This window comes from Benincasa hispida, chromosome 5 (genome assembly GCF_009727055.1).
Source record: "Benincasa hispida cultivar B227 chromosome 5, ASM972705v1, whole genome shotgun sequence".
Lineage (NCBI taxonomy): Eukaryota > Viridiplantae > Streptophyta > Magnoliopsida > Cucurbitales > Cucurbitaceae > Benincasa > Benincasa hispida.
Window position 1 is genome coordinate 17,926,627 of NC_052353.1, and position 72,089 is coordinate 17,998,715.

Sequence of the window (72,089 nt, forward strand, 5' to 3'; positions counted from 1 at the left end):
CCTAGTTTATTGTATATTGTACATGTTTTATATTGTATTGTACATTAGTCTCCCGAGTCATTAGGACAAGTGAGAGATTGTTGGGATTGGTATTTTAATTCTCCCAGAGTCTCGTTGTTTTGTAAAGATACACATAGTTTGATGAATAAAATAATTGTTATTTAATTCTGGCATTTACTCATATCCAATAAACAAAGCTTCTTGGTTATCTTATGTGAACTTAATAATGTATATGTGATATACAAGTGGATCATGTCTTAAGTGATAACCTCAATAGGTCTGTAGTATAAGGATTAAGGTGGGATACCTAATCCTGGTGACATTACGAATACGGTCTGCTTTGTAGAGGTTTGCAAGTGTTGTAAACTACTACAGATGGTAGATCCTGACCATTCATGTGGAGATGTGCGAGCGAGTGTGTCCTATACAAAGAGTTTGCATAAGACCTGGACCACGAGATGACTAGACTATGTATATATCATCGTTGATACTAGAGACTTATATTTCACCTAAACGACCATAAGTGACACGACCTCAATCCTGAGTGTTTTGGGAACTCCTGCCTTTGAGGGCGGTCCTTTGATTAGTATGGGTGAAAGTGGCCAGATTGCCAACTCAACATGCCTACCTTTTTAGGGACTTGTTTGATCTGGGAGCTGGGAACTTAATCCACATGATGGAATTCATACCTTTCCCGAAGCAGGGATAAGTAGAGAGATTGCTCCCTTAAGGGCTGATTCTGGGGCTTAAACATAGTGGCTACAGCTTCTCTTTGGAAGAAACGACTCAGACATAGTAGAACTATGACTTATGTTCATTAGAGGGATAAGTGGTACTTAAGGAGTTCGATGTAACTACAGGGGCATAACGATTATTGGCCCAGCTATACTTATGAGTGATCTGTGAAGGCTTGTCGCACTAATGATTGGTTAAGATGGACACATAATATATCTGTGGTAAGGAGAGTTCAACTGTCGGTCTATAGTGAAGTGTCTGGTAGTTACGGATGGTGGATTCTGTGACTAAAGAGTTTAGTCAATTATTCACATACCATTGGAGCTTCGAGCTACAGGTTCATAAGGTCCCCTTCGTAGCTCAATGGATTCAGTTGAGGATCAGTTCTTGGTGTTGATTTGAAATGTTCAAATTGACAAGAGGTATTTTGATTATATATGATATAACCGGTATGATGTATGAGATACATCTAGTGAAAGATTAATGTAAATGAGATTTACATTAAGTACCATGGAATAGAAAAAGAACTATGGTTTATATGTTTCATGAGATGAAATATTAAAACTATAGGTTATAAATATAGTATGAAAGCTGGTTATCAATTATATTTATAATAATATTAATTATTGGATAATTAAATCTTTTTCTCTAATAACCAATTGAGTGGGAGGTTATTAGTGGTTCATGGTAACCGTGAGATAACAGGAAAAAAAATTTCCTAATTTTAGTAAGTTTTTGAAAAGTTTTGCAAAAGTATTTTTGAGATTTTCTCTCGGAAAAACATCTCATGGAAGCTTGTCAAGTAAATACCGATTTACTAAGTGATAGCTTGTTTTAGTAAATGATCGTGTAGTGTTCGTAGGTGACAGACACGGTATTAGGCGATGAGCTAAACGATCGCTTAACTTTTGCTAGACGATCACTTAGCTTTTTGCTAAACGATTAGCTTTTGCTAAACGATTGGGCATCGACCTATACGATAGGTCTTTGTCTTCTCCCACTTGCCCAATCGTGTACAAGATTGTTCATTCCTCCTTCGTCTGCCTCATACCAATACCAAACAGAGCCCACCCTCTGGATTCTCACCCCAAGGATACCAAGGTAGCCTTTTTGGTGGTGTCATACTCAACTTGACATTGTCGAGGTTCTGTGGAGGTCGTTCGTGTTGCTGAGGAGTTTGTGACCGAGGCGATCGTTGAGGACGAGCACAAAGTGTTCGTGCAGTGTTGTGGTCGTGTTGTTGGAGCGATCGAGGTTGCTATGTTCAAGCGTTCCTGAGCAATGAGCGTGGAGACGAGTCGACAAACATTCGTAGCATTCTCCTTGTTTATTTCATTGTTCATGTTGTAATTTCTGTATTGATTGCATACTAAATAGATTGAGCAATGGAAGTTTAACTATGAGAATTGGTAAAGATATAACAACTGTTAATGCATAATAATGTTCATTATGTTAGGTTGCTTCAGTAATCCCAGCTCGCTATGCTAACGCATCGCACACCTCTCGGTGGCCGGCTGCATGCCTATATCTCTATAGTGCATGGTTGCATCGAGCATAAGATCGTGCCTCTCTCTAGAAACAAAGCTTACTTTGCTTTAGTGTGTTCCACTACTTACCCTCTTCAGCAGTTAGTTGTGGCTAATCAGCTCATAAACAAGCATTGTGAAAACCTCACACCAAGCGAAGAGGATTAACTTACTATATTCCCACAATGCATACCTCTCGGTGGGTTGCTACATGTGTCCTATCTTTAGCCAACATGACTGAGTATGCGACTATCTTTGATACTTAACTAAATAATGAATGTAGATGATGATAAAGATGGTGTTGAAGGAACTAAGGTATGCATTGATTACAAACTGTATTAATGTCTTAAGCCAAAATGTAATACAAGACAGAGATAAGAGGAGATGTGGAAGGCTAGATGAAAATAATCTCTTGATTTTCATTCGAAATGCGTCAAAACTGCTGGTGGCACCATGGATGGATGGTGGAGAAGTCTCTCTCGAGCTCTATCTCCAGCGAAACTCTGGTCATGACTCGGAAGGGGCTGTGGAGGTGAAGAATCCTCAAAGAGTGTCTTGCTCATGCTCTCATTTATGATCACAAGGATCTACCTTAGGGTAGAAGCTTGAATGATTTGAAGTGAAGATCCAAGGCACTATTTATAGAGCTCAAACGCCGACAGTATTGATGATTCATTCTAACTCGCTGCTGCCTTTGTCGCGGTATGGGAAATGTCAACTCACCTTATCCTGTTGATACTCCCAAGGTATGCATTCATGCTCGTTTCTCCCGAAGTATCAACGCATTTCACTTACCTAGCGATCAACCTTCTATCACAGTTATTACTTTGTAGCTGTAACATCCATGCGATGAACTTGTCTTCTTGAAGATTAACACATGCGATCAACTTTGCGATGGTCTAGGATCAATGCATGCAATCGATTCCTACAATTGCTACAAAAATAGACAGTTTGACACAGTATAACGCATGATATAGGGTTAGCAAGGATTTTTAGTGCTAGTCGACGCAAGCTAACTTTTTCACATGAATTCTTCGTATTATTGACGCATATTATTCTTATTAGTCCTCATAATTCTAAGTAAAAGGCTACAATAGCTTGTATTTCTACAAGCTATCATCAGTAGATATCAGTCTAATCTATAACAGAGTTACTGGACCGTCGTTAAGAACATCCTCAAATATCTTCAGAGAACGAAGTACTACATGCGTGTATAGATCTAAGGATTTATTCTTTACTGGATACATGGACTCTGGCTTTCAGACTGATAAGGATTCTTGGAAATCCACTTTAGGCTCAGCACTAAGCAGGGTGCATCGTCGACTCCACGATGAAGGTCGAGTATATAGCGGCTTGTGAAGCTGCTAAGGAGGTCGTTTGGCTCAGGAAGTTCCTGACTGATCTGGAATTTGTTCCGACATGTCTAGACCCATCACCCTCTATTGTGATAATAGTGGTGCTGTGGCGAACTCCAGGGAGCCCAAGAGTCACAAACGTGACAAATATATAGAGCAGAAGCATCAACTCATTTGTGAGATAGTGCATCGAGGGGACATGATAGTCACAAAGATCGCTTCGGAGCACCACGTTGCTGACCCATTTACGAAGGATCTCATGGCTATAGTTTTTTAGGGTCACCTTCAGAGCATGGGTCTATAGGACCGCCCATGGCTGGAATAGGGCAACTGGGAGATTTTTGTACTGGGCCTTAGTGCCCTAGTTTATTGTTTTGTACTTGTTGTTATGTACACCCCACTTGCTTTAAGACAAGCGAGAGATTATTGGGGTTGATGCCCTAAACTCTCGTTGGGTCCTGTAGTTTGTAAACACCTATATTGAACAAACGCTTGTGATGTAATAAGATGAGATATTTTCTTCACTATTGTCTATGAAACATGAAATGTTTTATTTTCATTTACCACAAACCAATGAACTAAGATCCCTGGTTGTCGTTGTCACTTAAGCATGTATGTGGAGACATACAAGTGGATCATGCCTAAAGTGATAATCAAAATGGTCTGTAATATATGAATATAAGAGGGAAACTTATCCTGGTGACACTACGGATGCGGCCCGCTTTGTAGATAGTTACAAGTGTTGTGACGTGCTACAGATGGTCTGATTCTGATCATTCATGTGGAGACATGTGAGTGGAGGTGTCCTATACAAAAAGTTTGTATAAGACCGGACCATGAAGTGTTTAGTCTCGTTATATAACGTCGTTCATGATAGAGACTTCACTTCACTAGGATGACCATAGGTAGCATGACCTAAATCTTGAGTGAGTTAGAAACTCCTGCCTTTTAGGGTGGTCCTTTGATTTGCATGGGTGTGAGTGGCCAGATTGCCGACTCAAACCTACCACTTTGGAGATTCGTCTGATTGGGGAGCTAGGAACTCAGCTACACAAGATGGAATTCACTCCTTCCCCGAAGCACGAGTAAGTAGATAAATTGCTCCCTTAAGGGCTAATTCTGAGGCTTGAACGATGTGGTACCACACACCTTCTCATGGACCTAGAGGTGTCCACTCATAGTAGAACTATGATGTATTGTTCATTAGAGGGATCAGTGGTACTTAAGAAGTTAGATGTAATTATAGAGGCAAAATGATAAATTGGCCCAACTGTACTTACGAGCATCTGTGAAGAGTTATCGTACTGTTGACTGGTTATATCCGATGGACACAGAAATATATATATGTGGTTAAAAGAGTGCAGTTGTCAGTCTTTAGTGGAGTGCCTGGCAGTTAACAGATGGTGGATCTCGTGGCTAAAGAGTTTAGTTAGCTATTCACGTACCGTTGGAGTTTCAAGCTACAGGTCCATAAAATCCCTTTGGTAGCTCAATGAATTCAAGTTGAGAATAAGTTTTTGGGTCAGTTTGAAGTGTTCAAATTGAAAAGTGGTAATTTGATTGTATATGATATGATTAAGCTGGTTCAATTATATAGAATATAGTTGACATGATGTATGAGATACATTAATTGGAGGAAAATGATATAAATATGATTTATATCAAGTAAAGGAGAAAAGAACTACGGTTTAAATGTTGCATATGATGTGATATTAAAACTAGTTATAAATATAATATGATAAGCTAATTATTATATTTATTTATAATTAAAACAATTGTGAGATAATTATTGATGGTTTCTCCATAACTGTGCGTGAAAGTGGGAGGTTGTATTCAGTTTTCATAACTGAAGGATAAAAATGAAAAATGTTTTCATTTTGTAAGAATCACTTAATAAGTAATCTATTTGATCCTTTACTCACATGAGTCTATGCGATAGCCCTCACGAGAGACTAAACGATAGTGAATGATATACTAACCGATCGTGTATAGCGAGATTTGCTAAACAACCGTGTATAGCGAGAGACTGAACGATGGCGAGATATTTACTAAACGATCATTTAAAGCGTGATTTACTAAATGATCGTGTAAACGATCTAAGTGAGAGACTAAGCGATCGTGTAAACGATTCTCACGAGAGCGAGATTTACAAACGATCAAGTATCTTCTGCGTTTATGTGATAGAACTTCTCCCACTTACTTAATCATTTAGTTTGGTTGTTATCTTCCTCCATCCCTTTACCAAATCCAGCAGAGCCCACGCCTCCTGGATTCTCACTCTGAGAATACCAAGGTCACTGAGTGGTGGTGCCGAAAGGTTGCCTGTTTGTGGAGAAGGTTGTACATGATTGATCAGACAATCCACTAGACGATTGGGTTGGTGTTCTAAGCGACAGCGAGAGGTGCTGGTCCCGACTCCACGAGAGCAAGAGAAAGTCAGAAGAAAATTTCTTTGAAGGTAAGTCTTTCATTCATTTTTGTATTTAATTTCTAAAGCATGTCGTAATTTTGTTAAAGATGCGTAACTAGTTTGTATGTTTGTGAATGCTCGTAATTCTGTCACAATGAATTTGGAACGATCGTGCTTCCGCTCATAAGTTCTCTTTGATAAAAGTTCCTTCAATCATAAGATGTGTGTAGTAGGGGCTCACATCCTCTCTCAACTAAATCAGAAGATTGAGTGACTAAGTCTCCCAAACTCTGAAGATCAGTTCCAACCTCAGCCTGAAGACTAAAGCTCTCCTGGAGGTCGTGGATCTCCTGCTCAAAAACAATATTATTAATAGTAATTTGTCTAATCATATCTTCTAATGACATACCTGAGTCGTCAGTATGAGCATGCATCATCATGTTGGATGTGACAGGGGGTGAATTATAGTGGAACTGGTCCAATCCTAGGTTTCCATAGCCATAGGACTCCTCCCATCTAGGCCGATGAAAATTGTCATCCATATAACCAGGATATCCTTCCATGGAGTAATCTCGTGGCATAGGGCTCCACTGTAGACTTGGGAATGCTTGCTCAAGGTGATCAATCCTACATGTTTGTATTTGTTGCGGGTTACCTGCAACCAATTGACTAACCAAAGAAGTTAACTCAGTAAGTTAACCTCAAAGGTCACGAAGCTCGTCACTAAGCCGAGATACTCCACTCGATTCTCCCCATCCTTGTTGATGATATCTATCCATGCTTAAAATACTGACACAAAAAGGAAAACAAATTAAAAGCAAAAGAATACTTTAACTAGAAATTTAACTAATGAAACGTCAATGGCTTCCCCAGCAACAGTGCCATTTTGTTTGGATCAGGGATCGATGTCATTAATTCGACTCCAAACCAAAACAAAAGAAAATTTAATACCGAACTACTCCTATTACTATTAAAACATAGTAATAGTGGTAAGTCCGAGTCGATCCGTAGAGAAGCATGATTGGTTTCGTTAAGTTAATTTCCTAACTAGAGCGATAAATGGGGGGTTTTTATGTGGAAGAGAAAACATGCATGAAATTAAAATAAATGCAATGGATATCTGAAACGATAATAGATTCATTTAGTTCTCGGATCAAATGGCCATTCAATGTAAATTAAATCATCATTTTTAGCCAACGTATCATATATTGAAATTATGCATGCGTAGCTACCCAACCGATGCGAATCAACTAATCTCTATAAGCCCCAAAATCAATTAATCTAAATCGATCGAGCATCCTAATTCGTAATTAAGGTTGGAAAGTCATACCCTAATTAACCTACATGTTCCTAGATGCTATTAGGTCCTCAACGGCCATAAAGAACTAGAAACATATGCATTAAGATTCAGGATTCAACTACATTGATTAAGTGTCAGCAAAGTCGTGGTCAAGTAATCAATTTATTCTTTAAATCTAGATTAAACGTGTGATCTCAAGATTCATGGACAGCCTAAAAACCTAAGCATGCTAATCTAATCTATGCTACAAGGGTAAATTCAAAGTATGGACGATTAAAAGGATGCACGCGAGCTTGAATTTAACTAGCTAAGACATACGTTCATGATAGGTGTCAATCCAACATATAAAAGCAAGTCCAAATTAAACAAGATTCTAAAAAAACATAATTTTGAATTACAGTATAGAGATTAAACAGAAAACTCATCAAAATACAAGGAACGTTCGATCCAAGAACTAAACAAAAGATTACCTCATCCATTCATACACGACGGGATACATTCCAATACAAATTCATAATCTGAAAATAAAATTAAAACTAACCTAAGGATACTAAAAATTGAAGGGAATAGAAAAAGAAGGAAGTCTGACTTCACCCTCCATGCATTCAACTCCAAATTTCAACATATAACCCCAAAATTTAGCATAACTCGACCTAAGGCTAAGAAGAGGGATTTATAGGATTCATCGCAGCATTGCAACGCTGATGTGACAAGATGGAAGCATCAGACAAGAAGTCCAATGCTTAACTGTACATGCGCTCAGCTCCATGTCCGTCAATGATCACATTGCAATGCTCTAAGGAAACGTTGCAACACTGATGCTTCTGCCTTCAAGCGTTGGAATGAAGCATCAGGATGCGTTGGGACATTAGCATTGATTCAACTTCAAAGCGTTGCAATGCTTGAAGTAGCGTTACAATGTTGTGTCCACTGTCAGATACTCGCTACTCGATGCTCAACGACTCGATACTCGATCCTCTTCGATCACTCGATAGCATTTTCTTGATTACTCGACAGCCTTTTGCTCGATGATGCTTGATGGCTACCTCAAACTCAGTGGAGCTCGATGGCATTTTGATCTTTTCAACTCCTTTGAAGCCCGAATGTTCAAATCATCTCCAAATTGCTTCAAATTAACCTCGTTCTTCACCAAATGAGTAATTCTACCTCTTGATCGCTTGGTACCTACAAAATAGGGAAATAAACACATAAAATTCACTAACGGGTCCGAATTTAAGCTAGGAATAATAGCTCTTTTTTAGAGCTGACACAGGTCATGTTACCTATGGTCATTTTGGTGAAATGTAAGTCTCTATTATGAACAACGTTATATAATGAGACTAAACATTTCGTGGTTCGTCTTATACAAACTCCTTTATATAGAATATCCCCACTCACATGTCTATACATGAATGATCATGATCAGATCATTTGTAGCACTTTACAACAATTGTAACACCTACAAAGCGGGTCATACTCATAGTGTCACCAGGATAAGGTACCCAACCTTATCCATCTACAACAGACCATTTAGGTTATCACTTAAACATGATCCACCCGTATGTCTCCACATACATGTTTAAATTAGAAGATAACCTTGGATATTAGTTTATTGGTTTGTGGTTAATGCAACTAAAAAATGGAATAAAATATCATATATTTCATTAAATAAACAATAAGTTTATTCAAAAACATTTACAAACTATAGAACCCTACTAGATTTAAGGCATCAACCCTAACATTTACTTCTACAATCCTAAAGATAATAAAGTGTTTGTGTCGACAAACGCTACCTTTTTAGAAGAGAACTACATAAGGGAGTATAAGCCCCGTAGTAAGATAGTGTTGAATGAATTTTCCAGTGAAACTACTGAACCTTCAACAAGAGTTGTTGAGGAATCCAATGTCTCAACAAGGTTTGTTGAAGTTGGTTCATCTAGTAGGTCACATCTACCTCAAATGAGTGAGAGGGTTGCGAACCCGCATGTTCGTTATATGGGTTTAACGGAAATCCTAGCTATCGTAGCTGACGGAGATGTTGAGGATCCACTGTCTTACAAGAAAGGAAATGGAGGATGTTGACAAAGATGAATGGATCAAAGCTATAGATCTCGAAATAGAGTCTATGTACTTCAATTCAGTTTGAGATCTTGTAGATCAACCTAATGAGGTTAAACCTATAGGTTGAAAATGGATCTACAAGAGAAAACAGGGTGCTGATAGGAAGGTGAAAACCTTCAAGGTTAGACTTGTGGCAAAGGATTATACCCAAGTTGAGCGAGTCGACTATGAGGAAACTTTCTCAGTTGTTGCCATGTTGAAGTCCATCTGGATACTCCTGGCCATTGCCTCATATTATTACTATGGGATTTGGAAAATGGATGTCAAGACTATTTTTCTGAATTGCAATCTTGAGGATATCATTTATATGGAGCAACCTGAGGAATTCATAACCTAAGGTCAAGAGAAAAAGATTTGCAGGCTTAACGGTCCATTTATGGATTGAAACAAGTTTCTCAATCTTGGAATATAAGATTTGATACTGCGATCAAATCTTATGGCTTTGATCATAATGTTGATAAACCTTGTGTTTACAAGAGAATCATTAATAGTTCAGTAGCTTTTCTTGTGTTGTATATAGACAATATCCTACTCATTGGGAATAATGTAGGTCTACTGACTGAAATTAAAAATTGGCTAGCGACCCAATTCCAAATGAAAGATTTAGGAGAGTCGCAGTTTGTTCTGGACTTCAGATTTTTAGAGATCGAAAGAACAAAATGCTGGCCCTATCTCAAGCATCGTACATCGACAAGATGCTTTTCAAGTTTTTTATGCAGAACTCCAAAAGAGGTTTGATCCCTTTGAGGCATGGAGTTATTTTGTCTAAGGAACAGTATCCTAAAATACCTTAAGAAGTTGAGAAAATGAGACGAATCTTCTATACATCGGTTATTGATAGCCTGATGTATGCAATGTTATGTACTAGACCTAATATCTGCTATACAATGGGGATAATTAGTAGATATCAGTGTAATCCAAGATTTGATCACTAGACCGCAGTTAAGAATATCCTCAAGTATCTTTGGAGGACGAGGGACTACATGCTCATGTATGGTTCTAAGGATTTGATCCTTACAAGATACACAAACTCTTATTTCCAAACTAATAAAGATACTCAGAAATCCACATCATGATCAGTGTTCACTCTTAACAAAGGGGCAGTAGTTTGGAGGAGCACCAAGCAAGGGTGCATTGTTGACTCCACTATGAAGGTTGAGTATGTAGCAGCTTGTGAAGCTGCTAAGGAAGTTGTGTGGCTCAGGAAGTTCCTGACTGATCTAGAAATGGTTTCAGATATGTCAAAGCCCATCACCTTTTATTGTGATAATAGTGGTGCTATGGCTAATTCCCAAGAGCGTAGGAGTCACAAACGCGGAAAGTACATAGAGCGGAAGTATCATCTCATTCGAGAGATTGTGCATCGAGAGGATGTGATCGTCACATAGATAGCTTCAACGCACAAAGTTCCTGGTCTATTTACAACCCTCACGACTGAGGTGTTTGAGAGTCACCTACAAAGTATGGGTCTATGGGACATGCCACATCTATCTAGGGCAAGTGGAAGATTTTGTATTGGGCGTGTTTTATGTCCTAGTTTCTTGTTTTGTGTACATTTGTATGAGTATGACTTTTATAATGTACACCCCACTAGCTTTAGGACAAGTAGGAGATTTTTGGGGTTGATGACCTAAATCTCGTGGTTCCTGTAGTTTGTAATTGTAAAGTACAAACAATTTATTTATTTAATAAAATCTTAGGTATTTTGTGAAGGAACTTCTTATACAGAGAACCTTTGAGCGGAAGCAGGTCGTCCAAATTCTATTGTGAATGAATGCATACGTTTACAGTCATAAAGAACAGATTATGCATCAATCTTAAATTACAACATGCTTTGAAATAAAAACAAAAGAACCAAGAGACTATACCTTTGAAGAATCATTCTTCAAGTAATCCCTTGATCCAACTTGTTCACGAACGCTTCGAACAAGTCACGAACACTTTTCTTGAACAAGCAGCAACTCGATCCTTGAACCAACCAGACACTACCACTTAGTGACCTTGTTATTCTCAGTGTAAGAATCCAAGAGTGGTGGGCTCTAGCTAATTTTGGTTAGATGGGAGTTTAGAGTTTGAGGAGGAAGACGATTGAGTAGACGAACAACACTATCGTGTAAACGAATAAGTCTATCGCATAGACAAGTCACTCGATCGTGTAGATAAAAAGAGTATCGTATAGTCTATCAAAGTGATCATGTAGTCACTCAATTGTTTACTCAATTGTAAAATGATGTCTCTCGGAATAAAAATTTTCTTTGGAATAATTAAAACAATTTTATTTATCCCAATTTGCCATAAAACCAAATAACTACCCACCAAGGGTGGTTATGGAGAAAAAGAAGTTAATTATCAAATAATTAATAAATATAAATAAATATGATAACTAACTTATCAAATTATATTTATAACCTATAATTTTAATATTGCATCATATACAATATATAAATCATAGTTCTTTTTCTCTATTTTATATATTAAATTTAATAACTATGAATCTCATTCATAGAAAATATATTCGAATCATATTCAAATATTAGTTCCTCCAAATAAACAATAATATATCAAATACATTATATCAATTATGTCATATATAATTGATTAATTTAATTATATCATATATAATTAAATTCTCTCTTATTAATTTGAACATTTCAAATGAACTCAAAAACTGATTCTCAACTTAAATCCATTGAGCTACCAAGGGGACCTTATAGACCTTTACCTTGAAGCTCCAATGGTACGTGAATAACTGACTAAACTCTTTAATCACATTATCCACCATCCATTAACTGTCGGGCATTCTACTAAAGATCGACAATTGCACTCTCACATTACAAATATATTTCTGTGTCCATTGGATATAACCAATCAATAGTACGATGACCCTTCAAAAATCGCTCGTAAGTACAGGTTGGCCAAATTACCGTTTTGCCCCTGTAATTACTTCTAACTCCTTAAGTACCATCGATCCCTCTAATGAACAATAGATCATAGTCCCACTATGACTAAACCCCTCTCGGGCCAAGAGAGGGTGTGGTGCTACATTGTTCAAGACCCGAAATCAGCCCTTAAGGGAGCAATTTATTTACTTACCCCTACTTCGAGGAAGGAGTTTATTCTCATTCTTGGTGCGTGAGTTCCAGCTCCATTCAAAGTCAGACGCATATCCTCCAATGGTGTCTGGCTTGTTGAGTTCGGTTGTATCTGGCCACTCTCACCCATGCAAAGTTAGTTTCCAGCTCCCCAATCAGACAATCCCCAAAATGGTAGGCTTGTTGAGTCGGTGATCTGGCCACTCTCACCCATGTAAATCAAAGGACCGCCCTTATAAGCAGGAGTTCACAACACACTCATGATTAAGATCATGTTATCTATGGTCATCCTAGTGAAATGAAAGTCTCAATTATGAACGGCGTTATATAACAAGACTAAACATTTCATGGTCTGGTCTTATACAAACTCATTTTTATAGAATATCCTCGCCCGCATGTCTAATACACGAATGATCAGGATCAGATCATTTATAGTACTTTACAACATTTGTAACACCTACAAAGTGAGGCCATACTAGTAGTGTCACTAGGATAAGGTACCCAACCTTATCCATATACTACAGATCATTTAGGTTATCACTTAAACATGATCCACTTGTATGTCTCCACATATATGTTTAAGTTACAACAATAATCATGGATCTTAGTTTATTAATTTGTGGTTAATGCAACTAAAATATCATATATTTAATAGATAATGTGAATAAAATATCATATATTATAAATCATTGAATGTTTGTTCATACAAGTATTTACAAACTACAGGACCCTATGATATTTAAGGCATCAACTCCAACATTTTGTTCGACATTTAGTAGCATTAACCCACAAAACTAATAAACTAACATCCAAGATTATCTTATGTAGCTTAAACATATATGTAGAGACATATAGGTGACTCATGTTTAAGTGATAACCTAAATAGTCTGTAGTAGATAGAAAAGGTTGGATACCCTATCCCGATGACACTATGAATGTGACTCACTTTATAGATGTTACAATTGTAGTAAAGTTCTACAAATGATCTGATCCTGATTATTCATGTGGAGACATGTGAGCGGGGGTGTTCTATACAAAAGAGTTTGTATAAAAACAAACCATGAAATGAATAGTCTCATTATATAACGTCATTAATAGTAGATATTTATATTTCATCAAGATGACCATAGGTGACATTACATGAATCTTGAGTGAGTTGCGAACTTTTTCCTATGAATGCGATCCTTTGGTTTGCATGGGTGACAGTGGCCAGATCACCAACTCAATATGCCTATCGTTTTGGGATTTGTCTAATTGAGGAGCTGGGAACACAACTACACAAGAAAAAATTCACTCCTTCCCTAATGTCTGGGTAAGTAGATAAATTACTCCCTTAAAGGTTGAGTCTAGGGCTTGAACTGTAACGACGCTACCCCCTAGGACTTAAGTAAGGCCGTTACTAAAATACATGCATGCATGGCACTTAAAACGACACTTTTTTATGTTGAAATAAATGTTAAATAGACAAGAGAAGTTCAAAAGTCATTTATTAAATGCAATTATTAAAACAATAATAGGGTACCCATGATTCGTAAAGACTATTAAAAGTATATAAAAAAAAATCCTTCATAATAAGTTTCAAACAGTAAAACTAAACATTAAGGAAAAAATAAGGACTCTAAATTTCATGATGCGGAAGCGTAAAAACTAGTCCTAGTGGCACGATCACGAATTCCACTGCGCCATCGCCGGTGCATCTCTACCCTTACCTGAAAATCAACATAAGAAAGAATGAGCATGAAATACTCAGTAAGTAACCCCACTACTGGGGTCAGGCTAGGCATCTATGTCCTCTAGATACCCACCTATGGCACATATACATACATGAAATAGGTAAGAGACTGAGTCCTATCCTACTGTAGTTAAGTATGCCCACTACCTCTGGTGAATCCCATAGGAAACAAAAACTGGTGAATCCCGAAGGAGACACAAACTGGTGAATCCCGAAGGAAACACAAAACTGGTGAATCCCGAAGGAAACACAAAACTGGTGAATCCCAAAGGAAACACAAACTGTGTGAACCGAAGGAAACACAAACTGTGTTGAGTATCTAACTAATCAGTGAGGACATTCACACAGTCTCAACATTCAAAAATCAACATCGTACGAATCTATGACATACATGTAATCCTCGATACCATGCTCTACCACATACACATAATCCTCAACAACATATTCTACAACATTTCATGTATACTTAATATCATAGTTCCACACATACAAGTATGCCTCAACATCACAGATCAGATACCAACATATGGAAACATACCACCTCATACTAACAATCAAGTGCCTAGGTGTATATGTAAACAAATCAGAACTCGTGCCAGAACATACTTTGATTCAGGTCATACTATCAATCAACATGCTAACATTTACCATAACATACACTCATCATGCTAGCATACAACTAAAGCCTGGCCCGTGGGCAGTTCCAGTGGTAAGATTACTCACCTCAGAATTAAATCCAAATAAACCCAAGAAAGTTTATCTTCTTCTTTCCAAGCAAGACCTTGAAGTAACACCGTAATTGTGGCTTGGTCCAAAATAAATTTTAAAAACCCAATTCTGTTGGCTAACCAACTGCAACAAAATCAATCCTTTGTAATGTCAGACAACACTCTTTGACCTTAAAATTCCTCCAAAGCTCGAATTTATGGTCCAAACATAATGGGTAAGTATTAAACGAAACCAACAATTTGATTAGCATTCAAATGAAAACCCACACACTTATAAAATCTTATCGAAATCGACAGCGATGACACTGAACTGACGACAACGGCGTGCAGGATCGAGTGGACAAATGACTCTCGACGGAACAGGGCGGAGGATCGACTCACGAAGGGAGTTTCAACGGCTGGGTTGGGTCGTTCGACTTTAGACCTTGGCAGACAGTACGGCGCGGACGTGAATCTGACCGGCTGAGCGAGATCGACATGCGAAGAGGTGCGCAACGGAGGAGATCTGGACGATCGCTGCTTGCTGACGAGGTCGAGCTGACCTGTGCGAACGACGACCCACGAACGAACAATCGACGAACTGGTGGCAGCTCGATCGGACACATGGTGCCGAATGGAGAGGAGATGGTCGGCAGCTGCTAGGGCACACAGAGAATGTCTTCACGTTGGGGGGGGGGGAGAGAAGAAAAAGAAGAAGGGAGAGAAAATAGTTTTTTTTTAAAAAAAAAAAATCTTTTTAAAGGAAAAAGGTTATTTTAATAAAAAAAAATATAATATAATAAAATTTTCTTTTCTTTTATTCCATTATATTTTATTTCACTTTTATTTTAACCTTTCGCTCATTACATAAATATATCTAAATATATATATATATATTCTTAAAACTCTTCCCCTTTTCTTTTCAAATTCCAAAATCAAAATCAAATTAATTTTTCCAATATAAATTTAAATTCTCGACATTAACTTAAAATTAAATTAATGTGACATAAATCAAAATCTCCCCTTCAAATAAAACTGAACTTCGAAATTAATAAAATTGTCCTCGAATTTTACGAAAATACAGAATTTGAATAATGAAAAACTCGGGATGTTACATGAACAATGCGGCACCACACTTTCTTTTGGCCCGAGAAGGATTTGGTCATAGTTGGACTATGACTTATTGTTCATTAGAAGAATCAGTGGTACTTAAGGAGTTAGATGTAACTATAGGGGCAAAACGATAATTTTGGCCCAGTTGTACTTACTTGCAATTTGTGAAGAATCATCGCACTGTTGATTGGTTATATCCAATGGACACAAAAATATATATGTAGCGCGAAGAATACAGTTGTTGATCTTTAGTGGAGTGACCGGCAGTTAATGGATGTTGAGTAATTTAATTAAAGAAGTTAATTAATTATTCAAGTACCATTGGAGCTTCAATCTACAAGTATAAGGTCTCTTTGTAGCTCAACTGGGATAGTTGAGAATTAATTTTGGATTAATTTGAATTTTTCAAATTAATTGAGGGAATTAATTATATATGATATAATTAATGTCATGTATTTGATACATTATAATATAAAGTTTATTTTCAGAGGAATTAAATATTTGAATATGATTCAAATATTAATTGTATGGATTAGACTCATATAATTAAATTTAGTGTAAATGTGATTTATATTAAATATTATAGATGATTGAAAGAATTCAAACTATAGGTTATATTGTATTTGATACAATATAAAAACTATAGGTTATATGTTATGTTTGATATAACATATAGTTTAATATATACTATATGATAAGGTGGTTACATATATATATAATATATATATATATATATATATATATATATATATATATATATATATATATATATATATATATATTATAATTTTATTAAATAATTTGTTAAATTATTTTGAATTTTATTAGAGAGGAGTTATAACTCCCCCTATTTTCTCTCATCATAATTAATCGTGCAAAGAGAGTTTTACGAATGCTTCATTATCTTCTTCACAGAGGTGAACAGAAGTGAATGTGTGAGGTTTTTATTTTTTTTTTCAAAATGCAATCTCTCCCAAAATTTTCCTCTCAGAAAATTTTTTCTCTTCCTCTTCCAAAATCATCAAAGCCCACAAATCCTGTAATTCTCAACTCCTAAGGAGAATACAAAAGGCTCACTTATGGTGGTGTGTAAATTGGTTTGGTTTTGCTGTGATTTTTAGTTTTGTTTGAGATTCCAAGACGAGGGTACATGACCAGATCAAAGAGGATTATCGTGAAGGTTTGGTTCTTCAAAAGTTAGTAAAATTCTAACCCTAATCTTCATTCTCAATTCAAAAGAATGCTATAAAATTCTCTATAATTTACATAATTTGAGGTCTCTGTATTTTTAATTATATGAGATTTGAGAATTAGAACTGATCCCCGCTTTCGCTATGGACCTCACAGTCCTTCAGAACTACAGGGAAACATGGAGATTAGTTCTCAAAGTTCATTTTCAGTTAAAGCAGTAAATAGGAAGGGGGGAGGGGTTGGTGTAGATTGATATTTGAACATGCAAAAAAGTAAAAGATAGAAATGCAATCAATAAAGATGATCTAGTTTAGGGGGATCAGAATGACCCAATATAACTTTGATCATCAATTATCCTAACATAATTCTAGTTTCTTGTCTATGCTTAACTCAATTCATTGGAAATCCAACCAATGGTTCTAATTACCTAGTTTGCTAAACATGCATAGATGAATCCATACTAAGCATATTTAACAAACCATATTACAATATAGGGATTATACTAGGATGAACATTTAATTTACAACCACCTAATTAAATATTGAATATAGTTTCCCCTAGGTCAATAGGTCAACACTCTTCATTATAGACAACCATTTACAAGTCTATCTAACCTTTTGTTTCTTGAAAATTAACCTTTAATTTCATCTCATATATTACAAGTTAATCTCAAGCAATCAATTGTAAATTCCCAATAGTAGTTTGTCGGACAGTCAAGAAAAAATACAATCACAAAGCAAATTTAAAACAGAAAGAAACTCATAGCCAAGATATAGAAAGTACATTATGAAAATTCTCCCAAAATTACGTAGAGTTCATCCCAAAATCCTCAAAATTAGAAGCCCATAAACTTTACCTTCCCATTGAGACGGAGAAGACAAGATCCGACTGGAGGCCGAATGGATTGATAAAATCCTCTAAACTAGAAGCCCATAAACCTTACCTCCCAAAATTGCATGAGGGAAAAGGAAGAAGAATACAAGTGGAAGAGAGAAAAGGGGAAGAAATTCGGTTGGAGACCGAAAGGATTGATAAAAACTACCCTAAAATGAAACAAACCTTATATACTATTGCGGTGCTAGGCCTTCTTATCGAAATGAGGACATAACAATATTTTACCTTGTGCATGCATCTTGATGTTCCGGAGCATAGTGACACTGCACCAAAATGGTGCCTTCTGAATTTGCACTGCAGTGCTGTTGCATTGGCCTTATAGGGGCATTTTCGTAATTTTGACTCCCATGAAGCCCGATTGCTCTTTTTAGCTCCTAATGCTCCAAATTAATCCCAAACGACCCGTAAACTCTCTCAAATGCATGAATTACTTGAGATCCTGCAAAGATAATCATATAAGCAAATTAAACTTCATAGACAAGCTAGATTAGAGGTACTAAGATAACACATTTTGGGTGTTAACACTTATACACCTGGAGTATCATGCTTATAAAATGAATCGTACATACTTTATTAAAAAATAAATTATTAATTGAATGTTGATTGTTGTTAGATATATTGCGCATACACTTAGAATGTTGATGGATGTTAGATATACTACTAATCCATGTCCTACTTCAAGTTTTTCTTAATTGGTCAAATAAACGCATGTCATATATTTGATATACTGCTAATACACTTGCAATATATCATGTTAATAAAATGAAACACACATACTTTTTTTTTTTATCTCTTTTAGGTTTATTAATTATGTGATTCCAAAAGTTTGTACACGGGCATTGACTTGGCAGTTATGCAAAGTGTGTAGTGGAAAGTTGTGTCGATAGCTGGAGGACTTCCAGGTGAGCCAAGTAGATGAAAGTCGCACAATAAATATTAGCAAGGTTTATTGGCATGTGACAAAAAAAGGAAAATCTTGGGAGGTAGTATTCCAAATGATCTACTTTTTATGGTGAAGTAGGTTATAATTCTATAAGATGAGAATTATGATTGTTGGTGAAGACAATGGATGTTGCGAAAGCTTTTGATTCTTTAAATATCTTGTTAAGGTAGAATTTGTTGGATTTTTTGGTAAAATATTAGAAATGCAGTTGTTCCAGATAAAAAAGATTTAGGAACGCCACCTGCTTGGCCTACATTGAAAAGGTTTAAGAAAGTCATGGGCTTTGTCCTACATTGAAAATGTTTAAGAAAATCATGGCCTCTAAGCACTATAAAAGGAGCCTATGCCTTTGATTTTCAATTGTTCCAGTTAGAAACACTTTAAGCTTGGGTGTGCTAACTCTAGTTAAATTCTCTTTATGTATTCTCTAGTTTGAGAGTGGGAAGAGGGTGCGAGTAGTATAAAAGCTTTGAGGGAGTGCTCTTGTAATTGAGATCGGAAAAGAGAATTGTTCCGCGTGATTGTAACAATTTTTCACACAGTGGATTTCTTTCTGGTGGGTCGTGGTTTTTCTCCGAGTTGGGAGTTCTCCACGTAAATTCTTGTGTTTCTAGTTTTTTTTTTAATTAATTTCTTTTAATTTATCAGTTATTTTTTGCTTATTCCTATGGTAGAAGTGGGGGGTTTTTCCCAACAAAACAATCTATGGCTTACTTTCATGGAGGAATTCAACATTCTCTTTGAAATCTAATTAAACTGGTAGTTTTTGATTTCAATAACAATGAGAATTTGGATGGCTTGTGCTCTTTTTATTGGGAGAGTTGTTTATTGAAGGCCTTGGATGGATTCTAGTCTTTTGTCTTTGGAATATCTTGACTTGTGTAGTGTAAGAGTAGTTCAAAGTAATTTGGATATAGGTTTGATACAACTGTTGAATACTCTTCCTTCTTTATTGTTAATAAAGTTGAGTTTTTGTTGGCATCAAAACATCCATCATATTTATGCTCCATTAAATTCATCGTCTCTCTCAAGACTTCGACTTCTATATTATCTGATTTAGTGGATTCACCCCTGGTTACCTGACTTTACTATCGATCTAGTTGTTCTAGGTTGCTAGAGCCTAAGAATCCTTACGCTATTTTAGGTTGCTATTGCCTAAGAGTCCTTACGTCCTAGACATCCTGTGGTGCTTTGGGCCAATCTCGTTTGGTTTAAAGGTAATATTCCTAGACATTATTTCATTTTATGGCTTATTTTTTTGAAATTGGGTACATACACTAGATCATACGTGTTTTGATAATCTATGTTACTTGTGTTCTATGCACTGGTGGAGTTGAATCGAGGGATTATTTTTTTAGTGTCCTTTTAATAAGTCATTTGGGTGGACATGCTTTTGTGAGGAATGTGTTTCTATAGAATCTCGTATTGAGATGCGGAGTTTAGTTGGATTTATTACTTTAGCATAGGTAATTAATTAAGACGTAAGGCCTAGAGAATTTGGTGTGTTGTTATTTATCATATTTGGTGTGAGCATAATATACGTGTCTTTAATGATACTTTGGGTCATCCCATGTGAATAGTTTGGATGTTCGGTTTGAAGTGTTTACTTATTATTCTAAGTGATTTGAGGCTTCTCTTATGGGACTCAAACAACCTCTTATCCTTAAGATCTTTTCTTTTGAGTTGTGTATATTTTATTTTATTGTTTGGTTGATTTTTGTCTTTGTTTCCTTTTTCTTATTTTTGTTTTGGGTGTTTTGACCTCGGGCTTTGAGATCCCTTCTTCTTCTAACAATTTAATATCTTTGGGAAAAAAAAGGAAAAACTTCTATGAAAAGATTATATCTTTTAAATTTATGATGCACAAAGTAATAAATTAGGTTTTAAAAAGTGGAACAAATATCATCGTGACTCCAATTTTGAGTCATCTCTCATCTCTACCATTTTTCCAATAAATCTTGATGAATAAAAACACGTGGCACGTTGTCAGAATTTGGGAACGATGATCAAGGTTTTCAACACAGAGAAATGCAATTTCTTTGTTCGTTCTTGTGGTCCGACTCCCACTTAGCTCTCTCGAAGTCGCAATCGTATGCATTCTCGTTGCCTTGATCGAGTAGTTTTTTCCACTGTACAAACATCGACGGTGCTGTCATGTGGGCGGAGATTCTCTGCGGTTTCTTAGCATTTAGAGTGCTCAGGCGATTCTTTTTTCCAAGGGATGAAATGGAGATCGAGACCATTGATTCTAATGCTCTATTCGCCGTTGCTTCTAGGTAATTTCATTCCAGCGTCGTCCCATCAAAGCATTTCGATTATGGGAAGGAACAATGTTTGTAATCTAATGCTAAATTTTGTGTTCTTTCTTGTTTTGATAGACTAGAGAAGCTTTATGGTGGAAAGATTTTTGTCGGACTTCGAATTCCAGATGCTGACACTGGTTTGCGACAGAGTATTGATATGGTGCTTGTAACCAAAGGGTAAATTTCCTACATTTCGAATTTTGATTTGTTCTCTTTTAATTATCAAGTCTACGAGTGAAAGTAGGAAGGGAATGGACTTAATCGAGAATTTTGGAATTTGACAACTGCTTAGTATTAGCCTCGTAACGTACAGAGAGTGAGAGTTCATATCTCTATGCACTACAATGCTATTTCAACTAAAAGAAAAATGCATGTTGAAAGAATGTTTAACAGACCATGCTTGTGATCGGTTATGATTGACCAATCATTGCAGTGGAGCCTTTTGGAATAACGTCACTACTGAGGTGTAAAGTAACTAACCGAAATATCAACAAGAAGCTATGAGTTTCATTAACTTCTCCCCTCAAACAAGTGGGTAGGGAGACTAGACCAAGTTTGATTTGCAAGTAAGAAAACCTTGTAAGAGATAAATACTTGGTGAGAGTGAGATAGTTAGCAAGTTGATTAGAAAAGGGTTCATGTGAGACAGTTAGCAAGTTGATTAGAAAAGGGCTTATTATGAATATCTAACAAATCAACTCCAAATGGATTTGTTTAGCTGTCTACTCATCCTATTGATCAGGACAATACTTTATTGAAGAACCAAGCAATATAAAGGGCCGATCAAGATGTATGTGTGAGATGGGAAGGTCTGTTTAGATAGGAAAGTTTTTCTGGTTGCCAAGGCAGGGAATGGGAGGAAGATTTGCATAGATGAAAGGCATGGCAAGAAATCAGGTAAGTTGGACTTGGAGATGGGCACTTCGGCATGGGTGAGGGATTGTTTATTGGCTGTGGCGGAGCTGAGTTCGCCTTTGGGATTCTGGCTAAGAAGAAGGCTTGAGAATGCAATCATCATCTTCCAGGTACTCAAAAACTCAAGGGGGAGATTTGCTTTATTATCCTTGGATTCCTTTAAGGGGAGGTGAACGAGTTTTTTCATTCCCGAAGGCAAAAGAAGAAGGGGGCGGAGATTATTGGCGGGGGAGGTCTCTGGGCCTCTTCCTTCTACAACTTTCGGTATTCAACAAGTAAAGGCATCAGAAGGCGTAGGTAGTAAGGCATCGCACCTAGTAGCTAAGGTAAGTCTGGAAGGGAAAGTGTTGGCTGGAAAGGATAAAGACCTTGTGGTCAAGGTTGTTGTGGAAAAAGATGTTGAGGAACGTCTGAGGGAGTTTGATTTTGCGTTTGATTGTGATTCGACAGTGAGCATTAAGAAAAGTAATGCGGCAGTTGATTGGAAGATTATTGAGAGGGTCTTTGATCGACTCTCGTTTCTTAACTCTGGTCTTAGAATTTTCTATGCAAATTTAGTAGTGGGGATTTGTGGTTCAAAAGAAGAGGTAGAGGCCCTTATCCGTTCAGGTTCGTCTCTTAGCTCTCATGACTTTATCTTCCAAGCTTGGGATTTTCGAACGGTAGAGGAAGAGAGGAAACAGGAATTCAAAGGTGGTTGGGTTACGGTGTTAGACGTTCCCCCTTTCCTTAAAACAAGAGAGTTTATTGCTTCTATGACTGAGTGATGTGGAGGGCTTATTGAGGAAGAGAGTTCTTACAGTGGTGTGAGTTGGTTGAAAGAAGTGGTCTTCAAGGCAAAAGCAAACGAGGACGGCTTTATTCTGGTGGGTTGTAATGTTAACCACCTATATTTTGCTTTTTTGGTGAGATTTTGCGTCGATCGTCTTGGGGAACGTGATGTTTAGACTCGACCAAAAGGGTCTTCGATTAAAGCTGACATGGTCAGTCTGTCGTTAGGGTGGGGGGGAAAGTCAATAAGAAATCACGTAACTTAGGGAAGAAGAAGAGTGTTAGGGTTGTTGAGGATGTTGGGCCGGATAGTAAAAGCCTTCAGAGCTCCATTTCGGCTGTTAATTCGGTTGGAGGTGTTGTTAGACCGAGTAGTGTGTTGGGGTAGATAGCAGGAAAGGAGAACTGTGCTTCAATTGGGCTTCAATTTCTAAGGTTTTTTGTAATTACCCTATGAACATGATTTTGTATAGTTGGAGTCCTTTCTTGTAGCCAGATTCCCTTTTTTTGTGGGCTGGTTTTTGTATGCCCGTGTATTCTTTCATTTTTTCTCAATGAAAGTAGTTGTTCTTATTAAAAAAAAATCAATATCTAACAAATCATTGAGACTTGATCATGAGCATAGTGCATCAATTTCAATATGCTTTGTTTTTAACCTTCTAATTGTTTGGTGTATTAAAACAAGAATTTCCACATGCTTCACCTAGTCGAGAAAGGCTTCTAAATTGATCTTTGAATTAAAAGAGGCCAAGTCCATCTTCATTTGAAATTCTGTAGATATATTCTCATGTTCTTGGTATGGTTTTCTCTTTCCCATCTCAGTTCGTCTAGGTATCTGTGAGTTACATCCCTCTTATCTCTTGAAACATCATAATCTTGCTTGTTTCACATTATTTACTCCAATTTCCTTTATTATTTGTAATTTCCCAAACAAAAGTTATCATAGAATCTAGGCCTCTTCTTCGCCAAAAGCCGTAAGGATTACCTAGACTCTTTGCTGAAATTATGACTATTCTTCTAGCATTCCTACTCTTTAAGAATGAAAAAGCCTTCCTTATTTGCCAAGTGGTTGTGGCGCTTCTATCCTGAGCAACTGCTTTTGGCGTAAGATTATTGTTAGCATATACGGTCCCCATACTTTTGAGTGGGTGGCAAAGGGGATTAAAGGCACCCACCGGCATTTGTGGAAGGACATTTCGAAAGAGCTCGTCTTTTGTTGATTTAGTTCATCGTGTGGTGGGGGAGGGGAGAGATGTTTACTTTTGGGAGGATCATTGAGTGGGTGATCATCCTCTTTGTGCTCTATATTCTGGACTTTTTCATCTGTTGTCTTTTAAAAATCATTTTGTTGCTGATTTTCTTGTGTGGTTGGGGAGCTCTCTTTCCTTTTCGTTCGGGTTTCGTTGCCCCTCACCAATAGGGAGGCAACTGATGTGGCTTCTCTTCTTGATTTGTTTGAGGGTCACTCTTTTAGGTGAGGGAGAAAGGATGTGAGGGTTTGGAGCCCCAATCTTTTGGAGGGGTTCTCATGTAAGTCCTTTCTGCATAGTCTTGTGGATCCCTCTCCCATCAGGTGAGTAGGTTTTTTTGATCCTTTGGAGGATTAAGGTTCCTTGAAAAGTGAGATCTTTTACCTGGCAAGTTCTTCGTGGCCGTGCGAATACAATGGATCGTCTTTCTAGGAACTCCCCTCGCTTGTTGGGCCATTCTGATCTAGATCATATTCTCTGGCGATGCGAGTTTACTAGTTCTGTTTGGGAGCGTTTTGTCCCGACATTTGGCCTATCTTTTGTTCGTCAAAGGGATGCTAGTGATATGATTGAGGAGTTCCTCCTCAATCCGCCTCGTGGAGAGAAGGGGCGCTTTTTATGGTTAGCTAGGTTGTATGCGATCTTGTGGGTTTTGTGGGGTAGCGGAATGATAGGATTTTTAGAGGGATGGATAAGGACCCTAGTGAAGTTTGGTCCCTTGTTCACTTTCACGTTGCTTTGTGGGTTTCAATTTCAAAGACCTTTTGTAATTATTCTATAAGTAGTATTTTGCATAGTTGGAACCTCTTTCTATAAGGGTGGTGTTTTTTTGGGCTGGAGTTTTTTGTATGCCCATGTACTCTTTCATTTTTTCTCAATGAAAGCTGTTACTTTATTAAAAAAAAAAAAAAAAAAATGATAAGGCCTTCCTATCCACGCAAACCTTCCCCATACTTAGCTTACATCGTAGAGAGAGGGTGAGAGAAAAAAGCTAAAAGGAGAAGCTTACATATAATCTTTTGTAACTTGCTAATGGAGCAAAAGCCGTTGGCCCCTCGATGAGCAATGATGTTCGGTAGAAGGTGCCAATCTTGTTCATGTTGATAGCCTCCCCCCACCCCCACAAAAGAACTGTGATTGCTACCATTGCAGTTGTCACATTTGGTATTCTTCTTTGCATCCGGTCATTTCTCTGAAAAAACTGAGAATTATATATGAAATGTCAAGTCTCACTGAAACATGTGATGTTTATTAATTCTGGTATTTTCTTTTTTCCATTGTTTCTTATGCTTTCAATTATTTAAATCCTTACAGGGAAGCAGTGGTGATATGTGTCAAAAATCTTTCAGGTTTTGTTTCCATGAGTGCTGATGGAAGCTGGATCTGTGAAGGTGATGGTAGACAAAAGTCAGCGATTCTGCCTGATCCAGTAAGTTGCTTTCATTTACCAAATTGTTACGAGCTTTCTGTAATATGATGCACATAATCAGAAGTATTCTAAAGCTAATTTACTTCAATGATCTATTACTAACTTGTGATACTATTTCCTTTTTGACTTGCTTCCATATGGAGCTCTTGATTTTAACTTTAACTGGAACATTTTGATTAGTCAGTTAGACTTGGGTTATTCGCTTGCAGGTTGCTTGGTGTTATCAATTGAGTTAGTTTCTTATTAAAAAATTTTTCTTTCCTTTGCTTTATGCTCATCTTTCTGGTGATTGTTCTGTAGAGCTCATTCGTATTAGATCCTGTTTGCATGTCTATTTTGTTGCATTTTCAATTCAACTTTAAACCATCGAGTTAATTACCATTATCTCTACTGTAAAAGATGAACTTTATGGCAGAGAATTTGCAAACTTTCACGAAGCATGTCAGTGGTGATTGGACAAAATGGTATTGAACAATAAGACTTACTCTGTGTACTGAAAATATTTCTCAAAATATTATTGAATTATTTCTCACTTTCTTAATATTACAAGGGCACAAAGCCCTAATTTAAATAGAATAATATTTACATATAAGGGAAGAGTTCTACAGAATAATTAAGTAAATAAAACCAAATAAAATCAAATATTGTGGCATAAATCAACACTCCCCCTCAAGCTGGTTTAAAGACATATTCTATTGCTAGCTTGTTAATCAATTTGTCGAATTATAATTTTGAATTTCCCTTTGTCAGTACATCAGAAATTTGCTCTGTTGTAGGAAGATAGGTAGTGCATATCACTCCCGTATCAATTTCTTCTTTAGAAAGTGTTTATCAACCTTTATATGGTTTGTCTTATCATGTAGAACTGGGTTGTGTACTATGGAGATGGTGGCCTTATTGTCACAGTAAACCCGTATAGGCATTATCTAAATAAATTTCATTCTTCCAATAATCTTTTTATCCATATACCCTCACAAATGCCATGTGCTAAAGCCCTGAATTCTGTTTCAGCACTACTCCTGACTACCACACTGTGTTTTTTGGTTTGCCATGTAACTAGATTGCCTCCAATAAAGGAACAATAGCCAGAAGTTGTTCTCCTATCTGTGATACTACTTGCCTAATCAGCATCAATGTAAATTTCCACATGTAAATGACCATTCTTCTTAAATAGTATCCATTTTCCTGGAGTCCCTTTCAAATATCTTAGAATTTTGTAGAGAGCTTCAAAGTGGGTTGGCCCTGGGGCATGCATGAACTGGCTTACCATACTGATAGCAAAAGCAATATTTGGACGAGTACGAGATAGATAAATAAGTCTTCCCACGAGTCTCTGGTATTTCTCCTTGTCTTTTATCTTTGTATCCTTTGCAGCTTGCAATTTTAAGTTTGACTCAATAGGAGTTTCTGCTGTACGACAACCAAGTAAGCCCGTCTCTTCAAGTAAATCAACGATATATTTTCTTGATTAACAAGGATGCCTTGTTTCGACCTAACAAATTCCATCCATTGGAAATATTTCAAGGTTCCCAGGTCTTTAATTTGGAATACATTAGCTAGGTTGTTGTTCAAGTTGTTCATCTCAGCTTCATCATTACCTATGAGAATGATATCATTAACATGCACTATTAAAACAACCATCTTATCATGACTAACCTATGAGAATGATATCATTAACATGCACTATTAAAACAACCATCTTATCATGACTAATATGTCTGTAGAAAATGGTATGTATTTGCTGGACTCTGGCAGAACCCATAAGTCATAACCTGTCACTACTTTTCCAAAACATTCAAACCGCGCTCTTGGAGTTTGCTCAAGGCCATAGAAGGATTTCTTTAACTTGCACACTTTGTTGGTTCCAAGGTTGACTTCAAAATATGGTGGTAAATTTATAAATATCTCCTCTTCAAGCTCACCATTAAGGAAGACATTTTCTACATCAAGCTAATAAAGAGGCCAATCAAAATTAACAGCAATAGATAACAACTCTAATGGAATTGACTTTTGCAACATGGACAAATGTTTCTTGATAATCAATTCCATAGGTTTGTGTGAAGCCTCTAACAACCAACCTCGCTTTGTATCTTTCAACGATCCCATCAACTTTTCACTTTATAGTGAAGACCCATTTACATATCACTGTTTTCTTATCTTTTGGAAGCTCAATGAATTCCCACGTGCCATTTTCTTTTAGAGCATTCATCTCTTCCATAACTGAAAAGTTTCAATTCGGATCATTTAAGGCTTCCTGTATATTCCTTGACACAAATAGATTTGTTCTCCTAGAGGTGAAAGCTCTATAATCATCAGACAATCTATGGTAAGAGAGGTAGTTTGCAAGAGTATTTAATACACCGACATTGCCTTTCCTATGGGCTATCAGAATGTCAAGATCAAACAAGGGATTTTGAGACGATGAGGAAATGTGAATAGAAGGAGGATTACCTGAATTTTTAGCATCATTTGTCAAGGCATCTCATTGGGTTCGTGGCACGTCACCTCTCTGATCTTGATTATTTTGGTTGAATACCCTTCTAGTATAAACTTGAAGTTCAGGATGTCCAGTGAGATCTCTTCGAAGTGTTTCTCCCTTTGAAACTGAATTTCCCATGTTTGGCGTTACGAGACTACTACTTCGGAATAGATGATAGAAGGAAGAGGAGATTTATCCCAAAAAATTATCTTCTAAGTTAGATATCTCCCCCTGAAGAAATTTTTTTGTCAAAAAATGATTTGTTTTCCAAAAACACCACATCCATGCTTTCAATGTATTTTCTAGTGAGGGGGTCAAAACACCCATATCCCTTTTTATCAAAGGCATGCATATATGAGGAAAATACATTTAAGAGCCCTAGGATCAAGTTTAGACTGCAAAAACTGGAGATATGAACATAAGCAGGACACCCAAATACTTTAAGCGGTAAACTAGACCACAAACAAATAGTAGGAAAAAAAATCCTTAAATTGACTTAAAGGTGTTTTAAAATCCAAGATTTTAGAAGGCATTCAATTTATAAGGTAGGTAGTCGTGAGAACTGCATCACCCCACAAAAACTGAGGAACATGCACATAAAACATAATAGCACGAGCAACATCAAGTAAATGCCTATTTTTTCGTTAAGCAATGTCATTTTGTTGAAGAGTATCATGACAGGTGGACTGATGTGAAATGTCCTTTTCCTTAAAGAAATCAACAAAAAATTCATTGAAGTATTCAGTCCTATTATCAGAGTGTAGAACGCTTAGTTTAGTTTGAAATTGATTTTTTTTTTTTTTTTTTTTATAAAAGCAAACAAAGATATCTTTGAGGTCAGATTTTTTTGTAAACAAATAAACCCACGTTAATCAAGTGTGATCATCAATAAATGTAACAAACCAACATTTTCCACTATGTGTCAAAACTTTTGACAGACCCCAAACATAACTATGGATTAAGTACAATGGTTTGGAGGTCTTGTAAGGTTTTGGTAAATATGTGGCCTGATGATTCTTAGCAAAGGTGCAACTTTCACGTTGAAAAATTGAACAATCAATTCCTTTAAATATGTTTGGGAACAAAAACTTCAAATAGAAAAAAAGTGGGCCTAAAATGCCATAACATAATTGATTCTTGAACAGAGGGAGAACTAACACAACTTAAGGCCTGAATTTTTTTTATCACTAGTCAGAGAGTCCTCAAAGTAGTAAAGACCGTCAAGTAGACTAGCACGTCCAATCATCTCCCCCGAGTTTTGATCCTGAAACGAACAGTGAGTTGTAAAGAAAATGATACGACAATTAGTGTCTTTAGAAAGTTTACTCACAGATAATAAATTACAGGCTAATTTAGGGACATGGAGCACAGAGTGTAATGTAATTTTTTCTGTTGGACGAATAGTTCTTTCCTTACAATAGAATTGAAACTACCTTCTGCAAGTCAAATTTTCTCAGTGCCATACAGAGGGAATATGAGTAAAAAAAGTGAGATGTATTAGTCATATGGTCTAAAGCTCCGGAATCTATAATCTAGGGAGATGAATTAAGACAAGAAAAAGCTCGAGGACAGTTACCTATTTGTGCTAAGGAAGTACTGGGATTATCCGATGGCAAATTGATCTTTAACAACTTTAAGAGTTAATCAACTTACTCTTTACTAAATGGATTGGAGTTAGCGCTATTAGCAATGGGAGGTACAAACTGAATGTACCTTTGTCACCTGGTTTGTTGTTCTTCCAGTTTGCAGGCTTCCCATGGATTTTCCAACAGCTCTCACGAGTATGGCGGGGTTTGTTACAATAATCACACCATACTCGGGGTTTGTTTGGTGGTAAGGAAACCTTATTGGCAGTGGCTTCAATCATCATAGCAGATGTCATGACGGAGTCTGTGCTTTTCTTGCCCAACATAACACTTCGACAACTTTTCTCCTTGCGAACCTCAGAAAAAGCTTCATTGCTGGAGGGGAGAGTTTTTCTACTGATAAGTCTACTTCTAACCTCATTAAATTCATCATTGAGGCCAGTGAGAAATTTGTAAACATGGCCGTCCTCTACCACCTTGTAGTGTGCTTGATCCTTAGTCGATTTCCATTCATAGCTTTCAAAAAATTCAAAGTCTGCCAAATTCTTGTCAGCTTGTGAAAATACTGTATAACTATATCTCCTCCTTATCATATATCACCTAGCTTGAGATTCAACTCCAATACTCGTGATTGATTGTCTAGGTCTGTATACATTTGGTTGACATTGTCCCATAAGTCCTTTGCTGTAGAATAACACATGTAGTTGGAACATATTTCCTCAGTCATGGAATTGACCAACCACATCATGGCCATGGAATTTTCAATATCCCAAGTAGCAAACAGGATTCGTCTTGGCAGGTGCCTTTTTGTCAATGGTAAGATACCCAATCTTCCCTTGTCCACGAATATACATCCGAACGCTTTGGGACCAATGAAGGAAGTCGACCCCATTAAGTTGGATTGTGGTGATTTGGACATTTGGAAGCTGATGGTTGTCTGAAATTTCAGCCATCATGACTTTTCGTTGGGCATGTTGTGTGCTACTGGATCTTAACAACACCATTAACCAAAGAGTCAAAAAAAATACCTCATAAAGACAGGAGCCTCACAGGAAAAGATGACTCAATCGACAACCTCTAAAAGAAACACCCAGGGATGCTCGTGAACGGGAAGACCAAATTTGAGAGGATGTGGCCAAAAAACCCATTGATGATGGTAGAAGAGATAGGGCAGTCGATTGGCGGCGTCCGAGCAAATCTAAGATGAAATCGCGAGAAAATGCCTCCACTTGTGATAGATCCGAGGTTGCAGTCGAAATCGCTGGATTCTGAGTGAGGAAACCGGCGTTCACAGGTCGGCGATAGCGGAAACGAGCGGATACGATGACAACGACAGTTGAAGTTGGGTAATGACGGCGACGGTGACAATAAAATTAGGGTTAGGGTTTTTTTTGTTTGATGCTCTGATATCATGAAAATATTTCTCAAAATATTATTGATTTATTTTTCACCTTCTTAATATTACAAGGATACAAAGTCCTAATTTACATAGAATACAGACTTAATGAAATAAGGAAAATATTGACATAGAAGGGAAAAATCCTGCATAATAATTACAGCAAATAAAACCAAATAAAACCAAATATTGTGGCATAAATCAACATTTATTGAAGTCCTATAATACCCCTAATTGGTATGAAATGGATATTTCAAGTGGCTTTCTCAATATCGATTGTATAGTCTGAAGATTCACTACAGAAAATCAGCCTTGTGACCATAGGTATTTGTTGGTAGGGTGTAGTTTGCTGATAGAAGATCCTTATTGGTGTATACCAAAATGAGAGTTTTATTCAAATGATCGAAATCTTATGAATACAAGAGAAGGGTTCTCTATTTATAGAGAATTAAGTGTGAGATAGGGCAACTAATTCTAAATTTACTAAATTACCCCAGATCCCATTACATCAAGATGGCAGAGTCAATAATGTCCTTTGAAGTCTTCGTTTTTTCTTGGAAGATTCTTGCATTTCTTTCCTCCAAAGCTTCCACAAAATCGCAGATATAATGCAAATCCATAAACGTTCTTTAGTGGCTTTAAAAGGTAACTTGCAAAGGATAGTGATCCAGAGGATTTTGAACCTCTTTTAACTTTAGTAGGGAATTCAAGGATAAGTGATGTAATAGGATTTGGTGTAATTTAGTAATTTTGGAATTAGGTACCCTATCCCACACTTAATTCTCTATAAATAGAGAACCCCTTTCTTATATTCTAAGATTTTGATCATTTGACTAAAACTCTCATTTCGGTATACACCAACTGGTATCAAAGGTCCAAGAAACTTGGACCTGATGGCAGGGAGAAGGCCTACTGGTAGTGATCCCGTGGCAACCCTCAAAGAGGCGAAGCAAACCACGATCTTATCACCAAAGACTTTAACCCGACGCTCGCGGTCAGTCGAAAGCTCTATCAATGGCATCCATCACTTACTTGAGCGCATGACATTGACACGTGATCAAATAGAAAGTTGATTTACCGCTGCCATGAAATGAAGAAAATCAACCATGAATCATCAATTACCATCAAGAAAGACGCAATCTGAAAGTGCAACAACAAATTATCCAAGAACGACCAAGAAGGCAAGTTTACCATAGAAGATACCACGAAAACGTGTCAGCCCTTGAAGAAGACGAGCCGAGTAAAGAAGGTAGAATACTCGAGGAAGAGCTCGTTTTGGTAGAAGAAAAAATTAAAGAAATATCATGGAACCCACGAGAAACCTCAAGCACGGAAGAAAACATGTTCAGAACTTTAGAAGGGAAAATCGCCGACACAGAGCGAAGAAGAAAAATAAACAAAGTTGAAGAAGACGAGTTTAACCTATCCGTTGCACAACTTGAATCAAGCAAGGAGGGACGACCGATTGATCAAATCGGAGATGTAAGTGTTGAAAATGAAGGTGCAACAGTGGTAAAAGAAAACGACCCATGGGCACTTTGATTCAAAAAGTGTAAAAATCTAGTTCCAATTGAATACAAAAAACCGGGGGGAGATGAAATGTCTCGAATTGGACAATGGTGAAGTAGACTTAGTCGAACTTATAGAAGACGAAGTGGAATCGGGAAATTTGATTGCGTATGTCAAACCGGAAATTTAAGGGTATTCCAACCAAATCAGCGATAAGGTTGAGATGGCCGAACCGAAAGACCCAACGAAAAAGGAAGAAGAAGAAAATCGCATGGGTAACAAAGGAGATCATCGGAAGCTTGTTGGCAACCCATTTGGAGTCGACAACAAAGCAATGCGGAAGATCATTTGTTTGGAATCGAAAATTTTGGAATACCTAAGTGAAGTAAGCAGCATTGCAAAGGACAAAAACGAAAGAGATGAAGATAGATTTTGGGCTACAATGATCTGGGATGGATGGAATTTTGCGCAAGAAACAGGGAAGGAAGATGAACTAGCTATGCAAGGTGGATATTGTCACGATTCTTTCCCCCATTTTCCCTTTTTTTGAATTAACCCTAAATGCCCACAACCCTCGTAAAGAAAATTTGGGCCTTTCGACCCATAATCCACATATCTTTACCCAAAATCAAACCCACTGGTTCCACTTGGGGTATAACCTTTTTTTTTTAATGAAAATTGCAGGCTGGCCCATACATAAACCTATTGAAACAATTAGAATCCAACCTCAATTGGATTTTTTTCACACTTCCAAAACAGGGTTTTCTTCAATTTCAGGAGAGTCTACATTGACAAAAGAGGCTTTTTTGGACAACATAATTCTCGGACTAATTCAGGATGATTTTACTGAAAAATTTATTCCAATTCAAAGGATAAATCTTGGCTCACCTTGTGAAATATGGATGTTATTGGTTTCAGTTATTCAGAGATATCTCCATTCAAGTAGCTTACTTTTTTATTTTTACCATCCTTTTCATTTTAAAACTCGAGGATGAGTTTTTTTTTTTTTTTTTTTTTTTGGGGGGGGGGAGGGATAGAATATGATGTAATAGGATTTGGGTTAATTTAGTAAATTTAGAATTAGTTACCCTATTCCACACTTAATTCTTTATAAATAGAGAACCCCTCTTGTGTTCATAAGATTTTGATCATTTGAATAAAACTCTTGTTTTGGTATACACCACATCTTTAATGCTTTCTTTTTCTTTTTGATGTAAAGATATACCGGCGGCTGTAAAAGGCCATAGGTTTTCTTTCCTTATTGCAAATTGGAAACATCTTTTGGATACCCTTTAATGGGTCCTTTTGTATCTTTAAATATCTTTGGATATTTCATTCATCGTTTCTTATCCAAAAAAGACAAAAGAAGACTTGAGAATGATTACCTGATTGTGCCAATGAAATGCAATAATTATTATACGATAAATTGGTTGGTAGAAATTTTAAGATTTGATGAATTTCCTCATTTGACATGGTATCAAGTAATGAGGTAATGGGGAATAAAATATAAATCAGAACAGAACTAGATCAAACCAGATCAAGGCAATAAAATCTATATTTCAATAATACAATCATGAGATGCATAACCTTATATAGGAGAAGGGCTAAATACACAAAGGAAAGAATCAAAATAAGAACGAAATAAAAATAATTGATGGATGATTTTAGCTAATTAACATATTTACAACCAGCAGGAGGTAGTGGATCTTCTTCTTGGTCCACTTCTTCCTACTATATCTTTGATTGGGAGAAGGGATGTCCAGGTTTGGGTTCATAGCCTGTTGGAGAGTTTCTTGGGTTGCTCTTTTTCATTTCTCTTAGCTCCTCTTGTCCCACTAAATATGTTTTTTCTTTAAGAAAGCATCTTAGCTTGGAAGGTGAATGTTTTTAAGAAAGTGAAGTTCTTTGCTTGGCAAGTTTTTCATGACTGGGTGAATACTTTGGATCATATTCAACGACATTCTACCTTGGTCTTTCCTCTTGCATTCCCCATGGTGTATCCTTTGTCATCGCTAGGAAGAGGGCCTTGATCATCTTTTGTGGGATTACCCGTTTGCTTATTCTCTTTGGAGCTTGTTTTAGGGTGTTTGTGGTGGTAGTGGTGCGAAATGGAGATTGTTGTTTGTAGATTTATTCCTTGTTTGTGAAATACATTATCGGCTTGCTAGGAGGAAGACCTCGTGAGTAGGGCCTTTTTGCTGTATTCTTTGTCAAAAGGCAGAGGAAGGCCTTGATCATCTCCTGTGGGGATGCAGTTTGCACAAGCGGTGTGGAGTTATATTTTTGCAGGAGTTCGGTGTTCGGATAGCTGGCCAAAGAGACGTTCGTGCTACGATCGGGGAGTTCCTTCTCCATCTGCCTTTTAGAGAGAAAGGTCTTTTTTTGTTTTGTGCAGGGGAGTGTGGTGTTTTGGGATATTTGGGGGGAGAGGAACAATAAAGGGATAAGGACCCTAATGAAATTTGGTCCTTAGTTAGGTTTCATGTTTCCCTTTGGACTTCGGTTTCGAAGCTTTTGTGTAACTATTTGCTCGGTAACATTTTGCTTAGTTGGAGTCCATTTCTTTAGTAGGGGTGTTTTGGTGGGCTTGTCTTCTTGTATACCCTTGTATTCTTTCATTTTTTTTCAATGAAGTTTTTATTAAAAAAAAAATATTATCTTTATTTAGTTGAGATTTCATTTGTTAGGTAATTTTCTTCTTTATATGTTATGGGTAACATGTCTTCTTGTAATTTGGTTTTTTGATTTTATCCCAAAAAACACATGGTATCAGAACGACCATTACCCTTATTTTTCCAGTCTCTGTTTTCTTCTAGTGTTAGGGTTTCCTTTTTGCACCATTTCCTTCCGACTTTGCTAACATGCTGAAGATTGCGCAAGATTGCTGCCGCTTGCATGCTGAAGACTATGTTGTTTTCTTCTTCAGTCTCCTATCGTTCCGGTTTTATTTTAATATTTTGAATTCTTTTTGCCATGTCTGTGACATCTACCATAGTTTCCTGCTCATCCGTCGTCTGTCTGCAATTGCCGCTGTTCAGTTATGTTTTCCGGTCATGTCTGACATTTGAAGTTTTTTTTCTTTTCTTTTGGCGTTGAAGTCAAGTTTCTTCTTAGGTACCTACTTTGGAGGTTTAGATTCAATTTCAAATGAAACGTTGAATCTACTCAGCGTAGTTGAAGCAAAAATCCAAGTAAAGAAGAACCTCTGTGGTTTTATGCCTGCAACATTAGAAATCTCAGATGAATACAGAGGAAGCATCTTTCTACACTATGGAGATACAGAGACAATGGACCCTCCAAACAAAGTTAATGGTGAATTATATGTAAAAGATTTCTTAAATCCAATTGGTTTGGTCCGTTTAATCAAGTTATGAAAGATGAAGGGGTGGAATCCTTAGGTCTAAATCATGATTGGACCTTCCTTGAAGCAGCAGTAAACTCATCAAATATCTCAAGAAACCCCCTAATTTCCAGATTTAAGAAGAAACAAGGTGATGTTCAAGTCTCTTGCTCGCCAGAAAGGAAGGATGGCCAACCTCAAACAGTTGAGCAGCAAACTGGAAGTCCTAACCAGTTAAGTGAACACAACCAACAATTTAATAAGGAGGGAGAATGCTGAGGTCTTAAAACCTCATAGAGGTAGTCGAACAGCCACATCTTTGGAAGGTGCAAAAGTTGTTTTTTTAAAAAAATTTAAGTTCTGCTCTTATCTCGATGGAATGCCAATAGTCTAAACTAGTCGAACTAGACTCTATCTCCAAAGTTAGCCATCCCCCAATCATTAAAGATAGGCCGACACTTGTATCGACAGAAGTGGCCCCCATCAACAACAGACTGTTTGATTTCTGAACCCCTCAAGAAGCATCCTTTTGACTTCCCACCTCTTGAGTCACCGGAAATTACAATGCTAAGAGTGACGGTCTCTAAAGAAGTTCAAGAGTCCTTTTCATCAAATCCCCATCCCGGTTTTGGTTCATCATCAGTAGAAGGTCTCCCCAGTTCCAAGAATACTGTTTCACCAACTTCTGATCGTGCATTAAAACTCACAAGCCTACTAAGACCTTATCGAAAGCACTTCATAAAGAAGAAGACTTCCTTCTAGAATATCTGGACAACCATGATAAATGCAGATTTGCTCGAAGATTGTTGCACCAAAGTTCAAATTCCTATTTGCTGTACTACTAGGTCAGATAATTCTCCTCTTAAACTTCGTGCATTTTCTTATTTTGATTTTAAATTTTCTGGATCAAATGTAGCCTTTGTGCGAGGTACCCCGGAGTCCCAACAAGTTAATCAAAACCAAACTTATGATTCAGATGGAGATTCTATAGTCAGTGTCAGCAATGAAGATTTAGACAGATCAGATTATGAAACTTTTCAAGAGGAGGAAGAATTCTGTGATGATCATTGTAATGCCTTACAACGCATTTTCCAATAAGAAGAAGAATTTGTGACAGAATGCGAAAAATTCCCATTCATACAACCCATTGACAAGAAGGAAATTCCAAAAAATCTGCGATCGATAGTGGAGGATTGTGACTTGATCCTAGGATAATCCCAGTGAAAAGGCTCCCACATAAAATTTTCTTACCATGAAGATTCTGTCATGGAACACAAGAGGCCTAGGCAATAACTCTAAAAGATTGGCTATAAGAAGCATAAAAAAAAATAAATCCAAACTTGATCTTGATTCAAGAAACTAAGAGAGACTCTTTTGACAGTGGCTTTGTCAACGAACTATGGAGCTCAAAAGACATTGGATGGGACTTCGTTGATGCTTTTGGTAAATCAGGGGGCATTTTAACCAAGTGGGATGAAAGCAAAATTTCAGTCTCAGAAGTGCTAAAAGGAGGCTTTTTGGCAACTAGTGATTGACAAAATTCAAGGCAAATTGGACAAATGGAAGAGATATAACCTCTCTAGAGGAGGTCGTTTTACTCTTTGGCACTCAGGAGGCAAACTGAATCATTTAGTTAAATGGAACTTCGTCACTCATGTGCAAGAAGATGGTGAGCTTGGTATTGGAGGTCTGAAAATTAAAAACCAGTCTCCGGGCTAAACGAGGGTGGAAGCTTATCATTGATGAAAACTCTCTATGGAGCCAAGTGGTAAAAAGTATTCATGTTAGTGGCATGTTCGGTTGGCATACCATTGGAAAAGTTAATTGCAGCTTACGTAGTCCTTGGATTAATATATCAAGGACTTGGTTAAAAGTTGAACCATTGGCAGCATTTAAGATCGGCAATGGTAGAAGGACTTGGATGGACTTTATTCCACTAAAAACTTCCTTCCCAAGACTTTACACCATTTCTACAAAGCCTGACGAAGCTGTCTATGATTTTTGGGATGATGCACTTGAATCATGGTCCATTCATTTTCGAAGACTACTCAAGGAAGAAGAAATGGAAGATTTTCAACTCCTTATTCGTCAGCTTTCTACGTCTTCACTCACAACGGTTCTAGATAAAAGACAGTGGACTTAGAAACTAACGGTTTTTTTCGGTGAAATCCCTTGTCAAACATCTATCCTTGGCCTCTCCAATTGGAAAGCATCTAGAAATGGCATTGTGGAAATCTAAAAGCCCAAGGAGGATAAATATTACGATCTGGATAATGCTGTGTGGGCTGCTAATTGTGCAGATACACTACAACTGAAGCTTTCCACTCACAGTATCTCTCCACAAGCTTGCTCTCTCTGTTTGGCAGATTCTGAAAATCTGCAACATCTGTTTGAAAACTGTTGGCTAAATCTGTTAAATCGTTTTAACATTAGTTGGGTCTTCGGTAATGTTTTTAAAGAAAATGTCCTTCAACTTCTGATTAGTCCTAAGCTGAAAAAGAAACCGAGGTTAATTGGGATCAACACAGTTAAAGCCTTGTTATCTGAGTTATGGTTCAAAAGAAACCAAAGAGTGTTTCATGACAAAGCCTCTCCTTGGTCGTTCAGACTCGAGACAGCCTGTTTTAACGCTTCTTTTTGGTATTCTCTTTCCAAAACTTTCGAAGATTTCTCCATTCAAGACATCAGCCTCAATTGGAACGCCTTCATATTTCCTTCTCCTTAACAAACTTCTGAACGTGTCTAGTTCTTTTGTTGATTTTATTTTGCCCCCATGTATTTGTGTCAGCTCTCATTTTCTTTGTATTGCATTGTATTCAACATGATTATTGGGTTGTAGCTCTTGCCTTACTTTTTAGGATAAGATGAGAGTGCTAAGGAGGTGTCAACCTAGTTGTGATGTCTAGGTGCGCTTGCTGATCTTTATGTCTTGTTTTAGTGTCTTCGCAAATATCTTGTATCGTCTTTCATTATCTTAATGAAGAGGCTCGTATCCTTTTTTTTAAAAAAAAGTCAAGTTTCTTCTTCATGAGTATCAATTTTGTTGAAGCTGTTGGTTATGTTTTTTTTCCCCTTTTCAATCACTGTGTAGGTTTGATTTAACAGCCAACAATGACAAAACATTGCTTAGGAAGTGTCAATATTGTGGACTCCTTTGAATCTCATGATACCTCGACCTCTGAAGTTGTGACAAATCACAAACTTCAAGTTCACAGTTCTCTCCATTGATGATTTTCATGTCCCCCCCCCCCCCACCCCAAAAAAAAAAAAAAAAAAAAAAAAAAAAAAAAAAAAAAAAAAAAAAAAAAAAAAAAAAAAAAAAAAAAAACGAAACGAAAAGAAAAACAGAATATGACATATATAAATGATTTTTAATATCATGTCTTTAATTCTAAATACAGGTTGCTGAGACACGAAGATGGGTTTTAATTCTTGAATCATACTTTGAGCGGAGAGGAGTTGTGCTGCCAGAAGGATATTTATCATGGAAAGTTCTCCTTCCCAACCCAAAATTCCGGTATGGAATGGATGATTCTCCTTTTATGCTTTTAACGATGGACTTGTTCCTTATAGTAGAAGGTGATCCAACAATCTTGAAAATGTTGCCACATATTTTATCTTTTACTTTTCATTCTTCTTTCTGTGAGGTACTGGTAGGGTCGAGTTTACCGAAGCCCGTAGACCCTGGCTACACAAGTAATATTTATAAATCACCGAACTAACTACTTATACTAACTAATAGTACAAGCGACAAGTCCGGGGTCGAACCTCAGGGAAGCGTGGAAGATTAGTTCATCAAAACTTGTTTTAAGTTAAAGAGATAAATGGGGAGTTTGATGTGGATTGATAAACGAAATTGCATAAACTAAAGTGCAAGAAAAGTAAAGATAGAAGTGGAATTAATCAAGATGTTTTAGTTTAGAGGAATGGATTCACTCAATGTAATTTAGATCATTGAACCAATTTATGACTTAAACTTCTTGTTTATGCTTAGCCCAATTGATTGGAATCCCAACCAATGGTCCTAATTATCTAATTAATCAAAATGCACAGAAAACGAATATGCTCCATACAAATTAACAAATCGCATTAAGTTCTAGGGATTATGCTATGATGAGTGTTTAACTTCCAACGTCTAATTAAACAATTATTATGGTTTTTCTCTAGGTTGATAGGAGCAGTCATTTTTACTTAACGAACCTATTGCTTCCATTGGGATTAACTTATAAATATGTGTCAAATATTACAAGTTAATAACAAAGCAGTAGAATCACACAACAAAATTATTGGGCGTCAATCAACAATTAAAATCATGCAATTCATAAATGTAAATTCGGATTAAAACCCATAGACAAGTTTGTATACATCAATAAATCGAAATTTCAAGAAATTACATTGAGTTCCTTCGAATCCCTAAACTAAGAAACCAAAACCTTACCTTTCCATGGAGGATGAGAAGCTACAATCCGGCATCTACTCGATAAATTACTAAAGAAACACCCAAAATACAAAGTGAAAATCCTTGTATGGACTAAAACAAAGTCCTCGTGCATGGTTTGGTAAATTTAGTCAAGCACTCGAATGTTTTGGTATAAAGAAGAGCACGTCTGATCATTCTGTATTCTGTCGACGATCTGACAATGGTATTACTTTGCTTGTTGTATATGTTGATGATATAGTTATCATCGGAAATGATGTATCAGGTATATCCTCCCTTAAGACTTTTCTCCAGGGTCAATTTCATACCAAAGATTTGGAATCATTAAAGTATTTCTTGGGTATTGAAGTGATGAGAAGCAAGAAAGGTATTTACCTATCTCAACGGAAATATGTACTCGATTTATTGTCTGAGACAGGTCAACTAGGAGTCAAACCATGTAGTACTTCGATGATACCAAATTTGTAACTTACAAAGGTAGGAGAAGTGTTTAAAGATCCTGAGAGATATAGGAGATTAGTTGGGAAGTTGAACTATTTAATAGTGAAACGACCTGACATTGCTCATTTTGTGAGTATTGTTAGCCAATTTATGTCTTCCCCTACTATGGATCATTGGGCTGCAGTTGAACAAATCCTATGTTATCTGAAAGCTGCACTTGGACATGAGATCTTATATAGAGATATGGTCATACAAGAGTTGAATGTTTTTCAGATGCTGATTGGGTTGGATCTCGAGAAGATATGAGATCAACTTCTGGATATTGTGTTTTTGGAGGAGGGAACTTGGTGTTGTGGAAAAGTAAGAAACAGAATGTAGTTTCCCGTTCGAGTGTTGAGTCAGAATATAGAGCGATGGCACAATCTGTGTGTGAAATAGCGTGGATACATCACCTTTTGTCTGAGATGGATTTAAGTGTTATTGTGCCAGCTAAATTATGGTGTGATAATCAAGCAACTCTTCATGTTGCATCCAATCTTGTGTTTCATGAATGAACTAAACATATTGCAGTGGACTGTCATTTTATTTGCGAGAAAATACAAGAAGGGTTGATATCTACAGGATATATGAAGACTCAGTTGGGAGATCTACTTACTAAAGCAGTAAACGGAACAAGAATAAGTTATCTGTGCAACAAGCTGGGCATGATTGACATATTTACTTCAACTTGAGGGGGAGTGTTATGATATGTATTTATTAATATATATTTATATTGTAAATTTAATTACATGTCCTTTATTGTAATTTCATATCTCCTAGATTAAGGTTTCTTAATTACCTATATATATGTATCTTCAATTCTCTCTAAACTTCTGAGTACAGGGGTGATAGGGTTCCAATCTACTTACGTGGATGAAAGGATGAATCTCCATCCACAACGGTAATTGCACCCGATAAGAGACTTTCCCAACCTTTTCAATGACTTCCACCAATCCTTCATTCCTACTCACGAGGTGATGTTCTCTCTAGCCTTGCAATCGAAACTGTTCTGGGCGCAATCTTATCTAAACTTTGTCCCCTGGTAGGAACTCTCGACGTCTGGGCTTCCTTTTCCTCCTCTTTGGAGGTAGGGACTTGTGTAAGCTGTCCGACTTGACAACACGACACTTTTCCAAGACACAAAATGTCTTGAGAGGCTTTCCCTTCCGTGGTTTCAACTGACTCGTGGGTAAGGTCCTTCTCCAACTAGAGGGCCGAGATCATCTTTATCCCATTTGGTTGTTTGATCTCGGCATGCACAACGGTTGGCAGACCCTGTGATCACTAAGCATTTGGCAAGGGATATTGGTATTACCTTGTGCTCGAGCAAAAATTCCATCCCCATCACCACGTCAAAGTTATCCATCTTAACGATCACGAAATCGGTTGGGTCACTCCAATCTCCCAATTTTACGACTATTCTCTTTACCATTCCTGTAATAGGCAAGGCCGTGGAGTTCACTGCCTTCATTTTACTTACGCCTCCTTCCCAACGGAGATTCCATCGTCTGGCTTCTGTTTCAAACATAGAATTATGGGTGGCTCCAGAGTCGACCATGGTACTCTTGACTGATCTATAGTTAATCCAAGCATCTACATACATCAGTCCGCCTTTTTGGGGTTCCTTTATTTCTCCCATATTCCTCTGAAGAGGGCAACTAAGAATCTTAGGGCCCCAACCCATGGGGTTTCATCTTCTTCTGCTTGTATATTCTCGTCCTCTACCTGAACAGCTCTTCCTTTCGAATCTGAGGCTAATGAGACCTGAAAGGTGTTAAAGGCTGCTCGTTTCGGACACTCGCTTGCCTTGTGTTGTCTCTTGCATATGTAACAAAATGGGGGCTGATAAAAGTTATGTTGATTTGGCCCTCGCCATGTATTTCCAGTTCTCTGTTGAAGTGGTTTGCCATCCCTACTAGTGTCTCTGTCTCCCCCACTATTTCTCAATAGGCTTGAACAGTTACTTTTACTCCCTCTAGTTAGGGATCTCGAGTGTTGCCTCATCTCTTGATATTCGTCAATTAAGTCGAACAATCGTTCGACCGCTGTGTATGTTGCTGGGAGATCTTGTACTCTCTATTCATATAATTTTGTTTTCGCCCACGGTTTCAGCCCGTAGACAAAACAAAAAACTGTCTCTTTCGGACATATCCCGTACGTCCAACATCAGCCTGGAAAATTGTTTCACATAGTCCCTAATAGTGGTTGTATGTTTCAATTCTTGTAGCTTACGTCTTGCCAAAATTTCGACCTTCTCGAGGAAGAACTGAGCACGCAACTTCTGTTTCATTCTCTCCTATGTGTTGATGGTGCATGACCCTCTTGGATGTCCATAAAATGGGACCTTCACTGTAACTTGGCATCCTCTGCTAGATGCATTGTCGCTAAAGTCATCTTTGACTCTTCAGTAGCTGTGTTCGTAGCTCTGAAATACTGCTCCATATCAAATATAAAATTTTCTAGCGCTTTTGCATCATAAGCCCCACAAAAGGGCTTAGAATTGGGTACTTTTACCCTGTTGAATTGGACTGCACCCCCAGCTGGGGCTTGATTTCCCCCTGCTCTCATGGTGAGGTTAACTCTTGCACTGATGTCCATAATCTCTACCTGGACGAAATCGAGGGTGGCTCGAAAGTCTTTGGATAACTTAGTCACCATCTGAATTATCGCTTTATGTGAGCTCTGTCCAGTTCTCATAGCTTTTGTTTCTAGGGTCTCAACCCTTGTTAACAATTCCTTGACGGGCATTCTGTCCAAGCGGCCAGCCACCACATCATTTCATCGGCCTTGTTAGAGACTTCTTGTAACTGAGTTTCTAGGAATCGAACCTGATCAGAGACTTCTATTAGAAGCATTTGCTCTTCTATCTCGACCAATCTGTCAACATGGGACTTGCCCAACTATTTTGTAGTAGACATGATCACAACTTCTCAACTTCACAAGCCAACTTGGCTTTCATACAAACTCTCACAATAGTGCCCCCGTAAGGGTCTCAAGATGATTGTCGGCACTTGTTCTCGTCCTTGAACAAGTTAGCCAATCCAACTTCGAATAGCCGAGGGCACAATGGGGTTTCTCACAACCTCCACCCTCGTTTTTGAGAAAATGTTTTAGAAAACGGGTTTAGAGAAAAAGGTTTTCGCAAACATTTGAAAGCATGATTGAGCAATGAAGATTAGTCGTACAACTAGCAAGCAATGTGACAACAATGGCTTTATAGTATACAACTCCTGGGTATGAGGATAAGATGATTAGTCTTACCCCATATAGTGCATTCTGAACAAAAAGACATTTGCCACCCTTGCATATGGAAATGGGCGAGCGACTAAGAAAACTACATAGAAAGTAAACTAACTAGCAAAAGGAAATACATAGGATGAAAGCACGGTAAAAAAAGGTGGAGGCGGACATGCGGCCATGGGCAACACGCCTTGGACAAGCATGATTGTGACACCCTTCACTTCCCTAGGCAAAATGGTAATTTCACGTCCTTGAAGCTTTGGTTGCTCGATTTCACTTTCGCTAGCTCCAAATCAACCTTGAACGCTCGTTACACTCTAATATGCACAAATTGCTCCATAACCTAAAAATAGATATTTAAACACTTGAAACCCGACAAACAAGCGAGATTGGAGACATAAATAACTCTTTTTGAGAGCTATTAGATACCTTTGATGCATTCGGATATCTCAACTAGGTTGATATGCCCATAGCGCCCTTGACATTATTAGGTCAGTTTTTTGTTTTGTTTTTTTTTTTTTTTTGGGGGTTTGAATGCCCGTTTGAGCTTCATGAGCTTTGATATCATATTAGATAAACGTAGGATTCCATTTGAAAACCAATTGGCTATGAGAGAAGTAATCCATGTATCTAATAAAGATTGTGATGTCTCCCCACTTGTCCAATGTGGGATCCTCAATGCATCATATCTAGCATGATAGAATCAGTGTTGGTGACGCTTTAGTGCTTTGAAGGTATCCATGACAATGGTTGCATATTAAATAAACATGGGATTTCATCTCAGAACTAATTGATTGTGAGAAGAGTATCCCATATATCTAATAAAGAGTGAGGCCTCTCCACTTTTTCGACGTGGGAACCTCAACGCACCGTTTCTAACTTGATATAATCAGTGTTGAGGCAAGAGGTGAGTCTTTCGTGCTTTGAAGGTATCCATGACTAGGGCCTTCAACCTGGCATTCCCCATGATGCGTTCTTGCCTTTTACCATCACTAGAAAGTGAGGCGATTGCTTTTTAACATGGGCAACAAGCAACCTATTCACGTGGGAAATGGAAGAGTCGGGATAAAGAAAAATAATAATATGAAGAATGAGAAAATTAAAAGAAATACACGACCCTCTTATATTGGAGAAAAACCTGACCTAATATGAAAGGAAAAAATAAGAAAAATAAATAAAAAAACTGTTTAATGATTACAAGTAATTTAAATATTTTTTCATTTTTCTCTATTGTAAAACTTCATATCATATCGACCTATCAATATTATGGAACGTATGAAAGATGTGAAGCAACATTTGAATTTTGTTTCATGACATCCTTGCTACCGCTCAACGATTTTCTTAAAGTTGTTTGTTATGAAGTGCAGAACGCTCCATTCAAACTATTTTCCTTCTGAAGTTGTCACGTATGATCAATGGAAACTTTTGAAACCAGAACCAAAAAGCATGTTCTCTGGTTGGATAAAGAGTGCTTGGCGTGGAGGGAAAAAAGAAATGCAGGAATCCATGGATCAGAAGCTAAATTTTGTCCTCAACACTGCACCCATGTGGGATAGGTTTGTACCCATATTTTTATTGAACTGCTTATTGCATTAACTATCACCTTATTATCTCACATCACTTTTTCTATCCAGTACTCTTTTCCACATTCCTAACTTGATTTTACCAATCACTTGCACGCATAAGTTTTAATTTATTGAAAATATAGCATAATATAGACACTTATTGGAATGTTTTTAATGTTTTGTCGGAAGCAGGCAGGTCCCCGATCTTCGAATTGTTTAACGAACTTTGGAAATATTAACATAGGTTTTTCTAACAAAATCTGGGGAAACTCTTCAATTGGGCTATAGCCAAGGCCCAAACTGTTAACTCACAAAGTCCATCCCCATTGGGACATGGCAGAAGTTGGCTGTCTGTTAATATATATGTATTCCATGTCTCACGTTTCAATTTAAACATTGGATGTCAATTACCGTGTATATGTTATCAGTAAATTAGTCATATTTAGTGATTTCAAGATGTATGCAGTCGCTTTTCAAAGGGAACGTTCAAAGGGGAGGATGGGTACCGTGAAGTTTTATGGGATCTAGTTAGAGTTTGTCTCTTCTTTCAATAGATTTTTGTAATCATAACTTGCAATTTTCTTATTGAAGTCCAATTCTTTTCTTATTGAAGTCCTTTCTGTAATCCCTTTCATGCAGTTGGATACCTTATTTCTCCCGCCTTTTCTTACTGTACTTATTGCACTTCTCCTTCAATGATGAAATTTCATCTTAGTTTCATATATAAAGAAAAGTGAAAAAAAAAAAAAAGAAATATGTGTGTTTAGGCACCTGGTAGACCTCCCATTGTGTATGAAAGAAAGAGGGGTAAGAAGAAAGTTCGTCAAGTACAACCTGTGAGACCTCTCATGTTCATAAAGAAGATACAAGTGTGTACTAAGGAAATGATATTTGATTGTAGTATGAACAATATAAAAATATATAACGGAGGATAAATAGCATGCAATATATTTTTAGAAGTTCTAGTTTGGGTACATAATGTTCTATAGATTTTACTCTGCAACCTCTCCCTTTTTCTTTCCTTCAGGTTGGTGATTAACGGAAATAACGTTGTTCTGGGAGAATTCTTGGAGTTCAAAGCCAAAAAGGAAGATATGCTGGCTTTGAGAGAGATTAGAAGATCAAAAGTTAGTTGCATACTCATCCAGAAGATCAGAAGGATCGGATTTGGTAATATTCAAAACCATTAGACTTCAGGCATATAACAACATTATTCTTAACTGGTGTTAGTAGTAAGCACGCACTATTCTTGTGGTTTGTTTTCCCTTCACTTTTTGTTATATTTTAGGCTGAATTATAAGTTGTCCCTGTTTATGGTTGTGTCTAGTAAGGGCCCCAAACTTTTAAAAGTATCCAAGTTTCTGCTTTTCAATCTTGACTCTAATAGATCTCTAGTCTTTTTAAATGTCAAATAGGTTTTTGAACTTTTAAATTTTTGTTAATAGAATTATTGATATAATATTAAATTTACCTTCACTCATCAACAAAATAGGTCTAGTAAGTCTTGTGTTTAAATTCCTGTAATGTTGTTTTCCCTCAATTAATATTGATTTTCACTTGTTGGGTCTTGTATACATTTCAAGCCCATTATTAAAGGCAGTGTTGATATAATATTAAATTTATCTTTATCCATCGACTTAAACTTTTGAGTTAATCAATAATTTAATATGATATTATAGTAGCTTTTGGGTCAATCGGTAATTTAACTATAACTATACTAGCAGATTTAGAATGTGTAGGTTTGTATTATACTTTGATTCCATGAAGATTTAATATATTCACTTCAAGTACCCCATAGTTGGAGATTATTTTACTACTTCAATCATATCTATAATCTGATCCACAGTACTCTGGAGTCCGGCATTAAATTTCTTTCTTCCATTCTCCTTTTGTAAATTGCAGCCTCTTCAAGAGTTCGAGTTTTATACTCTACTAGGGATTGTCGAAATGATGGGGCATCTGCTTCTGATTGCAAGGAAGTAACAGTAGGATCCAGTACAATGGTAGTATTTCAGATGGAATATTCTTCTAAAGTTCGAAAAATCAACATCTCTTCTATTGTGTCTCTATCACTGAGCGCCTGAACACTATTGCTACATTTTAATTTCGATCATGACTCTACCAAGATTTGTTTGAGTTAAGAAGAGCATATGTTATACTTCCTTTTTGTTTCTTGCTATCTAACTATATATCTGTATATATTTTGGTCATTCATCCTTCTTCAATATGTAAATGTTTTTGAAACTCAACTGGTATCAGTATGTACCGAATTCAGATTTTTCCATCCATCTGTACTACCAAAAAAAAAAAAAAAAGAAGCTTTTGGAACAGTGTACATATGATTTTATAGATATTGTGGTCATTTGTGATCTTGATAATATATATTTGATTTATGTATAATGTGGATATTTGTATTGTTCATATTCAGTGAATTGATGTTAACTTAAAACTCTATATTTCTTTCAAGGAAGGGTTGTGTATTTATAGGTAAAATTAATGGTCAGGTTCGGATGAAGGCTTCTCTGTGAACATTTTGTGTTTTGATTCCTTAGATGTTTTATGAAATCAACCGTCAAAGAAAGTAAGAAAATGTAAACAGTGAATAAATCGACATAGAGATTTGTATAGCTCACTAGTATTGTGTTAGTGATGTTTGTATTAGTTATGTCTATAGGTAGAAAGAGAGATTGGTTTTATTAGAGAGAAAACCGAGAGAATTATAAGATAATATAGATTGTAGGTGTTAGTAGAGTTGAAAAGTTTATATACAACGTTGGAGTTGGAAAATTTATTCTAGGGCTAAAATTATAAATAATATAAACACATGACTCCCAAACTTGGTCATTGGAACACCAAATGATAGATTCAACAAGATGTTTAGATTGCAAAGTTTTATTGATAGATGAAATAAAAGGAGTAAGAACTCCCAAACATCTGGAGGTGTATTTAAAAAGAGATTTCCAATTAGCAAGTGAAGTTAGGCTATATGATTATAAAATGACTTGATTTTGAGTGTGTTGTTTGAATGTTGTAGGGCTGATTCGTTGGTTTCCGAATATTTTTTTTTATATACTTTTGAGAAAATACTTGACTTCATTATTTAATTTATGAAAATGAAACGCTATCTTGATTCTTATTTTGTTAATATTATAAATATGTTAAATAGGGGCATTGTGTGGGTTTTGGAAGACGCACTAATGGGGAAAATTTCATAACAATTGGAAAAAGTAGAGTTGTTAGAGAAATTTCTTATTTTATATTTTGTTAATTTATATATTATGTTTAATCTTTTTTACTATTAATTTATTTTATTATCATATTATATTTATTTTAATATTATATTTTATTGGTATTCGTGTTCCCGTTGTACTCCTCAAGTTCACAACACGTAACCAATACGAGCTCCTATTTCTTTTCCCGCTAAAGGTAGGTTCTAAAGGTATGTGGGTTTTTCCTCTTCATTGTAATTAATAAATTTAATATTATTATACATATTTAATATTTATTAAATTTTTAATATAAAAACAATATTTTATAATAGTGTCGCCACAATGAATTTCACAAAATTAGAATTTGCTGCCTTGATATTAACGACAATAATTATGTATCATGGGTGCTTGTTGTCGAAATTCACTTGGATGTTATGAATCTTGGAGAGACTATTAAAGAAGGAAATACGACATCCAATCAGGATAAAACAAAAGCTATGATTTTCCTTCGTCATCATCTCCACGAGGGACTGAAAATGGAGTATCTTACAGTAAAAGATCTCTATATTTTGTGAAACTTTTTGAAAGAGGTATGATCATAAAAAAACAGTTATTCTTCATAAAGCTCATTATGAGTTGATGCACTTGAGGCTACAATATTTCAAATCAAATTAGTAAGTGATTACAGCTCCACATTATTTAAAATCAGTTTGAAATTAATATTATGCAGAGAGAAAATTACTGACGTTGATATGTTAGAGTCATTTTCTACATTTCATGTCTCGAATATGCTCCTGCAGTAGTAATATTAAGAGAATGGTTTTAAACAATATTCTAAACTAATTTCATGTCTTCACATGGCCGAACAAAATAACGAGTTATTCATGAAAAATCATGTCTCGACCAATTGGGATGATACCATTCCCTGAAGTGAATGGTATGAATTGTAATAAGAACCGTGGTCGAGGTCATGACCATGACAGAGGAAGAAATAATTATTTTCTTCATGGCAATCATTCTAATAATTCAAATTTCAAAAGAACCATACAAAATGATGATCATAAAGGAAAAAACCCACATGATAAGAGTTCAAAAAGTGTTGAAAATGAATGCTTCTGATGCGGAATGATTGGGCACTGATCACGTAGCTGTCGTACATCAAAACACTTAGTTGATCTCTATCAAGCATCCCTGAAGAAAGAAGAGAAAAATGTGAAAGTAAATTTTGCATACGAGGACAACGACATATTTGACTCATCTCATATGACAAATTTGGATATGACAGACTTCTTTGAATCTCCTGAAGTGAAAATCGACAAAATTGATGACACATCAAGTGTTTCCTTTGACTTTGAAAATATCCAAACTTAATGTTATTTTTTATTCATCTTCATGTTTTTTTTTTTCCTCTTAGTAGATGTTAACCTTTGTATATTCCAAATGTTATTTTTCTTATTGCAATTATTTTCTTTTAATGAAGAAACCTGAATCATCTTCATATGTTAGGTGACTGAAGAATGAGAAGAAGATCTATGTCTAGTAGACAGTGCAACTACACATACAATATTTACAAGTAGAAAATATTTTTTCCAAACTAACAATGCTGAAAGCAAAAGTCAATACAATATCAAATTCTGCAAACCTAATTAAAGAGTTTGAAAAAGCAAATATTATTTTGCCTAGAGGAGCAAACTTTACAATTGATAATGCATTGTTCTCTAGTCAATCAAAGAGAAATCTACTTAATTTTAAAGATATATGTTGCAATGGTTATCATATTGAGACTGATAGAAAAAATAATATGGAGTATTTTTATGTCATATCTACTGTCTCATATGAAAAACGTATACTGGAAGGGTAGCCTACTTTATCTTCTGGATTATATTATACTCATATAAGAGTAATTGAAACATATGCAACAATCAACCTGAAGTTCATGAATCTAGAAACATTTACAATTTGGTGTGATAAATTGGTTATCCAGGATCTATAATGATGAGAATTATTGAGAATTCAAATGGACAACCATTGAAGAGTCAGAAGATTCTTCAATCTAAGGAATTATCATGTGGTGCTTGCTTTCAAGAAAAATTGATAATTAGACCAGCACCAGCTAGTGGGGACTGAATCACCTATATTTTTAGAACGAATTCATAGTGATATATGTGAACCTATTAACCCATCAAGTGGACCATTTAGATATTTTCTGATCTTAATAGATGCATCCAATAGGTGGTCACATGTGTACTTATTATCAAGTCGAAATCTTGCATTTGCAAGATTACTTGCTCAAATAATTAATTAAGAGCATAATTTCCTAATTGTACAATTAAGACTATTTGTCATGATAATGGTGGTGAATTTACATCCTAAACTTTTGATAATTGTTGTATGTCAATTAGGATAAGTGTTGAATATCCTGTAGCTCATGTTCATACACAAAATATTTTAGCAAAATCATTCTTAAAACGTTTGCAGGTAATTGCTAGACCATTGCTTATGAGAGTTAAACTTCCTACATCTGTATGGGGACATGCTATTTTGCATATGTTCATTTTATTTTCAATCATGTTTATAATGATGATGAAAATGAATGATTGTGATGAGTAAAGATGTTTAATCTATCTCTTGGTGTGAAGATGATGCTATACGTTGGACTGATGATAGATTTATGTGCGTGCACAACTTGCTAGTGCATACAAGTTCTCTTAAACTAGACCCAAGTATAAATCTAACCTAAATGTCATGATAAGCCCAGGGTCGAACGTAGGGACTCTAGAGTTCACTAATGTAGAATTGGTCATTGGATCTATTGCAGAGGTTTCCTATTTGTTTGATATGCATTGGTTATGTACACTAAACTACTGGTATGCATGCAAGAGGGAAATAGGAGTTCAGAGAGGGAAAAAGGGTTCATGGATGATTGGCTTAAGCCTAGATGATATGCGTTGATTTCCTAGTGAGAACAATAAGCCTATATAAGCACAATGACAATGACAATGAAGATGATATAAATGTCTGTTACAATCTAAGTGTATGTGTGATGCATTGGAAATTTGTTCTTTAATTCATGCTCAACATCTCTTGATGCAGATGCCACATTTATCCTATCTCTAGGGTGCATCCGTTAGTTAAAATGAACAGACAAGTGACATGAACAATTTTATCTCTAAAATTACTTCATGCCCTAGCTTGATGCATTCAACAATTAACTACCCTCTCGAGTGACTAATTTCTTTTTTACTTTAATCAACTTATCAGGTGGAATCAAGGAATAAACTTTACGCATTCATCAAGCCAGAAGATTCACAAACACAAATAACTCAGAAAATGAACAAATGGAGATGTGAAGAATGGTCGAGAATGAGATTGAATTAAAACTATAAGTTTTGATACAAATAAACTTAGTTCAATCAAGGGGAATGATAAATGAGAATGCAAAGTAAAAGAAAGAAGTCAAGTTGTAGAGTTTAATCTATTGTCCTCTTTGGCTTGTTTTTATGCTTGTTGTGGCCAACTTGGTGGAGGGGTTGAAAGAGATATCTTTCTCGAGCTTCTCTCTGGCAGCATCTCGTTACTTATGGTGGAAAATGATTATCATCCCTTCTATTCTTTCTTGTAGACGACAAAGGTGAAAATGACAAAGTCTCGACTAACTGGCTAACTTGCGAACTATCTAACTATTTCTCTTGCAGGTAACTTCTCCTTATATAGGCAATCAGCCCAGCCACTTGGTGATGTGATTGCATTAAATTACATACCCTGAGACAGCCACTTGCCATTCTGCTTCGATCAGATGTCGTTAGTCAGATGCCGATGCCTACAAGTTGTGATTTGATGTAGATTGCACGAGCCTAATGTATCTTTCATGCATCGAGTAATCTGGACGTGTGCCCTTTTGTTTGAAGCTAAGTAGGTATCGTTAATTCTACCTAACCCGAATCGAACAATATTTGTAAAGCTTGAACAAAAACCTAAACGAACTCATAGTTAAAGTGGAAGTAAGAGGTCGATCCACAGGAAAATTTTATTTAATCTTTTCCTTAACCAAGCTTAACTATGAAAGCTATAAAACGGGAGTTTTGGTTAAGACAAGAAACATGCTAAAAATAAAAACACAAGGGATAATTGTAAACAAGTTTAAAACAATCTTTCTTCTAATCCAAGTTAGACATTAAATGCGATTCTTATCATTGAATTCTACAAATTTAATTCACAATCAGATTAAGCTCGCAACTACTCACTTAACTAGATTAAACTAGTCTCTACAAAGGCAGACAACTAGCATTAACCTAGTCAAGAAAGCGTCCTAATCATTAATTAAGATAAGATAGCTCTAACCTTAATCAATCTACATGCTTATACCTCTATTTGGTTCGATACCGGCCATATAGAAGAGAAAACACGCACATTAAGTTTTAAGATTCAATTGCCTTGATTAATTGTCAAGATAATTTACTCAATTAACCGAATTTTCTTCAAATCTAGTAATTAGTGCATCCTAGGATAGCCATTCAACACACAATTACTATTGCCTCTTGTAGATCTTGGCTAGACATTCTATCGAATACATTAAAAGCAACACATTTAATCATGAGTGTGACAAAACTAAGCATGTAAGCTAAACATGTTCAAGATATAGATCATTCATCATTCAAATCAGATTGCTAATAATAAAAACAAGTAGAAAACTCAAAAAAATTTGCAAGAACTCTTGAAATAATAACAAGATTCAATTACTTCACAAATCCATAGACAAATTCATGAGGAATTACAAGTTATTGATTACAATTAAAAAAGAAATCAAAATCTAAGCTAAGTAGGAAACAAAATTACCATAGAGACTATTTGATACAGAGAAAACTTCCAGCCTCCATTGAAATCGTGCTTCCTATTTTAGGAAAAATAAAAGAAAAACTATGTATACTTGCAAGGTAGCGTCATGACACTGAGGCTAGTGTTGTAACGCTAAACCGAAAAAAAGCCAAGAAGCATTGGGCTTGAGACGTGACGTTGGTGCTTGACGCTGCGTTGCACAAGGCGCACGTGTGGGATGAATTGCGTCAAAATTCGGAGCATTGCAACGCTATGGGGAGTGTTGCAATGCTGCCCTGTTTTGCAGCAAAAGTGAGCATTCTATCTTCAAGCGTTGCTTGATGCTTTTCCTAGGGTTGTGATGCTTGAGCTTGATGGCATTTTGGTATTTTTTCTGATTCTCTTTAGCTTTGTTGATTTTCTTAGTCATTTTTTTATCCCTTTGGCCTAATTTTCTCGGAATGACTCCTTATCGCCTCCGGGACCTTTTTTTTCCTAACAAATGAGTATTAAAAGCAAATAATCAACACGATTTTGGGGAAATTAACATAGAAAATGTATGTCTTTTAAAGACATAACAAAAGACCTCCAACTTAACTCTTGGTTGTCCCGAGCAAGTCTAAACTAGATATATGCATACATTCAAGCAAAAACATGAATATCAATTGTGCATTCATTCAAAAAAGTCATTAAAAAACGTTAATATGTTCATGTGGTTTACTCAAAAATTTGATTCATATCTCTTTTTGCAATAATCAAGCAAGTGAATGGACAATTAAACCTTTAAAATTTTGCTAACATGATTTGAAACCTATTTTTGAATAGAAAACATCTTTTTCTTGTAAAAACATAAAACAAAAGACTACTCAGTTTTAGTTTATTTAAAGGATAAAACTAGTAGAAAGGCTATATCCAACTCTCAATTCCTCTTCGCCCTACAATGGCTCGGTTATCGGTCTAAAGTATATCTATCTTGCAAAGAAGAGAGACAATTCTAAGGACAAGGGTGCCTTTTAAACTCATGCACACAAAATGTAATTAACATTTCTTTTGCCCAGAGGGATAGCTTTCACACTCACACCGTAGGGAACCGATTGCTCTTTCCTTGCGGGCCCTAATTAACATGATGGAGGTAGCTCTTTTCACCTCTATTCTTGTACACACACGTACATTAGTGAAGATTAAGATAAATAAGCAAGCTTTCTCTCTCTTTATTTTTTATTTTTTTGTGCTTGCAATTTATTTTTATTTTTTTAATTAAACTTTAGGCCCTTTTTATCCTCTTTGTCTAGACTTAACTCTAAAACAAGATAGTTTACCTTAGAACAAAATTTGTTCTATTGGGATGACAAAGAAAATTAAGTGGATATGACGTTTCTAAGAGTTTTGAGATTCTAAATAATCTAAAGACTAAGTATTCAATTTTTTTTATGAAGTTAAAAGGAAAATAAAGATTCTTTTGAAAACTGAGTTTCAGAATTTTGTTAGAAAAGATTTTAAGAAGTTTAAAATTTGATTTGTATCATTGCATGAGAGAATGTGTCATCAAAGTTCATTGATAAGAATCAAAGGATTGAGAAAAAAATAAATGATCATGACAAACAAAGTGAATGTGATTCTTGAATGAATGAACATGCTTTGTAATGAATCATGTGTTGAAAGTAAAAATGAGTCATTTAAGAGGAAAAATTCCAAGATCATGATATTGTATTTCTTTAGAGAATAAAAAAGAATGTCATAGAAATGTAACAAAGCCTAATCAAGATATATTCAATCAAGATCATAAAATCCACCTAACCCAAGCTCAAGTAGAGTAAAAAAAATTGCAAGGCTCATTTTTACAACCCTAATAAAAAATGTTAAGAACATGCAATGTACCCCCACCCCCAACTTAAAAACTAAACATTGTCCTCAAAGTTTATAAAACTAAGATATGAGCTAGAAGACAAAAAAGAAAAGGGAACAGAAAAATCCCCTGATTTTGTGCAATGGGTGGCGGCATAAATTTTTGGTTGTTTGTTGTTCTTTTTCTACATCAAATTTTATTTTTCTTTCATTTTTTTGTTCCTACAAAGAAGAGAAAATAAAAGAAAAAGAAAGGAAAACAAAAGCTACAAGAAAAGAAAAAAGTTAGTCTAATGAAAAATAAGGCTAATAAAAGAAAACAGAAAAATGAAAATGAAAAATGAAAAATAAAAGATAGGGCAAAAATGAAGAAGTTACCGGGAAAATATATGTGGCCAATGGTTAGTCCGAGTCAGGTGAGTCAGGCTTTTGTTGAAGGTCATACTAAAAATCTATGCTGGCATAGTAGAGACAGTCTCTTTTACACATGAAATCGACAGTTCTTTGCATACGCCTAAGTTGGCGAGCGGTCTCGCGGCTCACCCTTAAGGCTTCAGTGGCGGTTGCTCATGGGGATGACTGGGAGGTTCTATCCTAAGTGGTTCTTCTCTAAAATGCTCATCTTCCCCACCTAGCTCTTCTTCTTCTTGTTCGTGGAGTTCCTCAACTCCACAGCCTTGGAAGGTTGAGATGAACGTCTTAGAAATTGGAGCTTTATGCCTCATACGTTTCTCATTTCTGGTATTTCTATCCCAAACCTCTAACACAACAAAGTTATTAAGCTAGGGTGTTTAAGGCTATCCATTGTAGAATACCGTCCACATCATTGTATGGAAGTATGGATAACTCTCCCTACGTTAATGGACATACCCTAAATGAGACAGTTGAGAAGTTTAGCTCTATCTCGGGTCACATCGGTCAGTCTAAGTATAGACATCAATTTGGAACATACAAAAGCATGCCAAATTTGACCTACTACAGACATGTCCATAGATCTAAACCTAACTGCAACTCCATTAGAATGTGTCCACTGAGCTTCTTGCCCATAGAGAGCTTCTTTAACCTCGTGTTCGTCTAGTGGTTGAGATAGAAATTGTTTATACTCATCATCAAATTGAGCTAGATCGAAGGTTTCATTAATTTTAGAGGAAAAGAAAGAGACTCTAACACCTCTCACTAATGATATACCTCTGTTGAGGTCAATATTGGTGTAGAATTCTCTTACTAATGGAACGACAGCCTCACCAGGATTAGCTACTAGGGTTTCCCATTCCCTCTCCCGTATTTTGGAAGTGATTTGTGGATGGAAATTTGGTTTTAAGGTCAAAGCTCTCTCTGGCGCTTAAGAGCTACCACTTGATGGTATCTACTCTCAGCTCCTTCTAAAACAATCCTAGGGTTATTAGACTTGGGTTGTGGAGGAGAATCCCTACCACTAGAACTGGCAAGACTCTTTTCCTTCTTAGGTTTAGGACCCATGAAGAATATTCTAAAGAAAGCTCATAGAATAGGGGTAGAGAATCCCAATTCACTCTTCTAATGGATTTCTCAATCAAAATAAGCACACACCACTAATCGATTAGAAACCTGCAACTAGAAAAATTCCAAGAATATTATTTATAGTTGTCTGAGATTCAACAATTTAAAAGAAAAATCAATTCTTCCAAACAAGTCAAGCATCCATCAAGCAGTTCTCAAATTTCCATGAAGCAAAACTCAAATTCTCATCAAGCAAAACTCAAATACAAATCAAGATAATCATCAAAGAGTTTAAAGAAAGAGGAATGCATTACCTTTAGTTGATTGAAGTCTTTGCTTGAGAAGAATAGAAAAAACCCTAAAATGGGTGGTTTGGTGAAAAACCCAAAAATTTCAAGGAAGAAATCCTTGAAAAGTAAAGAAAATGAAGATATTTGGAAGAAAAATTACTGGGATTTGGAGTTTGGGATGAAAAATCGATGAGGGGTGGAAAGAAAATTTGAGAGAGAATTGAGTTTGAAGAAAAGGGGATCGAGTTTTGGCCTTCTTCAATTGACAGAAACTGCCTTAAAATTGAGTTTTTGTCTCGCAACGTCACAATGCTACTTACACAACGTTGCAACACTGTGCCCTAATTTTTTTTTCTTTATTAAATACAGACTAAGACTATCCTAACTTTATTATGAACCAAGAATTACAAATCTAATATACAACTAAAACTAATTCTAAAAAAAATAGAATTAAGATCGAAAGAAAAACGTGTTTTATTTTTGACGCCTAGCTACCTCCAGGAAGGGAAAATTTTTAACGTCGATTGCTCAACAGGACCCATCTTTTATGCTTTTCAAGGTACATAGAAATTTTCATGCTTCTCCGATCCTCTCTTGGATTCTATATAACCTAGAAGGGCTATAAGAGAACTCACCCTTTTACGAGAACTAGACGGTTTGAATTTTGATTTTCTAATATTTGGTAAAAAAGAAAAAAAAAAAGAAAGAATTAAAAGACTCAATTGACCCTAAAGAGTCGAAATAAAGAAAAGACTCAACAACATACTCTGACTCATCAGGAAAATACGAGCAAATATCAAAGATGCAATAAATACCAGGGCAAAGTACGGTTCTAGGCTTGGAAGCCTCTAACTATTTTACTTGAGATTCTTTAAGGTGCAGTGCGAGCTCATACTTATCCCTACTTACTTGTTCTAAACATGGCATGGGATAAGAATCATCTTCATTTTTGATCCAGTAAAACTCCTTAATTAGATTGGCTTTAGTGCCATAGACGACAGAAGGCTCTAAATGGTTCTCCAATGTAAACATGGAGTGTGCAAGCTCAGGAATTTGATGGACTTTAACTGGCATGGGGGCTTAAGTCTTCAGGTTAAACTCAATTAAATCCTGCTCACAATCAGAAATGCCATTAGCAGGTTCATACATTACTAAATCCAATGTCTTACCTTAATAGGAAGTTCGAAGAATTGGCCGCTTTAATAGATTATCGATGTGACTTCCTCCACTGCTTAGCTCAGTATTCTCAAAAAATGTATCTTCCCAAGACTCCTCAACTCTCTTAACCGAATCGATAATATGGGCAACGAGATCACACAGATTTTGAATGTTGGCTATGATTTCATGTTCGGAATTAAACCTATTTTGCTAGAAGCTCGATGGTTCTTGAGCAAGATAAGAATGTTCACGCACAAACTCACAAGAACAGTCAGAGTGTTCATTAACTAAATTTTTTGAGGAATTACATATATTGGTAGAAGAAGATGGCATCGATGATGGAGTTCGGTCGGGATTCTCCCAAGTTTGGTAGAATTCACGTTCAGGACCACACGGAACTTGTATCTGTTCAGTAAGTAAAACTCGAACAAGAGAGGTTAGTTTATTTATTTCACTCTTAAGCTCATTAAATTCGCTTACCTCTTGTGCTCATTGATAGGCCACATACTTCGCTTGAAGCGCGTAATAGATGTTTATATCTGCCATATTAAAACAAGTAGACACAAAAAGAAGAAATTTTTTTTGATGTTTTAAAGTTTTCTAGTCAAGTTTAGCTAAGAAAAAGATTAAATGGTTGGCCATTTCCCCGGCAGCAGCGCCATTTTGTTCGGAGCTAAGTAGGTGTCGTTAGTTCTACCTAACCCGAAACAAACAATATTTGTAAAGCTCGAACAACAACCTAAACTAACTTGTAGGTAAAGTGGAAGTAAGAGGTCGACCCACAGGAAAATGTTATTTCATCTTTTCCTTAACCAAGCTTAACTATGAAATCTATAAAATGGGGGTTTTGATTAAGACAAGAAACATGCTAAAGACAACGGATAATTGTAAACAAGTTTAAAACAATCTTGCTTCTAATCCAAGTTAGATGTTCAATGCGAATCTTATCATTGAATTCTACAATGTTAACTCCCAATCGGATGAATCTGGCAACTACTTACTTAACTAGATTAAATTAGTTTCTACAATGGCAAACAACTAGAATTAACCTAGTCAAGAAAGTGTCCTAATCATTAATTAAGGTAAGATAGCCCTAACTCAAATCAATCTACATGCTTCCACCTCTATTGGTTTCGATAGCAGCCGTATAGAAGAAAAAACACACACATTAAGTTTTAGGATTCAATTGCGTCGATTAATTATCAAGATAGCTTACTCAATTAGCCAAATTTTCTTCAAATCTAGTAATTAATACATCCTAGGATAGTCATTCAACACACAATTACTATTGCTTTTTGTAAATCTTGACTAGACATTCTATCGAACACATTTAATCATGAGTGTGACAAAACCAAGCATGTAGGCTAAACATGTTCAAGATATAGATCATTCAACATGCTTCAAGAATTAAAAACGGATTCAAGAATGCTCAAATCAAATTGCTAATGATAAAAACAAGTAGAAAAATCAAAAGAATTTGCAAGAACTCTTGAAATAGAAAAAAGATTCAATTACTTCACAAATTCATAGATAAATTCATGAAGAATTACAATTATTGATTATAATTAAAAAAGAAATCAAAACCTAAGCTAAGTAGAAAACAAAATTACCATAGAGACTAATTGATACAGAGAGAAATTCTAGCCTCCATTGAAATCGTGCTTCCTCTTTTAGCAAAAATAAAAGAAAAACTATTTATACTTGCAAGGTAGTGTTGTGACATTGAGGTTACCGTTGCAATGCTAAATTGCAAAAAAGCCAAGAAGCGTTGCACTTGAGACGTGATGTTGGTGCTTGACGCTGCGTTGTGCGAGGCGCACGCGTGGGATGAATCGTGTCAAAATTTGTAGCATTGCAACGTTATGGGGAGCGTTGCAATGCTGCCCTGTTTTGTAGCAAAAGTGAGCATTCTGTCTTCAAGCGTTGCTCGACGCTTTTCCTAGGGTGTGACGCTTGAGCTTGATGGCATTTTGGTAATTTTCTAATTCTCTTCAACTTTGTTGATTTTCTTAGTCATTTTTTATTTTTGTTGCCTAATTTTCTTAGAATGACTCTTAATCGCCTCCGGGACCGTTTTACCTATAAAATGAGTATTAAAAGCAAATAATCAAGCTTTTGGGGGAAATTACCATAGAAAATGTATGTCTTTTAAAGACCTAACACCCTTGTGTTGCCCTTGTCTGCAACACTTAGTAGATTTTTCTGATTCCTGCATTAAGGTGCGTTAGTGATGTAGGTTTTCACTTAAGAAAATAATTTTTCATGAGTTTATCACATATATACAATTTCATGCATTTTCCTTTAACATGATTGCATTTACATCACTTATTTTAACTTTGAGAGAACAATAACTTATATTTTTATATAAGTTATCAACATGCAACGTCACTTGTACGTATTAGGACAATATCTTATCAATAAGTACTCGCCAATACCATTAGCTTATGGCCATGAGCTAAATATTTTCCATATGAGAACTTTTGGAGGTGCAGCATATATTCCAATTGCTCCACCACAATGTATTAAGATTGATCCTCAAAGGAGGTTGAAAATATATGTTGGATATTATTCCCCATCAATTATTAAATATCTTGAACTTATAAACGGTGATGTATTTATTGCACGATTTGTTGATTGTCATTTTAATGAGACAAATTTTTCAACATTAAGGGGAGAAATTAAGAAGTTGGAAAAAGAAATTACATGGATTGCATCGTCATTGTCTCATTTAGATTTTGTACAGAACAATGTGAATTTGAAGTTAAGAAGATAATTCATTTGCAAAGTATAGCAAATCAGTTACTAGATGCATTTATAGATGCAAAGAAAGTAACTAAATCATATATACCAACTGCAAATGTTCCCTCGAAAATTGATATCGGAACATTATAAGTTGTCACTAATGAGTCTAGAACACACCAAAAGCGTGGTGGACCAGTGGGTTGATGACATGCAAAAATGCATGTCATTTTAGGTATTTTATTTAGAATTATGAGGGCTATTAAGCAGAATATCCACACCTTAGTTGTTCTATACCTTGCAGGAGAAGGGTTCACCATTCGAGGATTAAGTGGAATATTAGCCCCTCTGGTCATTCTTTTTTATGCTAGTTAGCCTTTAGGACTAGAAAAAAACTAAGTAGAAGCTATATGGTGAGCTAGGGCATTGAGAAGGAAGGACGCTTTCAGAGGCGAAAGCCCATAGGCTACGAATCCGTAAATCTCAAGAGCATGTCGCAACAAAAGGATGGTGCGACAATTATGTTAGGAATTCATGAGAAAATGAGTTTGCGGCATTCAACATTGAGAATCTTGTCTACCCCATTATTATGCGTTATTATGCATTCAATTGTCTATTTTTGTAGCTAACGTAGGAAATGGACGCAACCGCGGAAGCCGGGCTACTGCATAGACACCGCATGTGGAGAAATTCTCCATCGCAAATGCGAACGCATACGATCAATGCATGGGTGTTGCGGTAATCAACCACATGCGTCCATCGTATAGGAGTTGCGATCGTCAAACGATTGCGGTCATCGTGTAGAAGTTGCGGTAATGAAGCGAATGCAGTCATTTCAAGATTGCGGCTACACGATAATGCATAATAGTGGGNCGATTGCGGTCATCGTGTAGAAGTTGCGGTAATGAAGCGAATGCAGTCATTTCAAGATTGCGGCTACACGATAATGCATAATAGTGGGATCACCACAAGGTTGGTGCAATTTAAGCATCAATGCATATCTCGGGAAAACCAAAAGATGATGTTGACATTTCACCTACCACGCCTTTAGCAGAAAAGACTGAGAAAAGGACCATCGCCCCGCTAATGTCAAAATCAGAGCAGGTCCATTAATGCTGACGACGATCAAGCTTTATAAATAGAAGTCGCTGAGCGGAATTTCAACTAGTCCAAGTTTCGGCCTTCGGGTAGATCCTTATGATCCAGACAAACACGTTAGAAGAAAGCTTGAGAGTCATTCCGAGTGATGACCGGAGCCTTCGTCGGAGTTAGATCTCGAGAGAGTCAGCTCCATCGCCCATCCATGGCACCACTGGCAGCCTTGACACACATCTGCTGGAAGCGAGTCATTGCTTCCATCTGGTCATTTCATTTTCTCTTTTTTTCTTATATTGTATTGTATTACATTTTGGATTAAGAAATTAATACATTGTGTGTTCAATGCATTTTTGTGTTTTCTTCGATTCCATCTCCATCTTTCTTTACTTAGCATTCTTAACTTTCATTGCATCACTTAGTGAGATTACTAGAGTATCGCATACTTAGTCATGTGGATTAGAGATATGAAACATGTAGCAAACCACCGAGAGGTGTGCGTTGTGCGAGTGTGTGAGAAAACCTTATTTGCTTAGTGTGAAGCTGTAGCAACGCCTGTCTATAGGCGGACGCAACGCTTGTCTATGAGTAAAGTCAACAACGACTAACTGCCTAGAGGGTAAGTGGTTGGTCGCATTAAGCAATGTAAGTAAGTATTCACTAGAGATAGGAATAATCTTACATCAACCAAGTTTATGCGATTACCTTGTCTTATGAGCGCATCATTCATCATTTAGGCATACTTGGAAGAGTAGTCTAAAATTGAAATCTAAGACTCGAGAGAGCGGATTGGAACGCATAAGCAAGAATGGGGAACTTAGGAATAAGCTCCGTTTGCTATTATACGGCGTATGCATCCTACGGAGAGGATATTGCATGCGTCCAAGAAGTAGGATATGGTGGCGGTATGCGGTCATCTCGACCCTTTTGCATACACATCACATACGTCCTAGATTTAGGCTCAAGTGTGTGAAGCATGATCGCATAGCCTGCGTTGGCTAAGGTTGCCCTTGTGGTCAATCTTAAGGGTTGCGATGAAGACATCCTCACATTTTATCTATTTTTCATCCATTTACTTCACGTCAACAATTGTCGTGTCTCTACCTCTCATTCATACTTCTCATTGTGTTGTCTGTTAGTTAGGAGTAGGAGTAGGTGGTAGCTTATAACCCCCCATCATTCTTTTATTCAACCGCCGTATACACACCACCGCATACATCTAGTTACAAGTCCCTGAGTTTGACCTCGGATCACCCGAGAAACTTGCGTTCGCGTTATACTTGGCATGAGCGCAAGAAAACTTGTGAGAGGACACATGGTCATTGCATACACTCGTTAACGCATAGTTCACTCCAACGCATGATCACCGACACATGATAATCAACGCATACCTTAATACATGCATCGCATATTGCATTCACTTAATTTTAGTCATCAAGTCTTTGACGGCTAATTAATAATAAATTTCACGTCATCATGGGTTCCAAAGCTAAAAATTCTCGAAAAAGAAAAATAATTAATAGTCAAGAAGAATTGGTTGAGGATGTAAATACCTATGAAGAAATCTTTGACATGACTAGTGTGGAAGGTGAAATACCTAAAGATAATAATGAGACTTCAATAAACTATGTCATAACAGGAAAAAGATGGAACCGAACTCATGTAATTATTGACAACATATTTGCATATAATGTTGCTATTGATATAATATCTAAAGATGAGGATTCTGAACCAAAATTTGATGAAAAATCTTGACATAGAAAAGAATGGCTTTAGTGGAAAGAAGCAATTGAGGCAAAATTAAACTCACATTCAAAACATCAAATTTTTGGACAAATAGTCCAAATACCAGAAGGTGTCAAACCTGTGGGATACAAATGGGTATTTGTGAGAAAAAGAAATTGAAATAATGTGGTCACGAGATATAAAGTAAGACTAGTTGCACAAAATTTCTCACAAATACCTGATATTGATTATGAGGAGACATATTCTCTAGTGGTGGATGCAATTATACTAAGATATTTAATTGGTTTGACCGTGTATGAAAATCTGGACATGCATCTTATGGATGTAGTCACAACATATTTATATGTATCTCTTGATAATGATATTTATATGAGAATTCCAAAAGGATTTAAGGTACTTGAAACATATAAATCAAATTCTCGGGAATTATATTCAATAAAGTTACAAAGATCACTATATGGATTGAAACAATTAGGACAAATGTGGTACAATCACCTGAGTAGATATTTGTTGAAAGAAGGATATCAAAATAATCCAGTATGTTCATGTGTTTTAATAAGGAAATCACAGTCAGAATTTGCTATTATAATTGTATATGTTGACAATTTAAATATAATTGGAACTCTTGAAGAGCTTTCAAAGGCAATAGAATATCTTAAGAAAATTTTGTCTTGAAAGATCTCAAAAATAAATAAATAAATAAAAAATTTTCTCGGCTTACAAACTGAGCATTTAGCATATGGGATATTTGTTCATCAGTCAACGTATATAGAAAAAAATTTGAAAAGGTTTTATATGGATAAAGCACATCCATTGAACATTCCAATGGAAGTTCATTCACTAGATGTGAAGAAAAATATATTTCGACCTCGAGGTGATAATGAAGAACTTCTTAGTCCTGAAGTACCATATCTTAGTATAAGTGGTGCACTTGTGTATCTTGCTAATAATGCAAGACTAGATATTGTATTTTCAGTAAATTTAGCAAGATGTAATTCTTCTCCAACAAAAAGACATTGGAATGGAATTAAGCATATACTCCGTCATCTCCGAGGAACGATCGACATGAGTTTGGTTTATTCAAATAAATCAAATTTTGATCTAGTTGGTTATGCAGATTCTGGATATTTATCTGTTCACATGTGGAGGAATTGTTATATCATGGTGATCGGTGAAATAGATCATAACAGCCACTTCCTCAAACATGCTGAAACTCTTGCAATTCACGATGGTAGTCAAGAATGTGTATGACTAAGATCAATAACTCGACACATTTGTGAAACATGTGGTTTGTCTTCTAGTAAAAATCTTCCAAAGATATTATACGAAGACAACACAACATGCATATCTCAAATCAAAGGAGGATATATTAAAGAAGATAGAACAAAACATATTTCACCAAAGCTTTTTTTACACTTAAGATCTCGAAGAAAATGATGATATCACTGTACAACAAATTTGCTGGAAAGATAACCTGGCAGACTTATTTATAAAGAAATTACCTACCGCAACCTTTGAAAAAATAGTGCACAATATTGGAATGCGGCGACTCAGAGATCTCAAGGGATGTTTCCATGAGAGGGAGTAAATATATTTTTTAAGAGTATTAGATTATATGAAATATGTACTTTTTTCCTTCACTAAGATTTTTTTTCCAAGTGGATTTTCTCCTAGTAAGGTTTTAATGAGGCATATTTCGTATATAATGGACATCTAAGGAGGAGTATTATAAATATGTTAAATTATGTGTAATGTAGATACTCATTATTAGTGTCCATTAACCATGTGTCACTTATCTATTACCTCATGTATTGTTCATGTGTCACAAGATTACACATTATTAGTGTCCATGTAATCTACCTCCTACTTGCTAAATTGCCTATATATAGTGGCATTTGGTAGGTTTTGGAAGACACACACATTAGACGAATTGCATGAAAATTGGAGAAAGTGGAGAATTTAGAGAAATTTCTTTTTTATATTTTGCTAATTTATTTTATTTTGTTAATTTATATATTATGTTTAATTTATTTTAATATTTATTTATTTTATTATTATATTATATTTATTTTAATATTATATTTTATTAGTATCCGTGTTCCTATTGTGCCACTCAAGTTCACAATAGTCAATAGCTTTATGGTGTTTTATTTTTTTTTGCATATTTAATTGTGTGACGTTTGGGATACCTTCAGGGCTGAGTTTGATTATTTCAACAACTTGATTTTGAGTGTCTTAGTAGAACTTTGTATGCCTATGAATTTGAAAGCCATAAATTCAAATAAAATAATATTCTATTTCATTTTTTCACGTGTTTGGCAGTAGATTTAAAACTTAGACCCTAATTTAGGTAAAAGTGTAATATTTATTTGATAATATATTAATCAACTATAAAATTTAAATATTATGTTGAATATAATCTATCACTAATTAATTTATAACATGTTTTATGGTATAAATTTTGTATAATTGTTTTGAGAAGATAAATTTTGTATAATTATTAGTTTATTATTGTTTTATAAGATAGTTGAAATTGAGAAGAAAATAGTGTAGTATTATTCTTCTATATTTTTGAATCAAATGCATGATCTTCTTTATATAGAAGAAAGGCCAACTACAAATAAGGGAAAAAACCATACAAACATAAATGATGAATATACGCACAATAAATATCTAATATTACAAGAAATAAAGGAAATCCAACACTTTTCCTCACGCTGATTTGTAGATTTCATCCATAGCCAACTTGCTGAGAAGTTCATCAAATTGTCTTTTTGAAAGACTTTTACTTAGCATCTGCTATTTGTTCTGTTATCGAAAGATAAGTTATGCATATTATACCTGCATCAACTTTCTTCATTATGAAATGCTTGTCCACTTTAATGTACTTTGTCCTATCATGTGGAATTGTATTATGGGTTATAGAGATAGTAGCCTAATTGTCACGATAAACCCGTATAGTTGTCTTTTGAGACACTTTTAGTTCTTCAAGGATCTTATTAATCCATATAACTTTAAATTCCACTTCAGCATCAGTCCTAGTTGCTACATTTTGTTTTTCACTCAACCATGTAACTAAATTTCCTCAAACAAACAAACAAACAATAGCCAGAGGTAGATCTTCTATCAGTAGTACTCTCAGCCCATTCTACATCAGTATACACTTTAACTTGAAAATGATCCTATTTCTACAATAATATACCTTTACCTGGAGTACCTTTCAAGTATCTCAAGACTCTATACATTGCTTCAAAATGAGTGGTCTAGGTGAGTGCATAAATTGACTCACCATACCTACTGCAAATGCTATAACTGGACATGTATGAGATAAATAGATCATTCTACCTACAAGTCTTTGGTATCTCTCTGAGTCCTTTACTTCTTTAGGATTTGCAGCTTGTAATTTTAGATTCGATTCGATAAGAGTTTATGCTGTCCAACAGCCAAGTAAACTTGTCTCTCTAAGTAAGTCAATAACATATTACCTTTGATTAACAAAAATTCCTTTCTCAGATCTTGCAAACTCCATTCCTAAAAAATATTTTAAGGCTCTCAAGTCTTTGATTTGAAACTCATATGCAAGCTTGTTCTTGAGATCAAACCAAACATTCTTCATCATTTTCTGTGAGAATAAAGTCATCAACATAGATAATTAAAATAGAAGTTTTATTATTCATAGAGTGTTTATAAAAGATTGTATGGTTTGCTTGACTTTGCTGATATCCATAACTAGTGGCTACTTTTCCAAAGTATTCGAACCAAGCTCTTGGAGAATATTTGAGATCATATAATGATTTCTTTAATCTTCAAATTTTTTATTTCCAAGCTCCATTTCAAATCCAGGTCGTAAATGTTGGGGTTGATGCCCTAAATCTCATTGGTCCTTACAAACAATTTATTTATTTAATAAAATTTGAGGTATTTTATTCGACATTTAGTAGAATTAACCCACAAAACCAATAAATTAACATCCAAGGTTATCTTTTGTAACTTAAACATGTATGTAGGGAGTTGTTGTAAAGATCTACAAATGATCTGATCCTGATCGTTCATGTAGATACATGTGAGCTGGAGTATTCTATACAAAAGTGTTTGTATAAGACTAGACCACGAAATGATTGGTCTCATTATATAATGTTGTTAATAGTAGAAACCTACATTAGACAAGGATGACCATAGGTGACATGACCTAAATCCTGAGTGAGTTGTGAACTCCTACATATGAAGATGGTCCTTTGATTTGCATTGGTGAAAGTGGTCAGTTCGTCAACTCAATATGCTTACCATTTTGTCTAGGGGAGTTGGGAACACAACTATGAAGGAACCCTATGAAGAGACCATAAGCAGAAGCGGATTGTCCCAAACTTTCCTAAATTTCACAGAACATAAAATTTTACAAAGAAGAAGAACATCATACATTTAAATATAAATATACAACATGCTTAAGAAAAATTCAGAGGAATAAAAGGGAAGAGGAGACTTACCCTTAACGAATGAATACTTCACGTATCCTCTTCTCCAAAAAGTTACGAACTTAAAACCCTAATTTATCCCAAATGGGCACTACCAATGACCTCGATATTCTTTAGGTGAGAATTCAGGAGGTGTGAGGCTCTGATTATTTTGGATTAGAGAGGGAAAAGATTTTTTAGAGAAGCAGGAGAATGGCAAAAAATTTGAGAGAGCATAAAACTCAGAGATGGTTCTCTGTGTGTTTCTTCAGGAAGAAGAAGACTGAAAAAGAAACTAACTCCACTCTTGCATGTTGTAGAGTAACTCCATCCCTTCACTATTTTTTGAAAAAATTTAAAATTAATTTTAATAATAAACTTTAGTGTGTGTGTGTATATATATATATATATATATGATAACTACTTTATCATATAATATATATTAAACTATATGTTATATCAGATATAACATATAATCTATAGTTTAATATTATATCCAATACAATATAACCTCTGTCTCTTATACACATCTAGATGTGTATAAGAGACAGACTTTAGTGTGTGTGTGTATATATATATATATATATATGATAACTACTTTATCATATAATATATATTAAACTATATGTTATATCAGATATAACATATAATCTATAGTTTAATATTATATCCAATACAATATAACCTATGGTGTAATTCTCTCAAGAACGATATTTAATATAAATCTCATTTATATTAAATTTAATTATATGAATCCAATTCACATAATTAATATTTGAATCACATTCAAATATTTAATTTCTCTCAAATAAATACTTAATAGTATAATGTTTAAATACATTATAGTAACTATATCATATATAATTAACATTAAATTAATTACATAATATATAATTAATTCCCTCAATTAATTTGAACAAATCAAATTAATCCAAATTAAATCTCGTTGAACTACTGAGGGGACCTCATGGATCTGTTGATTGAAGCTCTAATGGTACGTGAATAATTAATTAAACTTTTTAATTAAATTATTCACCATCGGTTAACTGACGAACACTCCATCGAAGACCGACAGTTGCACTCTTCACACTACAAATATTTTTTGTGTCCATTGGATATAAAAAATCAATAGTACGATGACCCTTCACAAATTGCTCGTAAGTACAATTGGGCCAAAATTACCATTTTGCCCTTATAGTTACATCTAACTCTTTAAGTACAATTGATTCCTCTAATGAAAAATAAATCATTGTCCAACTATGACCAAATCCCTCTCGAGCCAGGAGAGGGTGTGGTGCCACATTGTTCAAGCCTCAGAATTAGCCATTAAGGGAACAATTTATCTACTTGCCCCGACATTGGGAATGAGTGAATTCCTTCTTGTGTAGCTATGTTCATAACTCCCCAATCAGATAAATCCCTAAAATGGTAGACTTATTGAGTTGGCGATCTGGCCACTCTCACCCATACAAATCAAAGGATCGCCATCATAGGCAGTAGTTCACAACTCACTCAGGATTCAGGTCATGTTACCTATGGTCATCCTGGTGAAATGTAAGTCTTTATTATGAACGATGTTATATAATGAGACTAAACATTTCATAGTTCAGCCTCATACAAATTCCTTTGTATAGAATACCCTCCTCACATGTTTCCACATGAATGATCAGGATCAGATCATTTGTAGTACTTTACAACAATTATAACATCTATAAAGCAGATCATACTCGTAGTGTCACCAAGATAAGGTATCAAGCCTAATCCATCTACTATAGACCATTTAGGTTATCACTTAAACATGATCGACCCGTATGCCTCTACATACATGTTTAAGCTACAAGATAACCTTGGATGTTAGTTTATTGGTTTGTGATTAATACAAATAATTTTGAAATAAAACATCACATATTTTATTACATAAATAAAATGTTTGTACATCACAATCACAAACTATAGGACCCTATGAGATTGAGGACATGACCATTTTCCTTTCCACCTTTCTTCTTCTTCTTCCACTTTTTGGTGCCAGAAGAAGAAGGTGAAACTTTGTCCTAGAGGTCGAACCTCAGTGGAACTTCTAAGAGGATGAAGCAACATTTGCCTCACCCTTTTGTTCCTTGCTTTTCATCAAGGACTAGAAGGTTTGTAGCTCGTTGAGCAAGGTGGTCAGGTTATAATCTCCTGTTCATAACAACATTGCTATGGAAATGGAGGAATCTTTTAGGTAAAGTTTCTAAAATGATGATGGACCCATTCATCTTCGCCACGTTGTCTGGCTTCAACATGTTCTTGAACAGATGCCTCTTCTTACATACTGGCATTGAAGATGTGTTTGAAAGTGTCATGCCTGAGCTTTACGAACGGTTGTCTGAACATTCTCCTCAGGGACTCCATGATCTCATGGGCTGTGAGCATAGGCTCATGCTTCTTGACACCGACTTTAGTAAGACTCGCCAAGATGTATGCTCGGGCCTTTAGTAAGACTCGCCAACACTCATATGCTTCTCGAATATTTTGAGCAGCATTTAAAGCTAGAATGGCAGGACAGGCCTCCATAAGGACAAAATGGAGGTCATTGATGATAAGGATTGTGTTGATTGTATTTTTCCATGAAGTGTAATTTTCGCCCGTTAATTTGTCAGTGGCGAGTAGATTTAGGGTAGTGGAAGTCATGTTGATAAAAGACTGCTGAAACCATACAAATTATTCATAATTAGTCTATTTGCATTAAACCATCAAGACAATTAATCAATTTTAGCAAAATAGTCTAATATACCCTAAGTGACATCTATTTTGCAATGATTTTTCAGTGAGGCAGGATGAAAAGCATCCAAAAAGTACTTTTATTATCTTCAACTTTAGAACTAATATTGTTAGTTTTGTTTAGTTTGACTTGGTTTATTGCGTAATTTCAAGAAACTAAGCATCAGGAGCAATTTGTGCAAAAATGATAAAAAAATTGAGGCAAATTTTGAGCAATTACAGGATGGCTATGGAATTAGGAAGAAACCAAGGACCCAAGATTAAGAAAAGAGGCAAATTTGGAAGGCAATTCGGGGGAGCCAACGTTGGATTAGCGTTGCAATGCTGCTCCTTGACACTGTAGACCCGAGACCAATTGCAAATAGGACAGCATTGCAACGCTATGACTTTGAAGTGTGGCTCGCATGACAACAACGTTGAGATGCTGCAAGCATATTATAAATAACAGCGTTGCGCCGCCAGGTCGAGGAGTTGAAAAGAAAAGAAGAAAAAAAAAAGAGCTGACTTTGAAAGATTTTACCTAAATTTTAGTCCGTACAAGAGTCGAAACAGAGTAATTATGATCGTTTTTTGTGGAAGACTCGAGATTTTGATTGAGAGTTCATCTAAAAGGGTTTATGGATTGATCGTGACAGGAAGATTGATCATGATCATGCAGTTTTGTTGAAGAACAATCTGA

General features: G+C 36.0%; 1 protein-coding gene across 1 annotated transcript; it reads left to right on the forward strand.

Annotated features, from left to right (window-relative positions):
- The first annotated feature begins 21,055 nt into the window (after nucleotides 1-21,055).
- On the forward strand, nucleotides 21,056-48,217 carry LOC120077943. Its single transcript, XM_039032076.1, has 7 exons — nucleotides 21,056-21,395; nucleotides 21,498-21,599; nucleotides 25,673-25,787; nucleotides 39,499-39,614; nucleotides 45,623-45,811; nucleotides 46,848-46,990; nucleotides 47,723-48,217. The coding sequence occupies exons 1-7, from the start codon at nucleotides 21,274-21,276 to the stop codon at nucleotides 47,902-47,904; spliced, it is 969 nt and encodes a 322-aa protein (XP_038888004.1). The 5' UTR covers nucleotides 21,056-21,273; the 3' UTR covers nucleotides 47,905-48,217.
- The last annotated feature ends 23,872 nt before the right edge of the window (nucleotides 48,218-72,089 follow it).

Excerpts from the sequence above, each read along its gene's own strand:
- LOC120077943 (XM_039032076.1), top strand. The coding sequence starts at position 21,274 with ATGTGGGCGGAGATTCTCTGCGGTTTCTTAGCATTTAGAGTGCTCAGG. Across the intron at positions 21,600-25,672 it reads ATGGTGCTTGTAACCAAAGG|GGAAGCAGTGGTGATATGTG; the intron begins GTAAATTTCCTA and ends AAATCCTTACAG. Across the intron at positions 46,991-47,722 it reads GATCAGAAGGATCGGATTTG|CCTCTTCAAGAGTTCGAGTT; the intron begins GTAATATTCAAA and ends TGTAAATTGCAG.